Source organism: Pan troglodytes, chromosome X (assembly GCF_028858775.2).
Source record: "Pan troglodytes isolate AG18354 chromosome X, NHGRI_mPanTro3-v2.0_pri, whole genome shotgun sequence".
In the NCBI taxonomy this organism is placed as follows: Eukaryota; Metazoa; Chordata; class Mammalia; order Primates; family Hominidae; genus Pan; species Pan troglodytes.
The window spans coordinates 116,466,862-116,527,499 of record NC_072421.2 but is presented as its reverse complement, the minus strand read 5'-3'; the positions used below and the strand labels follow the sequence as shown (position 1 = coordinate 116,527,499).

Below are 60,638 nucleotides of genomic sequence, written 5' to 3'. Positions count from 1 at the left end.
TGGGGTCCCTTTCCAGGATGTGGAAGCTTTGTTCTTTTGCACCTGGCAATAAATCTTGCTGCTGCCCACTCTTTGGGTCCCTGCCACATTTATGAGCTGTAACACTCACCACGAAGGTCTGCAGCTTCACTCCTGAAGTCAATGAGACCACGAACCCACCAGAAGGAAGAAACTCCGGACACATCTGAACATCTGAAGGAACAAACTCCGGACACACCATCCTTAAGAACTGTAATACACACTGCGAGGATCCATGGCTTCATTCTTGAAGTCAGTGAGACCAAACCCACCAATTCCGGACACACTGGGATGTATGACTCTAGAACATACATCTGTATGTATGTAGCTTTCAACGTTTATCTTTTATTTCGCCTTTTGAATCTCCAAATCTATACTCCTATTTTTTCTTTGATGCAAAAATAAATCAAATCGGCCACAGAGGTGAGTAGGGAGAAGAACAAGTTGGGCAAGCTGCGTTGATAATCAAGGGGCCCCAGAGCTTGTAGTCATTAGGGAGAGAGGCCTTCATGGAGGAGGACCCCAAAGACAGAAGAGGAGGCAGGTTTGGAGGGACTAGAGTTAGAATATGATAAGGCACAGGAATCAAGGCCCGAGAAGTGAGGAGAATGGTGGGCTTTATGAGAGGCACCCTAACTCACAGAGTGAGTAAGAACAACAGCTGTGGGGCAGACAGCCTGGATCCCAAGCCCCGCCTCCCTGCTTCCTAACCACATGACCTTGAACAAGTCACTTTATTTTTCTGAGCTGCCGTGTAAAAGCTGGGTAATAATAGCACCGACTTCAGAACTAAATAAGGTAATGCTTAGCACAGTGCACAGCACATAGTTCACATTCAATAAATGGTTGCTGTTGTTTTGCTGTCATCATTACTGGACGTTCTCCACCAGACATTTTTTAAAATTTAATTTTAAGTTCTGGGATACATGTGCAGGATGTGCAGGTTTGTTACATAGGTAAACGTGCTGTGGTGGTTTGCTGCACCTGTCAAACCATCACCTAGGAATTAAGCCCCATATGCATTAGCTATTTATCCTGACACCTAGGTATTAAGCCCCACATGCATTAGCTATTTATCCTGATGCTCTCCCTCCCACCACCCCTCTGACAGGCCCCAGTGTGTGGTGTTCCCCTCCCTGTGTCTCATTCTTCTCATTGTTCAGCTCCCACTTAAGAGTGAGAAGACGCAATGTTCCTGTGTTAGTTTGCCAAGGATAATGGCTTCCAGTTCCATGCATGTCCCTGCAAAGGACATGATCTTGTTCCTTTTTATGGCTGTATAGTATTCCATGATGTGTATGTACCACATTTTGTTTATCCAGTCTATCATTGATGTCCATTTTGGTTGATTCCTTGTCTTTGCTACTGTGAATAGTGCTGCAGTGAACATATGCGTGCATGTATCTTTGTAATAAAATGATTTATATTGCTTTGGGTATATACCCAGTAATGGGATTGCTGGGCCAAATGGTATTTCTGGTTCTAGATCTTTGAGATATCACCACACTGTTTTCTGCAAAGGATGAACTAACTTACATTCCCACCAACAGTGTAAAAGTATTCCTATTTCTCCACAGCCTCACCAGCATCTGTTGTTTCTTGACTTTTTAATAATTGCCATTCTGACTGGTGTGAGATGGTATCTCATCGTAGTTTCGATTTGCATTTATGAACTGAGTTGTTCTCTTGGGTCTGTGGCACTACACAATGGGCGGCCCGTAACAGTGGGTAAGATTGTGGGCTTTGGAATCCATGCGGGCTCTGGCCCAGATCTTAATCAGCATGACCATTGGTAAGTAACAAAACCACCCTGTGCCATAGTTTACTTGCCTATAACAAGTATATAACAAGATGTCTACTTCACATATTATAGTGAGCTCTACTTCAGATTATTGTGAAGAGCTCTACTTCACAGATTATTATTTCTTTTTCTTTTTGAGACATAGTCTCGCTCTGTCACCCAGGCTGGAGTGCAGTGGCACAATCTCAGCTCACTGCAACCTCTGCCTCCTGGGTTCTAGCGATTCTCCTGGCTCAGCCTCCTGAGTAGCTGGGATTACAGGTGCGGGCTACTACGCCCGACAATTTTTATTTTTTTATTTTTATTTTTTTTAGTAGAGAAGGGGTTTCACCGCGTTGACCAAGCTGGTCTCAAACTCCTGACCTCAGGTGATCCACCCGCCTCGGCCTCCCAAATTGCTGGGATTATCGGCGTGAGTCACCGCGCCTGGCCACAGATTATTATTTCTAAGAAGAATGTTAAAAATTCTAGAAACAAACATGGCACGTAATGAACACTCAATGGACACTGGCTTGGCCTTTGGATCAGTGACCAGCTCAATGAGGAGCTGCTGATACACTGTCTGTCCTTTCTGGGATCAGCCTACAGGTGCAAGAACATGGCTCATATTTTCTGAAGACATGACTGCAGTCTTAGTTTGGGCATAAGTGACTTCCCAAATCAGGATGGAAGATCAAGTCCACAGTTAATATGGGAAGAGGATACATGATGTTCCGGCCAGGAGATGAAAAGGTAACCACTTCGACTCTCATAATTAGCCATTTAACCCTTCTTTGCCTTCATTCCTCTCTTTTCCTTCTTTTCCTCTCCCCATCCTTTTCTCTGTCCAATGGGAGCTCATCACTGTAGACTGCTTAAGCAGAAGGGCTTAACTCCATTTGTGGACATAATGCTCCCCCTTCCCTAATAACCACTATCTTCTTATGAGAGTGTTCATTTCAGCTCGCAGAAGAAACACACAGTCCTGAGACTGTAGAGTTGCCTTCTACCAGTGGCAACAGACATCCTGATAGGCCAAAGGTGCAATGATCTCCCCTGTTCCCATGACTGTATCGAATATCACCATAATGCCCTTCTAAAATCCAAGAGAAGCAAGATTTCTGTAGCAAAACTGGATTTAGGGCAAGTGGGCTATTTCGGCCCTTTGCAGCATTTGTAGTGTCCAGAAATTGTTGATATTGACTTACTAGAAGGTAGGAAGTATTCTGCAAAGGGGTGCAATTTGGGAGGCCGTACTTCAATAAATGGAGTAGAATTTTTTCAGGTCTTTGTAATGCAACGATGACATTTGATAATATATGTGTGTAAGTGGACAGGAAACGTGTATGACCAGTCAATGTGAGTATAGGTTGAAATGGGAAAATCAGTAACCAAAAACTGGAAAGGGTGGGAGAAGGGGCCTCAGAGATACAGAGGCAGGGCTCCTCAGAACTTACACTTCTCTACCTTGACCAGAACATACCTCTGCATTGAGCTGACCACAGACAAGTCTGGCTAGGAAATCTACATTACCTGAAGAAGTCAATATGGGGAGTACTGACACCAGCCCCTTCCCATCCCACCTCAGGCCCTCCTGGGAATGAAGAAATCATAAAACATAAGAGAACACGGAAAAGTTTAGGCTTCTGGGAGTCTAGGGCATTTTTCCTTCCTTTCTCTTGTTCATATCTCGTTTTTCAACTGGTGTTATCTTCTAGGGAGGCATCTTTGGCCCTGGAGAACTCAAAAGAGCCAGAATGGGCCAGGCGTGGTGGCTCACACCTGTGATCCCAGCACTTTGGGAGGCCGAGGTGGGTGGATCATGAGGTAAGGAGATCGAGACCATCCTGGCTAACATGGTGAAAACCCGTCTCTACTAAAAATACAAAAAAATTAGCAGGGCATGGTGGCGGGTGCCTGTAGCCCCAGCTACTCGGGAGGCCGAGGCAGGAGAATGGCGTGAACCTGGGAGGCGGAGCTTGCAGTGAGCCGATTGCGCCACTGTACTCCAGCCTGGGCGGCAGAGCAAGACTCCGTCTCAAAAAAAAAAAAAAAAAAAAAAAAAAAGCCAGAGTGGATCCCAGAAGAGAGGATGCAGTAAGTGTTGGCTTTGGTTCTAACAAAGGCCTGGGGTACAACTGCAAACAGAAGCTTCTTTTAAGATGGCTCAATTCGGTTCTCCAGAGAAAAATTATGCAGGGATTCTGGGCAGGACTGTCTTGGAAGGACTGGCTTGTGCCTTTAAGTGTACTCTATCTCTTAAGAACCAGCGAGTGGCAGACTGGGCACAGAAGGATGAAGTCTAACAGAGCCAAGTCTTTCCTCTGGGGCCTAGATGGACAGGAGTTCTGATTTTTTTCTATATCCCCCAAGGTCCTGTTACACAGAATAAGATCAAGCTCAAGTGGAATTTTCTATCATTTCATTTTTAATTGTCCCATTCTTGTGTCCTTCTTCCCTCAACGGTAAGAACTCATTTAAAAGTTATCAATAGCATAAGACTAAAATCAGTACTGTAGAGAAGATGGGATGTTGCTGAAGCTCTTCTGCTGGGATCAGCTTGGTCAGTATCACTTATTGTCACAAATGTTACCAATTTTCCTGTTAAAAGGTTCATGTTTGGGGCCTTAGCTTTTAGCCTATTGTTAATAAACTGCTTGTTTAAAATAAAAACGTGTTATTTGTTTTCTTGAACATTTTATGATGCCAAAGAAAATAGTAGGCAGTGTGTTGTGCTTTAAGCAAACCCAATATGTGAATGCTTGGATTTACATATAAAGTAGGGGCAGATATTGAAAAAATGCTTCAACATAATTCTTTATGTAACAAGCTTTTCTGGTGCATTTTGAAACACTTTATGGCCAGTTTTTCAGAACACATCAGTCACATTAATCAGTTCACACCTGCCTCGCTGTCACATACATGGGAGTTTGCTGTCTGAATGCAAGTATATTTCCTTAAAGGATCTTCTGGTATTACAACCAATAGGAACAAGAACAAATACATGTTCCTGAAGCATTCCTTTCTATTCAGCTTCCACCGAAGTGATACTGAAGCTAGTTGGATAATTCTTTTCCTAAGGTAGGAATACAGTTTTGTTGGACACAAAGTGAGGCAATAGGAAACATTTTTTAATGAACAAACAACTTTCACACAAACTGTCTGTATCACATTGTTATTACAACACAGATGAGCTGAAACGTTTTTGTACAGATTTGGAGGATGGGAATCCTAAAAAGAAATCAAGCATATAGAGGTAGTTGAATAGCAATATGGGGGGAAAAAAGCATTATCTTATATTTCCCTTCAGTTCATTACAGTGCAAGAGTAAAATGGCTGCTTACCAAACAAATGGAAAACACACACACATTTGCCACTGTTTACATGGCTTGCTTGATATTTTAATCCTGGCATTACTTACAACTGCATAAGATGATGGAACTAATTTACCTAAAATAAGCCTATGGTGCCACATTGGCCTATTTGCTTTCCTTTTATTCCATTATTAGTGTTGCTTTAACAATAGATAAATGTTAGTCAACTTTTAAAATTATGCATTAGCTACAGTGTTGCTTTGTAAACTTCTGTTAAATCACGTTTGCTGCAAAAACATTTTAAACAACAGCTACAGTCATGAAGCAAAAGCTTTAAAGTGACACCAGGAACAGAGATTACAGGCACTTCTCTCTGGAGGTTAACTTAGCATGTTTGGAAATACACATTTGTAAGTGAAAATTTCTTCATTTCACCTCTGGATGTGTGTAACCCAGATTATTAAATAGTTGTACAGTGTAATAAGGTGGGAGCTATCATTCTAAGATGAATTGAATGTGTACACTTTATGTGGCTCCTTTTCCTTCCTTCTGTTTGAACTCAGAAGGGCCACAAATTGAAGCCCATGCTGCCAGCTGCTTTTTAGAACTGTCTTCTACCATAAATCAAAACCTCACTTAGCCCCAAGAATGGGCTGAAAATCTCCTCTTTTCCATTGTTTGGGCTGCCCTCCATTTGCATCTTTGTCACACACCACTGCTATGGTTCTGCCTTGGTGAGCAGAAATGGATGCGAAGTCAACATGTTGGGAACTCAAAAATGAGTTCCTGAATAAAATTCCCATCTTGGAAATGGAGTTGGTGTGGGGAACACAGACGGATTGCAGTCTGTCAACAGTATGCAATCTGTTGACTGTAAGAGACCTCTGGGTGCTGTGAACTAGCCTCAGGAGCTCCACCGCTCCAATGGCCAGTCACAGGGGATTATCTGAGCCCAGGCCAGCTCCACAGGTAGAGCTGGAAGCGCCACATGCGCAATGACTCAGCTTGCCCCTTGCTGCTGAGGCAGCACTGGGCTAAAAGCAACCTTCAGAAAAGGCAAACTTTAAAAATTGTCATTCTCTGCCCCGCTAAGTCAGGGGCAGGCACTCTTTTCTCCAAGTTGTCTACAGAAAATTGGTTTTTCATTTTCTACATTTTGCTGGTTATTTGCTAGCAGCAGTAGTACAGTACAAAGCAGAAAGATATGATGTCTGCTTGCTACCTAGTGTATATATATATACACACACACATACACACACACATACACACACAAAGACATACATACATACATACATACATACATACAAAATATAACCTACTAGGCAAAGACTGGGTCAGTCATGATAGACAGAAAAACTAACTAAATAAGTGGCACTATCTACTGTGGGGGAAGTCTTATTTTTCTGGCCTAGATTTAGCCTTATGTCTTTCTTCTGTATACCCTTCATTCCCAAGCTGTGCAGCAAAACCAATTTCCCAGTGTAAAAATGGTCAAGACCAATTGATTACCTCGTTAAGGTACATCCCAAAGAAAGCCAAAGCTTAGCCTTGCATCCTGCCTTGCAACTAGACAAAATATTTAACATAGTGGAGGCTCAGTTTTCTCATTCATAATATGGGGATAATAACTGCTCTCGCAGGGTTGGTATGAGAAATAAATGATGTAATGAGCTCAGGTATGTGAGATCACTTGGCTCAGTACCTGGTACATGGGGATCTCAGTACATTTTTTGTTGAATCTGTTACTTTGGGCAACATAAAGAAATACTATCAACTAAGAACAGAAGTCACAGATTGTAAACTCTCATCATCTGGGATGGGTAAGGTTCTCAATACATTTTGGAGAACAGGGAGTGAAAAGTTGATTATTCTAATGGAGCTAGAACTTAAGGCTTCCATTCTATCAGAAATCCTAGGCTGGGTGCGGTGGCTCACACCCACGCCCGTAATCCCAGCACTTTGGGAGGCCCAGGCAGATGGATCACCTGAGGTCAGGAGTTCGAGACTAGCCTGACCAACATGGTGAAACCCCATCTCTACTAAAACTACAAAAATTAGCCAGGCGTGGTGGTGCATGCCTGTAATCCCAGCTACTTGGGGGGCTGAGACAAGGGAATCACTTGAACCTGGGAGGCGGAGGTTGCAGTGAACTGAGATCGAGCCACTGCACTCCAGCCTGGGTGACAGAGTGAGACTCAGACTCGCACACACACACACACACAAAAGAAAGAAAGGAAAGGAAAGGAAAAAGAAAGGAAGGAAGGAAGGAAGGGAGGGAAAGAGAGAGGGAGGGAGGGAACGAAAGAAAAAGAAAGGAAGGAAGGAAGGAAGGAAGGAAGAAATCCTAGACCTACATAGGGCACTACCTTCTAGCCCTTATTGAAGCAGGAAAAAAATTTCTGGTATAGGATTGATTCCTATCTCTGACCCTCATTTGTTCTCCAGTTATTTCACTTTCACACACATTTAATTCCCAAAAGAATTATCTGTAAATCATCAAATTATGGGTCCAAAAATCAGTGGTATGTATTCCCCCAACTAAGTTTAAAGGGGTTTCAAGTGGATATTGTGTGTAAAGGCAGTGTTTTATACAAATGTAGGCCCTTGATGATATTCTATAACTATGACTAATCTAATAGTAGCTATTATTTCTTGAATGCATTCTAGGTGTGAGACACTGTGCTAATTGATTTACACGTTATCTCATTTAATTTTCGTAACAACCCTATATGCAGAACTTATCACTATCATTTCATAGATTAGAAAACTGAGGGTTGGCAAAAGTTAAATCAATTGCCAAAAATAATATATCTAATAAGTAGAGAAGCTTAGGGCCTTTTTCTTTGTTGCATTTACACTAGATAACAAGAAACTATTAGGATTGTGTTATGACCACATGGTCTGGGAACCAGGTGGGAGGGGGAGTCTTTTCTGCTCCCTGAGCTTTGTGGAGTTTGCTTGCGCAGAAATAATGCCTATACTTCCGCCTATTTCTGTTCTTCACCTGCCCAGACTAGCTCCAAACATCAAATCTGATAAACACAACACTCTGGCAACATAATGTCCATTAAGTGAGTGCAGAAAAGACCATCTGGTTTCTGCTTACATGCATCTTTTTTATGTTGTCTGGATCATCTCATTCTCCCTTTCCTGTTTCTAGCTACAGGTGGTGATGGGAGAAGTAAGAATTACACTCTCACCTTAACAGAGTGATGGGCTGTGAATGAATGATGCAAAAATCATTCACTGTCCAAAATCACATGGTATAATTTGCATGAAGGTACTAATGGCACAATTCACTTCCTCCCTGCTCTAATCGTTTCACTCTGCCATTATAACACTCCCGTACTCGTGGTACTTTACAGGCTGTCCTGCCACTGAAGGACTCAAACTAGCACTAAGCAAGCTAAATCAGGGCTTACTCTTACTCCTCACCCTATATTCTCCCCATACATTGAAATATTTCACCCATGCAACTAGAAGCAAAGGCAGTACTTAGGTAAAATAATAGATTATCTGGTTTCTTTTTTTTTTTGAGACGCAGGTTTGCTCGTTGTCCAGGCTGGAGTGCAGTGGTGCAATCTCGGCTCACTGCAACCTCCATCTCCCAGGTTCATGTGATTCTCCTGCCTCAGCCTCCCAAGTAGCTGGGATTACAGGCATACACCACCAAGCCTGGCTAATTTTGTATCCATTTTTAGTAGAGACAGGGTTTCATCATGTTAGTTAGGCTGCTCTCGAACTCCTGACCTCAAGTGATCCGCCTGCCTCGGCCTCCCAAAGTGCTGGGATTACAGGCATGAGCCACCGTGCCCGGCCATCTGGTTCCTTTAAAAAGATTTCTATAGGGTTCTACTCTATTTGTCTTATTTACATTTTTAATAATAAAAAGTCCTTATCAAGTGTTTCTGTCCAGGTCTTGATCCTCAGAACCCCGGGGAGAGGTGGGTTATGGAGGCTAGTTGGGCATGACTGTGATGTGCTAAACTGAACACCATTTCCTCTGAAGAGTTAATTATGATCCTGCCTAAAATCCGATTCCTAACTGCACTGGGGAAAAATTAGATACACGTACAATTAGATTGCTGAAGTAAATGCCTATAATAAAAATAATTCTTTCAGCTTTGTTCTGTATTACACACAGAAAATGAATTATTTTACTTTACCTTGGCATATACCATAATCTAGGCCAAATCCCTTAAGTATTTTATATTGTTTAGTTCAAACTGAAAAAAAAAAAGTGGACTCTGAAGACAGATGATCTTAGCATCATTCTGAACTTCTTTTAAGCATCCATTTGGATAGATACAGAAATGGTCTAAGAACTAGTGTCATTGTAGTAAAAAAAAGATAAAAGCAAAAACTGCACACTTCTAGTATTGTTATTTCCCCCTAGGTACATGGTAAACCACATCAATAAATAAAGCAATGGACTTTTCAGCAATGTACGCTTAAATAGTTACAAACATACATGTAGAAAAAAGGATACAGTAGTGCAAAAAATAAATTATTAAAACAGAAGTATGAACATTATTTTACACAATGCTCTATTTATCCTGAACCATTTGGAATGAGACCTCAAGTCAGTGAAATTATACAGCAACATTATTAGTATCTTTGTTTTCACATTTCAACCACACAGTCATTGATCTATGAAAGAAAGAATATTAAAGCAAAACCATTTTAAACTTTTGGAAATTTTAATGTTAAAATCAAATTATGTTTTTCTGGGCTCTTAAACACCTCTGCTGTTTATGTAGTTATGCAGCATGTCAAGAAGCATCTTAAGACAGAAAGTTTCAAATAGGTCACATTCTTTTGGTCTTTCTACTCAATTTCTCTCTGTGATCAACAGCAGGCTGATGCCTCTGTTTGACACCCCCTTCTGTTAAGATATTATTGCAATTAGATATATTTACAAGAAGACTCCCCCCGACGGCAGTGGGGAAGGTGGGAGCTCCTCTTCGGCAATCCACTCACTAGTTTTAGTTTCGGGATATGAAGGCCAGGACTCGTCGAATACCATTCAGTCTGTCCTTTAAGGACCTCATTGCTAGGAAGGGGAGCTGAGCTCGGCTTTCCAAGGGAAGAACTGCTAACATCCACCAGCACCAGGCTGGGCCATTCGGGTTCATCTGCAACAGAGAAACACAATGGAGTCATCCTATTCCCATCCAAGAACATCAGTCTGCAGAGTTCCAAATGCTCAAGGTAAAGACCCCAGGTAGAACAACTCCATGTGGCAGATTGCTAATTGACCCTATATCTATTTTCCCCCTTATTTTAGCAGGGCATATAGCCACCCAGAAAAAAGACTGCATTTCTCAGCTTCCCTTGCAGCTAGGTGAGGCCATGAGACAAAGTTCTGGCTAATGAGATGTAAAGGGAAGTGATATGTGTAACCTCTTGGTCATGCTCTGGGAAAGAAGCATATGCCCTCTGCCTTCCTCTTTCTCTCCCTTTCCCCTAGCTAGAACATGGACGTGGTGAGGATCAGCCTTTCTCAATCAAGAGGATGAGGGAGACATTTTAAGGATGGTAGAGTTTTGTGATGAAGGAGCCTGGGTGCCTGAATGCTCTTGTGGAATAGAGCTGCCCTAACTGTCCAAGACTTAGCCCCTCCATCTTGTTTAAGCTCCAGTCATTTTTGTTTCTTGTTAAAGCAAACCAACCAGTATCCTAACAGATACACCATGCCTCCTAGTCAATGTGATTTTACAAGCTGGTATCTACTACGTAGTCTCTTCCACTTCTAATATTCTGTTGAGGTCCTTTGGACTGATGCATTTAACATTCAGGCCTTCGATTCCCATGACCCCTTGACCTTTGCATGTCTTTTAAGTCCCCTCATTTCCTTGATGTGGCTGAAGGCAATAGTCCATGTATACCATATCACTATACAGGGCCATAGCTCTCTTCTCCCCTGAAACCAAAGGCTATGATTTACAGTCCCAAAGAATCACAACCTCACTTTGCAAAAATTCCAATTAGAAAACATTCACATTAGAAATATATTCTGCCCCAGGGCCGGGCACAGTGGCTCACGCCTGTAATCCCAGCACTTTGGGAGGCCGGCGGGTGGATCACGAGGTCAGGAGATCGAGACCATCCTGGCTAACACGATGAAACCCCATCTCTACTAAAAATACAAAAAATTAGCCGGGCGCGGTGGCGGGCTTCTGTAGTCCCAGCTACTCCGGAGGCTGAGGCAGGAGAGTGGCGTGAACCTGGGAGGCGGAGCTTGCAGTGAGCTGAGATATGCCACTGCACTCCAGCCTGGGCGACAGAGCAAGACTCCGTCTCAAAAAAAAAAAAAAGAAAGAAAGAAAGAAAGAAAGAAATATATTCTGCCCCTAGATTTCCTTTTAATAAAGAGCTTTCCCATTCCACATAAATCCTTCCCCAAAGCAGCTTCCCTGGCACATATTTTAGACATTGGGTACTTATTTCCTTCTAAGCCTAAAACGAGCTTTCTGCCCACAACTTTCACAAGTTTGGTTTTAGGACTATAGAGAACCATTCTGGTCAAAGTGCCTACACCTGAAATTATTTGGCTCCAAATTGGTTCCTCTGATCGTCACCAAATCTCACTGCCTTCTTTGCTTCTTTGTGCCTCTAGCTTCATTTGCATTCTTTTTTGTCCCTCCCTGAAGCTGGCAATATGCTCTCCCTCCTATGATCAGTTCTGAATATTAGACTGATGTTCTGAACTTTCTTTCCAAGGATCACCAACAAAGATATTTAAGCTGGTATTAACACTTGTGGCAGTTTCTAAGAAACATCCTCCTGACAGAACATGCTTATTTGTGGGACCACTGGGGCTGCAGCATTGACTGGAGCAAACTGGGATGGGTTTGGGTTTTTCTTTTTTGCTGGTGCTGCTGCTGCCAAAGCAACATAATAACAGAACTAAGAAAAAAGGAAGTGAAACCCAAGATTTCAACTTTCTCTGTCATTAGCCTTTATGAATCACACTGTAGCATCTGTGTTTTCCCGTTACCATTGCTGATCTGTATCTTTTGCCTAAGGGAGAACGCTTCCCGGAAGGTGAAGGGGACCATTAAGCTTGATCGTGAGTTTGCTCAGAGGTATATGCTGCAGTCCTGACTCATCGTGGCCCAGAGCCAGGAGCTGGGTCACAGGAAGCACTAACTGGCCTTTCTCCCTTGAAAACTCATGATGCCTTTGCATGGGGGGGGGAAAGAAGCCACCTTTGTGGTCTGAGGAAAGCAAGACATTTCATTTAGGGAACAGACTGGTGTCTTAGAACCTCAGAATGCAAGAGGAAGAGGGGGCTTTAGAACCCTCCTCATGTCAGAGATGGGACAAAAGTTGAGAAAGGGAAAGGAATCTTCCCAAGGTCATACTGCTAGTGAGGTAAGCAGGACCAGACTTTTGGTCAGAATATGCATATTGAGATTTTTCTTTTGTGACAGAGTTGGGGATGAGCATAAGTAAAGAATCAATGTAGGAGAGCCAGCTTGGAGCACAGGAAGAGATGGTGGTGAGGAAATATGTGGTTAGGATATCTCCAGCCTTATCCTAGAAAGACAGTATTCCCTGATTTATTCCAGGCAAGCAAAGCTTAGTGAAACTTAACCATCTCCACTCTCCTAGAGAGCTTCTGATCTGCAGCTTGATCTTGCAAATAGGCCTATCCCCCAGGAAGAACACTGATCAGTAGAACCTAACAAACTACTGTCTAGTATAACTCAACTAACAGTATTTAATGATGAACAGAGCTGTTCAGCCCTGGTGAGGACAATAGCAAGGGTCTAGACTTGCAGGGCGAAGCATAGATAGACCGAGGCACGAAAAGTTTTTGTGGTCTTGCAGTTGTAATCTTATAAGGGTAGCTGGCCCTATCCCCTAGTTCCCAAAGCAATGAGGGAGAGGGTTATGAAGTTACCTGAAAGCAGCAGCTTTTGGTCTCAGCTCCCAGGATACCCTTCTCTTAAGTCCTGGCCTTTGCATGTAACTTGTCACCCTAACATTACCATGGTGTGAATCTGGACTCCCATGGAAGGTTCTTCTGTTGGTGATATCTATGTTCCCATTCTCTTATCTTACTTAGTTCTCAAAACCTGCCTTGGATCCAAGTTCCTACTGCTTTACTTTAGTTACCCCAATTCTAACTTGGGATCTTTTTGGTCTTACTCATGACGCTCACTGTGCAGCCAAACAACACCAAATTAAATCCATCTTCCTCTCTGCATTCGATGTGCTGAATGGCAGCGACATACCCATCTAATCACAAACACTAGGCACTCTCTTCTAGTGGGACAACCCGTTTAAAAATAGACATTTTTCTATACCTGAGGATCGGCGTCTTTCTCCGGCATGGGACCAAAGTGATTGAGTATCCGATTCTTTAGGGATAATTTGAGCGAATGAAACCACAATGACGCTTGCTGATAGACACAGTTATGTAATCCCATGAGCTCAGCACAATCCTCTCCCTGAACCTGAAAGTATCAAAGTGGAAGTGAAACATTCTGTACCCTCTCCATCATTCCCAGAGTCACTTTTGACACCTGATTCGCTTTGAGCATCCATCCTGCCTTCCTATGGGAAGGCTCACCCATTCAGCTTTCTCCTTTGCTTGATGTGAAATGCCCCTTAGTCAAGTGCTGGACAGTGTGTAGATACTGCTGACCATGGAGGAAGGAGAAAGGTTCAGCTGGGTAGATTAGCTGAAACAGCAAAACATGCAGAAAACCAGAGATTCAAACCGGCCTGAGTGGAGGCATGTGGTTAAACCAGGTTATGCTGGTCCATGCCTTTGCCCTTTTCATTTTTACATCTGTTTTCTCATTACTTGCTGGAAAAGACACAGGAGTATGTCAGTCTCAGCATGTAACTATCTTGGTCAAACACATTTACTCAGTCATCAGATATTTATTAATCTACTATGTAACAAATGTAAATATAAATGAATATAGGATTATTTACCTCTTCTTCCACCCATTACCTCAGAAAACCAAGGATTAACTAGATGTGTCATCTTTCTGCCTTATGGGATGATGGATTATTGGGAAGGGCTCTTAGCCAGGTTACGTACTTTAAAATACAAATGCATGTGTGGATCTATAATTGTCTCAAAAGAAAAAAGTTTAAAATATACATAAATCGATAGATAAAATATATATGTATAGACCCACCCCAGATCTATTCCTTGCAATCTTTGGCAGAGACTTAACTCCCAAGCTGAATGAGCCCCAGGGTTGATCTAGGATAGCATTTCCTATGCATGAATGCAACTCAGCAGCTAAGCAGAGCCAGGACAGTAGGCGCCCTCACTGCCATAGTGCAACTGGACAGCAATCCAGCAGCATTCAATGTTGCTGCAGCAATTTGGTGTGAAATCCCAAGGCCCTCAAGGGTTCTGAGAAATCCTTTCACAACTATCTTTGTGTATCAAGTTACAAGGATAGCCTGGCTTTGGGATTCTTGGCACTGGCCACCCTTACCTTTTGGTCTTCAATGTATTCAATGTCGGCTGTGTTGTAGCCATCCCGCTGGCTCTGATGGAGCACCCTGAAGCGCCTCTTGCCTATGCTGTCAACCACTGAGCGGCCATCAGCAAAGAATCGAACATTTCTGATCTCTAGGATGCAGCCATATTCTGCAAACCTGTTTATTGAGAATGGAGTCGAGAGACTAAATCCTTGATGAGTTCTGTTTCCCTGGGCTGGCACCCAGCCATTTCTGTAGCCCCATGCTGTGGCTCAAGGGACTTCTGCCTATTTTCCTGTCCCTGGGTTACAGCTTCAATTACACAACAGGCAGTGCCTGTGTGAAGAAAAAAAATTCGTAATGTATTCGTGTAACTGCTACCATTTATTGAGCACATACTATGTGCTGTGCCAGTGCTATGGTTTGAATGTTTGCCTCCTCTACAACACATTTTGAAATTTAATTGCTATTGTAACATTATTAAGAGGTGGGACATTTAAGAGGTGATTAGGCCTCCACCCTCATGAATGCATTAATGCTGATATGGTGAAAGTAGAGTAGGGTTGTTATTAATATAAAAGGGCAAGTTTGACCCCCTTCTTTCTCTCTCTCTCTGTTGCCCTTCTGCCATGCCCTTCCACTATGTTGTGATAAAGGAAGAAGGCCCTTGCCAGATGCCAGCACCTTGACCTTGGACTTCCCAGCCTCCAGAACCATGAGAAATAAATTTTGATTGTTCATAAATTATTAGTCTGTGGCATTCTGTTATAGTAGCACAAAATGGACTAAGGAAGCCAGGAACTGTGCTCAGCATTTTATGTACATTATTAACTCACCAATCTTCCAAGCAAACCCAATGAGGTAGGTACTATTATTGTACCCACTTTACAAATAAGGAAACTGGGATACAGAAAGGTTAAATAGCTTGCTCAAACTCAAACTTGCTCCAAGGCTGCAACTAGATAATGAACGCAGGCAGTTTGACTCCAAGGCCCACATTCTTACAAGTTTTATAACATATACCACCTGTTTAACCAAATATTAATTCTAGGGTTCTTTAAATAGACAGCCTCTCACATGGTAAACTAACCACCAAAGGGACAATGATCCTTACAAATGCTCATATTCTTCAGTTGGCTAAACCTCATGAGCTAGGCCTCCCTGTCTCCTGGGAGTACCCCAAAGTAAAACAGAAATCCCTCATTACACAACCTCCCTTTGCTCGCATGGCTCCTCACTTACCCTTTGACAGGATCTCCAAGGCACATGCCAAACTGTCTCGTGCCTGTCTCAATGCATCTACGAATCATCAGGCGGTAACAAGGCTCAAAGATGTGCAGGGGACAAGGAACGGTGGGATAGGCAATAGTACACACGAAAATAGGCACATTCTTATTAAGGCTGTCAGAAAGAGAAAATGACAGGGATCTCAAAGCAATCGGACAGAACACAAAAATATTGGTCAAATGTTAGCATGTGATACTCCTGGGGGAAGGCAGAGACACCAAGTTTGTTTTTTGACAGTGTCACTTGCCAAAGATACATCAAGTTTTGATGGCTAATAGAAAAATATTGAAATGCAATTGATAGTGTGGGCTGAGTCCCATGATCTGATGCAGAGGTTAGCCTAAGGTCTAAGAAATTAAAATTGGCATTCTACACATTTTAATTTGGCTGAAGAAGTTCTCTAGTATCTTAATATTGTGGATGATAGCTATAATTCATATTTTTTCTTTCTTTCATGCTCTCCACTCAAAACAATCTTTTCAGGTGTTTTTCAGGCTGCATGGGGAAGGTTGCTGATGATAGAAGTGGACTCAGCTCTCCAGAAGGGTGGTGGAAAATTCTCTGTAAGGTCCCTAGGGCATCTCAAATTTGCAAGGACCCCAAAGAACCTGCAAAGGAGGCACAGCTGAAAGGAGGAAGGACCAAGAGATAGGCAAGAGTAATCCAGCCCAGTGATGCTCAAATGCTTCTTTGCATCAGAATCAACAGGGGCTCTTCAATCAAGATGACTTGGACACCACATTACCAGAGATACTGATGCATTAGCTCTGGAATTGGGACCCAAGGGTCTTTCTTTTTCTTTCTCTTTTTTTTTTTTTTAAGCGGAGTCTCACTCTGTCACCCAGGCTGGAGTGCAGTGGTGCAATCTTGGCTCACTGCAACCTCCACCTCCCGGGTTCAAGCAATTCTCTTGCCTCAGCCTCCTGAGTAGCTGGGATTACAGGTGCATGCCACCATGCCTGGCTAATTTTTGTAATTTTATTAGAGATGGGGTTTCACCATGCTGGGCAGGCTGGTCTTGAACTCCTGACCTCAAGCAATCCACTGGCCTCTGCCTCCCAAAATACTAGGATTACATGCATGAGCCACCATGCCCGGCCCTGCCTTTCAATAAGTACCCCCAGAGATTCACACACACAACCCGTTGGGGAACCAAAACAGAGCCAGCTCCTCTGGGATCCTTGTCTTATTTGTCTAGTAAATCCAACACAGGAACATCTGAACCTAAACCTATCAAGAAATATAAGACCAACTGCCCAAATCTCAAAAGGATCAAGTTCAGGATTCATTTACATAGAAAGCCCTAATACATCTCAGTATTTGTTAATAAGACCTTAAATGAGATTTGAGATGAGGGCTCAGAGAGGCTCAATGCTAATTTACAGATCAGAAATAAAGATAAAGATCCCCCGAGTAGTTCCAATGTAAATTAATGAGAAAAAAAAAACGATTTCTAGTTTCTGAGAAAAGCATTAGTCTAAGTGAGGAGTGCATTCAAACAAGCCACTGGCAGAGTTTACGAATGTTCTCTACACAGTGGGCATGAAACCAGAACCATTTTTGCTGTCAGGAACCTTGCCTCTGGAATGCTGTTAGGATTCTACTGCGGATGGAGGGAGGAGAGGGCAGAAGCAAGAGAGGCAGAAATTAGTGATTGCCTCCTGCTTTTTCTGCTAAGGGAGCTGTTCTTACAGCCAGGCAGAGTGCTGAGAGCCTCAATGACGCCTCTGCCCCTCCCCTTCACCTCTCACATTACCTGTGCACGGCAGAGAAAGCGCTTGACAAGTATTAGTATTATTACCATTAATTAAGTGCTTACGATGCACAAACTCATTTGATTTTCATAAGAAGTCCATGAGGTGGCCAGGCATGGTGGCTCACGCCTGTAATCCCAGCACCTTGGGAGGCCCAGGTGGGAGGATCACTTGAGTTCAGGAGTTCAAGACCAGCCTGGCAAACATGGTGAAGCCCTGTCTACTAAAAAATACAAAAATTCGCTGGGCATGGTGGTGCATGCCTGTAATCTCAGCTACTCGGGTGGCTGAGGCAGGAGAATCGCTTGAACCCGGAAGGCAGAGGTTGCAGTAAGCCAAGATCGTACCACTGCACTCCAGCTTGGGTGACAGAGTGAGACTCAATCTCAAAAAAAGAAGTCCATGAGGTAAGAACTCAAGTTATTAAATTATTCTCAAGCTACAGATAAGGAAACTAAGGCCCAGAAAGGTTAAATGACCTGCCTAGGGTCGTGAAGTAGACTCACTTTGAGGTAGAACTGGGTCTTAAGCCCGGTTCTGGTTGACACCAAAGTTCTTAACCTCATAGCAACTCCTTATGTATCTGAAAACAATCTTTTGGACATTTCGTTAAGTTCCCCTGTTTATGCTACTCCAATTTACTCTTGCCAACAATACCCTGTTACTGGGGGCAGGGCGTACCCTCATCACTGGTTTCGCTTATGCTTCTTCAGTGGTATGCTGGTATGTTTAACAACTGGCTCTCTGGGTGCAGCGGAAACCCTGGTTTGTAGCACTTGCCAATTTCCATGGTGTAAATACTCTCACCATAGCCAATTTCAAGCAGCTAGCATGACATCACTAAGTTGGAAGCTGGGAAGTAATGTGCACATTCAGCTCTCATGAGCTGGTATGAGTGAAACAAAACAGAAATATGCATATACATACTTAGAAAGTTCTTCCATTTCCTCTTCATAAAGCTTCCTTCGTTCCTTCAGTTCTTCTGGAAGGAATTTAGCTATGAGCTCCTCCATTATTACATTTTTGCTGTATTTTCTTGATGCCAAGCACTATATGGGGGGAGGCAATTAGACAATATGCAATTAGGTAATACGCAGCAATCAGCAAAACACTTCTGATGTAATCAGTGAACAAGTCAAATGACCCACATATTGGAGTAATCTGGACCCACAAATTAGCAGCTGTTACCATCATAATATATGTATTTTCTGGATGTTACTTTCATTTAAAAAAACACACATGCAATTGATTATCTTTATAATTAGAAAAAAATTTTTAACAAGGGGGTAAAACCTGCATTGAAGTTTTAAAACTCTCACAGTTTTTCTGAAACACTGAAATCAAGATCATGTTCTTGTCCAAAAAGTAGGGTGGGGGGAATTCTTCCCTTTCCATTTTCTGATGATTGTATTTACAAGCTCACAGAAATTGTCTCCATCTGGGATATGCTCAAAGTTAGTGGCCAAAAGTTTCAGGGAACTAAAAAGCAATTTTCAATCACTGATCCTTTCCTGCCCTGTCCCACTCCCAGCCTAACCCAATGCTTGGCTTCTGGATATTGCCAAATATACCTATTTTTTCTCTTTTAATTTTAGTTTAAAAAAACAAACAGCTAAATATTGATTTGCCTATTTGCCTTTCTAATATACCATCTAGGTATCACTGAGATTAAAAGTCATGATTTCAAGAACTGGACTCAGGCTCAATTGTCACTGTTACTCTCCTCCCAAACACCCCTGTCCGATGCATACCCAGGGATGTTTAGGTAGTGGGTATTTAACGGTGTGAATCAAACAACTGATGTTAAAACATCTGCAGAGAATTGCTTGCTATGGAAACTACCCCTACAGTCCCAGCAGGGGGAGCGCCTGAGTATAAAACTGTTGGCTTCAAACAATTTTGTTCCTTTCTCAGTATGGGCTGTGTCTCTATTCTGCAGTGAAAATGATTGGAATATTTAATTCTATGTAAAATGGTGCAAGTGTGACCCTATGTGAATAAACAGAGATAGATAAGAATATCTTCTAGACCCCAAGTCCTGAACTCTATAGCATCTGTCTCCAGGATGCCTTATCTGCCACTGTCACTGCCATTGCCTGGCTATGGGAAAATCAACTGCATTTCCCAGTCCCAGTTGTGGGGGATAAGCATTGACTGAGGAGGTAGTCAGTCTAAAAAGTAGGTGACTCCTCTGCTGATACTAAAACAAAAAGCCAGAAAAGGCACATACTAAAATGTTAACTAACAGTGGTTTTCTCTAGGTACTGAGCATATGGGTAGATTTTTCTTCTTTCCACTTAATCTGAATTTTCCAGTGCTACAACAACACAGATGTATTATTTCAGTATAAGGATCAAGGACTTCTCACCTACAATCAGGCCTGCAAATCCTACAACTTTATCCAGGGAAAGGTATGACATTGACCCTCCTCCCAATCCCAACGCATACCCTCAGGGCTACCAGTGATGATGATTTCACTCCATTCCCTTAATTTAAATACTGGGGTGATGGTAAAGCTCAACATGTGACTTCTCTTGACCTGTAGTCACCTAGAGATAGCCTTGCATCTCCAACCTCTCCTCAGGAATGACAGGGGTCAAGGAACATTAACACCGATTGTAAAATGTGGCAGATAAGTCCCTGAGGGAGGGAAAACAAGATAGATTCTCAGGTCTTCTTTATCTGTAGGAAATTCCTTCAGGTTCACTTGAAAAACAAAGGTGGGAGTCTGTGTGATTAGTTTTAGAGAACCTGGAAGTCCTAGAGGGCTGCGGTCTGCTAAATTGGCTTACTGCAAAAGCTCTAGGGCTTCCAGGTACAGTGGCTCCTGAGGGGTTGGACAAGGATCACACTGAAGTTCTGTGAGGTTCTCTTCAAGCCACAGAATAAACACTGATGATAAGGGAACATCAGGGCTTACCTAGTCCAATCCTAGAGGGGACAAAAGATTTACTCAAGATTACAGTGTATCAGGTGCCACGATGACATTAGAACCAGGATCCAAGTTTATCATCTATTTAATACTTTCGTTTCCAACACAAATTAATTTCCCTACTTACACTGCATAAAAAGCTGCATGTTGCCTCATTTTCCTGAAGGACTTTATGGAGAGGGGGACAGTGGCTATAAGACAGGAGAAATAGGCTGGGCGTGGTGGCTCATGCCTGTAATCCCAGCACTTTGGGAGGCTGAGGTGGGTGGATCACCTGAGGTCAGGAGTTCGAGACCAGCCTGACCAATATGGCGAAACCCCATTTCTACTAAAAATACAAAAATTAGGCCGGGCGTGGTGGCTCACGCCTGTAATCCCAGCACTTTGGGAGGCCGAGGCGGGTGGATCACGAGGTCAGGAGATCCAGATCATCCAGGTTAACACGGTGAAACCCCGTCTCTACTAAAAATACAAAAAATTAGCCAGGCGTGGTGGCGGGCGCCTGTAGTCCCAGCTACTCGGGGAGGCTGAGGCAGGAGAATGGCATGAACCCGGGAGGCGGAACTTGCAGTGAGTGGAGATCACATCACTGCCCTCCAGCCTGGGCGACAGAGCGAGACTCCGTCTCAACAAAACAAAACAAAACAAAACAAAAATTAGCCGAGCGTGGTGGCATGCGCCTGTAATCCCAGCTACTTGGGAGGCTGAGGCAGGAGAACTGCTGGAACCCAGGAGGCGGAGGTTGCAGTGACCCGCGATCACGCCACTGCACTCCAGCCTGGGTGGGAGAGTGGAGACTCCGTCAAAAAAAAAAAAAAAAAGACAGTAGAAATAGATGGTTTGAGGGAGTAATGTGCCCTACCACAGTGCCGTGGCTGGGGGTCCAGTTGAACACTGTCTTAGTGCCCAATTCCAAATAAACTAAACAAAACAAGAAAGAAATACTGATTTAAACCAAACAAGAAAGAAATATTGATTTACCTGTGAAAGACCGTCTTTGCACAATGGACACTTTGCGTTGTGATCTAGGCATCTTTCTAGGCATTTTAAGCAAAAAGTATGCCCGCAAGGTGTTGTGACTGGCTCATAGAATAATCTGAAATTTAGGAATCAAAATGGAAGAAAACTGCAATAAGACCAAAAATAAAAGAGTGACTCAAAGCTAAGTTTTTAAAGCATTATTTAGAATATTTTAGGGTGGGGGAGGAGTTCTTTTTAAAAAGTCGCTATTGTTATACTTCAGATAAACATTTGCCTTTCATTTTTGAGCTGGATTAAAATACATTCATTAAAGTTTAGGGCATAGCTAGATCATTTTGTAACATCAATTCTAGTCTATCTCTTCTGGGGAATTCAGATTTTTTGCCCTGTCTGGTCCAAGAAAAATAGAGATTAATGCACAGAGTGTCTGGATAAATTCCATTCCGAAAATATTTAGCCAACCTGTTCACCTGAGTATATGTAAACACACACACACACAAACACACACACACGCACACACATTCTCTCTCTTACACATTTACCCATTTAAGCACTTTACATCATATTACCATGGAAAAAAACCGTTTGCTAACCTTGATTCCTCTTTTCGTCTAAGCAATGTTAATGCCTGAAGGATATCAAAATTGTACCTCTAACAAACATAACTGCCTTTTATATAGATAATTTTCATAGGGGCAGGAGAATAGTATTGTTAGTGTGCTTACTGATATAGACTAGATATGGATCTATATTGATGCACATACACACATATATACATACATTTACATGTGTACATACATATATATACATACATATACTTCAATTTGGTACTATTTTAATTCCTTGGGGAGAACAGGATATTTTCAAAGCAATGTGGGAATCCTTTTATAAATTTGTTCTGTACCTTCAGAAATTAATGGATTTACTTTGCTTAAAAAAAGGCTCACCTGCAGCGAGATCAGTGAGTGAGGGTAGCTGAAGATGACCGTTGAGGAGTGGGGCTTGCACTCACCAAGAGGAGCAGCACAGGAAGAAGGGAAAGACCCCTGCCTGACCAGCCTATTTTCACCTCACAAGAGTGTTCAGTGGAGAATCAGAGGCTGCCAGCTGCACGGCTCCCTCGTGTGGCCAGGAGGTGCACCAGCAGCCTGGCCAGCACTGCCAGACTGAGTAGAAGAAGCAACATGCCAGCTGAAAAGTACTTGAGAAGAAACTGAACTCACTAACTAGAATGAACCTGAGGTCCACAGGGGTTGAAGTTACTTGTCTAAGTGTGCACAGCCAACTGTTGACAGATGAAAGTCTATCCAACTTCCACTTCAGTCATGTGCCTTTTCTATTACAACAATAATTCTCAACCATTGCTGCGCATCAGAATCACCTGAACAGCTTTATCTTTAAACAGCTTTACTGATGCAAAATTGACATAAAATAAATGGAACAGACGTAAAGTGTACAATTTGATAAGTTCTGACATATGTACACACTTATGAAACCATCGCCACAATCAAGATAGGAAACATACCCATCCCTCCCAAATGTTTCCTCATGCCCCTTTGTAAGCCCTCCTTCCTGCCTCCCCCAATCACCTGGGGAGCCTATGAAAACTCTAGATGCCCACTACAGCACCTACAGAGATTCAGATCAGTAGGCCCAGTGTACAGGACAGGCATCAGAAATTTTTTTTAAGCCTCCCAGTGGTTTTAATGTACAGCCAAGGTTGAGGATCACTGTGTTACACAATCCCATTAATCTCTGCATAGGCAAACTTACTGTATTGGTCTTCAAATATCAGTTACGTGTGGAGCAAAAAAACCCATACATTGTGAAGCTCCACTGGCTAAAGTTCCAGATTCAGCAGGTCAAGGAGACCAGCAGAAATGGGATATTTTTAACAAGCCAATGGAGGTCTGGAGGAGGAGAGAGACTTTTCATGTATTCAACTTTTTGGTACTTTTTGAATTTTATGATTCTGTTTAAAAAGTAGTTAATTTGTTTAACAAATTAATTAAAACTAATAAATTTTAGTTATCAAATTGGCCAAAAAGCAAAGTTATTTAAAAAAGAAAAACTATTTACTATGGAGGTCTCAGTGCACTAAGGCAAGAAAAAAAATGAGAACTGGAGAGGAAAAAAACAAATCTGTCATTATTCACAAATGATATGATGGTGAACTTAGAAAAATCTAAAAGAATCTACAAATGATTATTAGAATAAGAATAGAATTAACAAAGTTACTAGATAAATACACACACACATGCACACACAATTATAGTTCTATATACCAGCAATAGACATTAGAAATGTCATCATCTTAAAGATAACATTTGCAACTCCTTTTAAAAATCAAGTGTCCAGGAAGAAATCTAACAACAGTTGTAGGAGACCTCTATTGGAAAAAGCTACAAACACCTCACTGAAAGAAATTAAACAACTAAGTCCCAATAAAAAACCTCAATGGGTTATTTCATTTGTTTATTTTTGTAGAACTTGACAAGTTGATTTCTAAACTTTATAAGGAAAAGCAAAGGGCCAAGAGCCAAGATACATCTGAAGAGCAACGATGTGGGAGGACTCACTCTACCAGATTACAGAACATATAAAGCTGCAGTGATTAAAACAGTATATGACTAGCACAAGGACAAATAGACTCGGGGAACAGAACAGAAAGCCCAGAAACAGATCCAGACGTGGATTCTTGATTTATGACAAATGTGCCACTTCAAAGCAGATGGGGGAAAGATTTTCAATACATAAATAGCATTCTCAATAAATGGTATTAGGAGAGTTGGCTATCTATAGGGGGAAATGAAATTGAATCATCTCTCATATCATTCGCAAAAATCAATTCCATGTGGGCTGTAAAAATAAATGTGAAAAGCAGAACAATAAAACGTTCATAAGATGAAATAGCCAGGCACAGTGGCTGGCACCTCTAATCCCAGCTACTTGAGGCGGGGGTGCTGAGGCAAGAGGATCGCTTGAGACCAGGAGTTTGACACCCCATGTCTCAAATAAATTAATTAGTCAAATAAAAGAAAATAAAGATAAAATAGGAGAATATCTTTATGACCTGAAGGTAAAAAAAATGAATTGTGACCCTGTCTATAAATGAAAAGATTGATAATTTTGACTGTATTAAAATGAAGAGCTTTTGGCTGGGTGCAGTGGCTCACACCTGTAACCCCAGCACTCTGAGGCTGAGGCGGGTGGATCATCTGGGGTGAGGAGCTCAAGACCAGCCTGGCCAACATGGCAAAATCCCATAAAAATTAGCAGACTGTGGTGGTGCATGCCTGTAATCCCAGCTACTGGGGAGGCTGAGACAGGAGAATCGCTTGAACCCAGGAGGTGGAGGTTGCCGTAAGCCGAGATTGCACCACTGCACTCCAGCCTGGGCAACAGAGTGAGACTCCATCTCAAAATAAAAAAAAAATAAATAAACAAGAAGAAACGCTTTTAAGTTCATCAAAAAATGTCATTAAGAGGGCAAAAAGGCAAGCCAGAGTAGGAGAAGGTATCTGCAACACATACGACTAGCAAAGAACTTGTATCTAGAGCATACATAGACACCCTAGAAGTCAGTAAGAAAAAGAGAAGGAAGCCAACAGAAAATGAACAAACACTTATAAGCACCAGCAGATGTAAACAATGTTTATAGCAATGTTGTCCATGATATCCCCTAACTAGATACAATCCATAAGAGAACTGATAAACAGACTGTGGTGGATTCATATAATGGGATATTATACAATAATGAAAGTGAACAAACTTCACCTATATGCAATAACATGGATAAATCCTAATACTTAGTAAAAGAAGCCAGATTGAAATAATAAATTCTGGATAATTCAGTTTATATAAAGCTTTTACATAGGCAAAACTAGATTGCATCGCCTAGATACACATATTCGGGTAGTAAAGCTATAAAGAGAAACAAGATAAAAGTCAAGATAGTGGTTGGGGTAGGGAGGATAGTCCTGATTGGGAAGAGGCATATGGGCAGCTTCTTGAGTCCTGGCAATATTTTACTTCTTGAACTGAGAGGGGTTACATAAGTATCTTCTCTACAATATTTTGTTAAGAGAACATATTTATGTTTTATGCACTTTTCCACTGTGTGTATTTCACAATTTAAAATGTTTTTCAAAAGTGTGATTTGGAACCACTGCTGTGATCTAATTATCAGAGCAGCCAAACCAAAATATCTCATTTCCTTGGTAACTTAGTCCTGTGAATCTGAATGCCTTATATTATTTGATGGTACTAATGATGAAGATGATTGATGAATCTGTATCTACAACTAATATGCAAAACCATTTTTCCTGAGAATTTTGCAATTGGGCCTATCGTTCATTTAAGAATGTAACCTAATGTAATCTATCTAAAATAACAAAGATATAGCTGGCTAATTAATTGCAATAAATACTGACATTTAGTGAGCAGATGAATAAAACACACACAAAAGGACACAGCAATCTCTTAGCAAAAGCTGTGATTAAAATGCCCCTGACTGAGTGGTAGCAAACATAAATGCGGCCACAGATGCTGCATAATTATTCCTTTGAAATAGTTCAGGGTTCAGATGCTTAGAATACATTACACTTTTCAATACTCAATTCACTTCTATATTTAGGGCTACTCTGCTTCTCTGCACAGCCAAAGTGACTGGAACAGATGGAATATATTTTTCTGGCTGTATTTCTTGGTGTGTCAATACTTAACTTTGTATATTAAGAGGTGGTAATTATGATTAGCTTCATTATACTACTGAGAAAATTTAAACCCAGACAGGTTAAAATAACTTGCCTAAGATCACACAGCTAGCTGGTAAGTAGCAGGGCTTTGGGATGTCAGGTCAGATCTGACTCTCGAGCCCATCTTTCTTCTTCACTCTATGATGCGGCAACAAATGTGTGCATGTATTTCTGCATCCAAATAGACATCATCCATCTACATGTAGATGCACACACTCATATGCACATTTTCCTCCCTCCCTCTCTCCTCTCTCCCTCCTTCTGAAAAAGAGAGAGACAGAGAGAACTTGACTAGAATTTTTTTACCACTTTAGGTAACGATTTCAGAAAACACATCCAAGAGGTATTTATAAATCAGAGCAGGGCCAGATTTTCACACAAAAAAACATTTTACATTGTTACAGTGATGGAGTAAACAATAGCAATAATAAATGCTTTCAGTTTGATGTCAGCCCAGATAAAATGTTTGGCTTGTCTGGAAATAGCTATCTTTTCCCACCAGTTACATCCTTGTATTGTTTTCTTTTGCTATCAAATGAGAGCAAAGAGGAAAGGAGGAGGAGAGGAGGGAGGGGAGAAGGAGAGGGAGAAATAGGGAGAGAGAGGGAGGAAGGAAGAGAGAGTGACAGTGAGAGAGAGAGAGAGAGAGAGAATGAGAGTGAACTGACAAGATCCTTAACACCAAGCTACTTGAGTAGCTAAAACTAGGTTAAATATGAAGCTTCTTGTTAGAATTGACAAAGAGGTCACTGGGCCATTAGATAACTGGTTCAAATATCAAACATTCTTACTGCATATCTCAAAATGTCTTTGTCACCCCAAAAGTTCTGCTCCACAGCAGCCCCAGAGGTGGCCCCCAATGGCTAAGGTATCCACACGAGGCAAATATCAAAGGAGAATTTGCAACCACTAAGGATTGAGGAGCAGAGTTCTTAAGGGTTGAAGTTAGGGGGTAACTTCCCTCAACAGAGCTCTCCCAGTTCAGCAAGGGAGACCTGGAGATTGGAATGGTCCTCACTTACACACCTCCGATTATTGTTCCATTCACTCTTTTCACCCTTTTCCCTGTGGAACTTACAACCTGCTTCTCCTAATTTTCTCTCTAGAATCCGTGTATACAAATTCATACTCTAACTTGTTTTTCTACCAATGCAGCACCATGAAACTGGATTTCATACTAAAATCTTGCACAAGTAGTACAAATGTCTAATTTCATGACCTCCACAGATTGTTTCAGACACTTTCTTTACTCTCAGACACTCTCCCCCAAGGACACATGAGGGTAATAAGAGAACCAATCATATTCCTAACAACAAGAAAGAGAAGAAAAACACTGGAGAGGTGGAATCAAAAGCTTTGTCAAGGCTATCATAATTCAAGCTGAAGCATGTGTTTGAAATAGCCTCTGTCAACATCCAATGTCTAACTTATAGACAAACCCTGTTGGAAAGGTAACTACATGCTTCTGACCGACGGCTGCAGTTTTCAGAACCTCAAGATCCAAAGTTCTTTCTAGATTTAGTAGGTTTCTTATCACCATCAAGCAGTGAGAGGCCAGCTACAACTTAGCAGTGTATGCAATGGCTACTCCAGGCACAGAGGGTTTTGTTTTGTTTTGTTTTGAAGTCTCACTTAGAACGGAGGGGCAGGATAAGGGAAATGATGGCTTTTAAATTTCGAGTGAGCCAACTAGAAGGGGGTCTTATCCTCTTGGTGTTTATTTCTTGGACCAAATTTTGAGACCTCCTCCAAAGCCCCCTGTTGAGTTCAAGGACAAACAAGATGAAAGGGAGAAAGCAGAGGAACAAAAGAACTTACACCTCAGGATTCTTAGTTTTCAGAGAAAACACAAACAGGATGAGTCTGTATGTTTGATTTCTTGTCCCCTGGATGTTGGGGGGAGTGTTAAGAAGGATACGCACAACAAAGACCTGGTCTCTGAGCAGGCTAAGTCAAGTCTACTCCACAGCGCACATCATGGGCTTAGAGCCACAATAGTGTTACCTGCAGGAGCCCATTGCTCTGCCTGGAAGCAGGATTTCTCTATCTTCTACCTTGGCTTTGCCAGAACCCACCTGCCATTCTATCATGAGGGGGTGAGGGAAGTAGTGAAAGGAACCTGCTCATTTAGCCCCTCCCACCCTAGCCCACTCCACCCACACCAACTCCTGACAGCATGGGAGGCTTGCTTTGAGTGCTTCAACATTCCACCTGCTGAGTTGTTTGTTATCAGGTCTGCCAAAGCTTATGAGAAAATCTGGCACCTAAAATTTTTTTTAAGAGAAAGAAGGTCCACATTTCAGGTAACGGCTGTGTTACTCGTTTTTAGTCATCCAACAACAATCATTCAGAATACAAATGCACATGATCGATATGAGAAGCATATGTGCTCATAAAGGGCGAGGAAATATCTGAGCAGTTTCTGCTGGCTGGATCCCACCATGTAGTGTATGAAAATACTTTTTTAGGGCCAGGCATAGTGGCTTATGCCTGTAATCCCAGCACCTTGGAAGGCCAAGGCGGGTGGATCACCTGAGGTTAGGAGTTCAAGACCAGCCTGACCAACATGGTGAAGCCTCATCTCTACTAAAAATACAAAAATTTGCCAGGCAGGAGGCTGAATTGCCTGAACTGGGAGGCAGAGGATGCAGTGAGATGAAATCACACCACTGCACTCCAGCCCGGGTGACAAAGTGAGACTCTGTCTCAAAAACAAAATGAATTTAACTTTATTTTTAAAAATGAAATAAATAAAAAGACTTTTGTTATATTTTCTCTTGGGTCAATCTTCTTAATTTCTGTTTTTAATTTATTTTATTTTTCCGTAAGTTATTGGGGTACAGGAGGTATTTGGTTACATGAGTAGGTTCTTTAGTGGTGATTTCTGAGATTTTGGTGCACCATCACCCGAGCATTATACACTGCACCGTATTTGTAGTCTTTTATTCTTCACCCCCTTCCCACTTTTCCCCCCAAGTCCCCAAGTCCATTGTATCATTCTTATGCCTTTGCATCCTTATAGCTTAGCTCCCACATATCAGTGAGAACATACAATGTTTAGTTTTCCATTCCTGAGTTACATCACTTAAAATAGTCTCCAATCTCATCCAGGTCACTGCAAATGCTGTTAATTTATTCCTTTTTATGGCTGTATAGTATTCCATTGTATATATATACCAGAGTTTCTTTATCCACTCGTTGATGGGCATTTGGGTTGGTTCCACGATTTTGCAATTGTGAATTGTGTTGCCATAAACATGCATGTGCAAGTATCTTTCTTGAATAATGGCTTCTTTTCCTCTGGGTAGATACCCAGTGGGATTGCTGGATCAAATGGCAGTTCTACTTTTAGTTCTTTAAGCAGTCTCCACAGTTTTCCATAGTGGTTGTACTAGTTTACATTCCCACCAGCAGTGTAGAAGTGTTCCCTGTTCACCACATCCATGCCAGCATCTACTGTTTTTTGAGTTTTTTATTATGGCCATTCTTACAGGAGTAAGGTGGTATCTCAATGTGGTTTTGATTTGCATTTTCCTGATCATTAGTGATGCTGAGCATTTCTTTATGTTTGTTGGCCATTTGTGTATCTTCTTTTGAGAATTATCTATTCATGTCCTTAGCCCATATTTTGATGGGATTGTTTTTTTCTTACTGATTTGTTTAAGTTTGTTGTAGATTCTGGATATTAGTCCTTTGTCAGATGTATAGATAGTGAAGATTTTCTCCCACTCTGTGGGTTGTCTGTTTACTCTGCTGACTGTTCCTTTTGCCATGCAAAAGCTCTTTAGTTTAGTTAGGTCCCAGCTGTCCCAGCTATTTATCTTTGTTTTTATTGCATTTGCTTTTCGGTTCTCGGTCATGAAATCCTTGCCTAAGCCAATGTCTAGAAGGGTTTTTCCAATGTTATCTTCTAGAGTTTTTATAGTTTCAGGTCTTAGGCTTAAGTCCTTAATCCATCTTGACTTGATTTTTGTACAAAGAGATGAGGATTCAGTTTCATTCTCCTACATGTGGCTAGCCAATTATCCCAGCACCATTTGTTGAAAAGGGTGTCCTTTCCCCACTTTGTGTTTTTGTTTGCTTTGTTGAAGATCAGTTGGCTGTATGTATTTGGGTTTATTTCTGGGTTCTCTATTTTGTTCCATTGGTCTATGTGCCTATTTTTATATGAGTACCATGCTGTTTTGGTGACTATGGCCTTATAGTATAGTTTGAAATCAGATAGTTTGATGCCTCCAGATTTGTTCTTTTTGCTTAGTCTTGCTTTGGCTATGCAGGCTCTTTTTTGGGTCCATATGAATTTTAGAATTGTTTTTTTTCTAATTCTATGAAGAATGATGGGGATTGCACTGAATTTGTAGATTGCTTTTGGCAGTATGGTCGTTTTCACAGTATTGATTCTACCCATCCATGAGCATGGGATGTGCTTCCATTTGTTTGTGTCGTCTCCAATTTCTTTCTTTCAGCAGTGTTTTGTAGTTTTCTTTTCTTTGTTTTTTTTTTGTTTTTTTTTTTGAGATGGAGTCTAGCTCTGTTGCCCAGGCTGGAGTGCAGTGGTGTGATCTCTGCTCACTGCAAGCTCCGCCTCCTGGGTTCACACCATTCTCCTGCCTCAGCCTCCCGAGTAGCTGGGACTACAGGTGCCCGCCACCACGCCCAGCTAATTTTTTGTATTTTTAGTAGAGACAGGATTTCATTGTGGTAGCCAGGATGGTCTGGATCTCCTGACCTCGTGATCTGCCTGCCTTGGCCTCCCAAAGTGCTGGGATTACAGGCGTGAGCCACCGCACCTGGCCTGTGTTTTGTAGTTTTCTTGTAGAGGTCTTTTGACTCCTTGGTTAGATATATTCCTAAATATTTTATTTTTTTGCAGCTGTTGTAAAAGGGGTTCTTGATTTGACTCTCTGCTTGGTCACTGTTGGTGTATAGAAGAGCTTCTGATTTGTGTACATTAATCTTGTATCCAGAAACCTTACTGAATTCTTTTGTCAGTTCTAGGAGCTTTCTAGAGGAGTCCTTAGGGTTTTCAAGGTAAATGATCATATCGTCAGCAAACAGTGACAGTCTGAGTTCCTCTTTACTGATTTGGATGCCCTTTATTTCTTTCTCTTGTCTGATTGTTCTGGCTAGGACATCCAGTACTGTGTTGAAAAGGAGTGGTAAGAGTGGGCATCCTTGTCTTGTTCCAGTTCTCAGAGGGAATGCTTTCAACTTTTCCCCGTTCAGTATTATGACAAACCCACAACCAACATAATACTGAACAGAAATCAAAACAAAAATCACATGATCATCTCAATAGATGCAGAAAAATCATTAAACAAAATCCAGCATCGCTTTATGATTAAAACTCTCAGCAAAATCAGCATACAAGGGACATACCTTAATGTGGTTTTCTTTTTTTGGTTGTCCTTTCCTGGTTTTGTTATTAGGGTGATGCTGGCTTCATAGAATGAATTAGGGAGGGTTCCCTCTTTATCTTGTGGAATAGTGTCAAAATGATTGGCACCAATTCTTCTTTGAATGTCTGGTAGAATTCTGCTGTTAATCTGTCTGGTCCTGGACTTCTTTTTGTTGTTGTTAGCAATTTTTAAGTTATCATTTCAATCTTGCTGCTTGTTATTGGTCTGTTCAGGGTATCTCATCCTTCCTGATTTAAGCTAGGAGGATTGTAGTTTTCTAGGAATATAGCCATCTCTTCTAGGTTTTCTAGTTTAAGTGCATAAAGGTGTTCATAGTAGCCTAGACTAATCTTTTGTATTTCAGTGGTGTCAGTTGTGGTATCTCCTGTTTTATTTCTTAGTGAGGTTTTTTGAATTTTCTCTCTTCTTCCCTTGATAAATCTTGCTAATGGTCTATCAATTTTACTGATCTTTTCAAAGAACATTTTTTGTTTCATTTATCTTTTGTATTGTTGTTGTTGTTTCAATTTAATTTAGTTCTGCTCTGATCTTGGTTATTTCCTTTATTCTGCTGGGTTTGAGTTTGGTTTGTTCTTGTTTCTCTAGTTCCTTGAGGTGTGACCTTAGATTGTCTGTTTGTGCTCTTTCAGACTTTTTGATGTAGGTGCTCAGGGATATGAACTATCCTCTTAGCACTGCCTTTGCTGTATCCCAGAGGTTTTGATAGGTTGTGTCATTATTGTCATTCAGTTTGAAGAATTTTTTAATTTCCATCTTGATCTTGTTTTTGACACAACGCTCATTCAGGAGCAGGTTGTTCAATTTCCATGTTATTTGCATGGTTTTGAAGGTTCCTTTTACAGTTGATTTCCAGTTTTATTCCACTGTGGTCTCAGAGAGTACTTGATATAATTTCAGTTCTCTTAAATTTAGTGAGGCTCATTTTATGGTCTATCATATGGTCTATCTTGGAGAAAGTTTCATGCACTGTTGAATAGAATGTGTATTCTGCAGTTGTTGGATAAAATGTTCTGTATGTATCTGTTAAGTCCATTTGTTCCAAGGCATAATTTAAATCCATTGTTTCTTTGTTGACTTTCTGTCTTGATGACCTGTCTAGTGCTGTCAGTGGAGTACTGAAGTCCCTCACTATTATTGTGTTGCTGTCTATCTCATTTCTTAGGTCTATTCGTAATTGTTTTATAAATTTGGGACTTCCAGTGTTAGGTGCATATATGTTTAGGATTGTGATATTTTCCTGTTGGACAAGGCCTTTTACCATTATATACTGTCCCTCTTTGTCTCTTTTAACTGCTGTTGCTTTAGAGTTTGTTTTGGGCCGGGTGCAGTGACTCATGCCTGTAATCCCAGCACTTTGGGAGGCCGAGGTGGGTGGATCATGATGTCAGGAGTTCAAGACCAGCCTGACCAACATGGTGAAACCCAGTCTCTACTAAAAATACAAAAATTAGCTGGGCATGGTGGCGCGTGCCTGTAATCTCAGCTACTCAGGAGGCTGAGGCAGGAGAATCGCTTGAACCCGGTGGCGAATGTTGCAGTGAGCTGAGATCACACCATTGCGCTCCAGCCTGGGTGACAGAGGGAGACTCTGTCTCAAAAAAAAAAATTTTGTTTTGTCTGATATAAAAATAGCTACCCCTGTTCATTTTGGGTGTCCATTTGCATGAAACGCCTTTTTTTCACCCCTTTACTTCAAGTTTATGTGAGTCTTTATGTGTTAGGTGAGTGTCCTGAAGGCAGCAGATGGTTGGTGAGTTCTTATCCATTCTGCGGTTCTGTATCTTTTAAGTGGGGCATTTAGGCCATTTACATTGTTAGTATTGAAATGTGGTGTACCGTAGCATTCATTGTGCTCTTTGTTGCGTGTGTACTTTGGTTTTTGTTTTTGCTTTTTAACTTGTATTTTTGTTTTATAGGTCCTATGTGATTTATGCCTTAAAGAGGTTCTGTTTTGATGTGTTTCCAGGATTTGTTTCAAGATTTAGAGCTCCTTTTAGCAGTTCTTGTAGTGGTAGCTTGCTAATGGCAAATTCTCTCAGCATTTGTTTGTCTGAAAATGACTATCTTTCCTTCATAAGTGATGCTTAGTTTCACTGGATACAAAATTCTTGGCTGGTAATTGTTTTGCTTGAGGAGGCTGAAGATAGGTCCCCAGTCCCTTCTAGCTTTTAGGGTTTCTGCTGAGAAATATGCTTTTAATCTGATAGGTTTTCCTTTATAGGTTAGCTGGTGCTCTGTCTCAGTTCTTAAGACTCTTTCCTTCATCTTAACTTTGGATAATCTGATGACAATGTGCCTAGGTGAGGATCTGCTTGTGATGAATTTCCCAGGTGTTCTTTGTGCTTCTTGTGTTTGGCTATCTAGGTCTCTCACAAGGCCGGGGAAGTTTTCCTCGATTATTCCCCCAAATACATTTTCCAGACTTTTAGAATTTTCTTCTTCCACAGGTACACCGATTATTATTAGGTTTGGTGGTTTAACATAATCCCAGACTTCTTGGAGGCTTTGTTCATATTTTCTTATTCTTTTTTTCTTTGTCTTTGTTGGATTGGGTTAATTTGAAGACCTTGTCTTCAAGCTCTGAATTTCTTTCTTCTACTTGTTCAATTCTATTGCTGAGACTTTCCAGGGCATTTTGCATTTTTAAAAGAGTGTCCAAAGTTTCCTGAATTTTTTATTGTTTTTTCTTTAAGCTACCTATTTCCATGAATATTTCTCCCTTCACTTCTTGTGCCAGTTTTTGGATTTCCTTGCATTGGGCTTTGCCTTTCTCTGGTATCCCCCTGATTAGCTTAATAACTAACCTCTTCAATTCTTTTTCAGGTAAATCAAGGATTTCTTCTTGGTTTGGATCCATTGCTGGTGAACTAGTGTGGTTTTGGGGGGGGTTGTTAGAATAACCTTGTTTTGTCATATTACCAGGGTTGGTTTTCTGGTTCCTTCTCATTTGGGTAGCCTCTGTCAGAGGGAAGGTCTAGGGCTAAAGGCTGTTGTTCAGATTCTTTTGCCCTACGGGGTGTTCCCTTGATGTAGTACTCTCCCCCTTTTCCTATGAGTGTGGCTTCCTGTGAGCTGAACTGCAGTGATTGTTGTCTCTCTTCTGGGTCTAGCCACCCATAGAGTCTACCCGGCTCCAGGCTGGTACTGGGGGTTGTCTGCAGAGTCCTGTGATGTGAGCCATCTATGGGTCTCTCAGTAGATAGATACCAGTGCCTGTTCTGGTGGAGGTGGCGGAGGGTGCAATGGACTCCATGAGGCTTCTTAGCTTTGGTGGTTTAATGCTCTATTTTTGTGCTGGTTGGTCTCCTGCCAGGAGGTGGTGCTTTCCAGAAAACAACAGCTGTGGTAGTGTGGAGAGGGACCAGCGGTGGGCAGGGCCTTAGAACTCCCAAGATTATATGCCCTTTGTCTTCCACTACCAGGGTTGGTAGGGAAGGACCATTGGGTGGGGGCAGGGCTAGGTATGTCTGAGCTCAGACTCTCCTTGGGTAGGTCTTGCTGCAGCTGCTGTGGGGGATGGGGGTGAGATTCCCAGGTCACTGGAGTTGTGTACCTAGGAGGATTATGGCTGCCTTTGCTGAGTCATGCAGGTTACCAGGGAAGTTGGGGAAATACAGCAGTCACAGGCCTCACCCAGCTCCCATGCAAACTGAAGGGCCAGTCTCACTTCCACCGTGCCCTCCCCAACAGCTCCAAGTCTGTTTCCAGGCGGAGAGTGAGAGGGACTTGAGAACTCGACGGAGGCTATTTGCCTCCCAGAGTATTTGGGGTGTCTCCTGGGTCCTGCAGAAGCAACCCGCTTCCTTCAGAGGGACTGTGGGCCCTCTCGGGATTGCTGGTTTGTTCTTTAGTCCATCTGGAGCTCCACAGCCCTCCCCGCAGGACCCGCCAGCACAACGAACAGTGGCCTGCCAACCGTCTTAATTTTTGTGCAAATATCTCAGCCTCCTTTTAATGCTCTTTTGGAAAACAGACACATTTGTGAATCTGCTAAAGGATGTGGACCTTGGCCTGGAAAACCCACATACTTTAACATACAACTTCGAGACATTCATACATCTATTAGAATTCATATATAGAACATCCTCAGAGGTCCATAGGCCCAAAGTTTCCTTCTGGACCTCTGGTCTACAAGGAAAAAAAAATAGTTAACATTTACTGAGTATCTATTATATGCCAGGCACTATTCCAGGTGTTAAACAGATTTTTCTCAATTAATCATGACAACCCTATGGAGTAGGTACACTGTTCTCTATTTTACTGACAAGAAAACAGTAGCAGAGAATGTCACTTGCTCCATCCAGGTCAACAGCCAGTAAATGACAGAGCAGGGAGCCTCTCCTCTAAGCCAGTAAGTCACAGCTGTGAAATCAAAGACATGTAAGCAATTTTAAAAAATTGTGTATGGTTACACACACCATAATCATAGCCTCTTTCTTTTGGGGTGGGGGAGCATGTGAATAATTTGCCTCTCCAGAGATCTGAGAAAGTAGAGATGATGTGGCACTGTTTGGTGGGGAGATACTTGGCTAAGTATCTCAGGCCCACCACTAATATTCATGGCACAACACAAAACAAAAGCTAGTCAGGCCCACCACTTGGCTTCCCAAGAATAGATCTGTGGCGGTGACAGTAGTCCTTGAACTTTGAGCTCTTGACCATGTAACTGAGATTAGTGCTGGGATCCAAAATTTAAATTATCTCTAGGGGCTAAGAATGTAATGCAATTGTGACACACAGGTTGGAATAAGGCAGTTGGGTGGCGGGGGCATGGTCAACTGGAGAGTACATGTCCTGTCTCAAGACATTCACGTTTAAGAAAAACAAACCCCATGAGGGCCAAACAAAAGACATATTCAGACTGGGTGCAGTGGCCTGTAATCCCAGGACTTTGGGAGGCCCAGGCAGGCAGATCACTTGAGCTCAGGAGTTTGAGACCAGCCTGGGTAACATTGTGAAACCCTGTCTCTACTAAAAATACAAAACTTAGCCAAGCATGGTGGCACAGGCCTGTAATCCCAGCTACTTAAGAGGCTGAGGCACGTGAATCGCTTGAACTGGGGAGACAGAGGTTGCAGTGAGCTGAAATCGCACCACTGCACTCCAGCCTGGGCAACAGAGCAAGACTCTGTCTCCAAAAAAAAAGACATCAAAAAAAAAAAAAAAAAGACATATTCAGACATATTCAGCCCAGTGGGCCATCAGTTTGTGACCTGTGAATAGACTGTTCCCTTCCCACTCTCCAGGTTTTTCCAAGTCAGGAGCCAGGAATGCAGGGAATGCAGTCTGTGGGAAGGGGACACAAGCTGACCCATGTGACAATCAACGTTGTGATTTCCATTCCGTTAGAGCTATGCTTTTTACATGCTAACCAACCCAGCAGTAGGTCACTAGCAGAAAGGTCCAGACACCAGAGATGAAGAAACATCAGGAAGTAAATGATAGTACACAGGACGTACCTCATACATAGAGCGCATTCAAGGTCAGATGCGTCGAAAGATGCAAGTGGTAAACTGAGAGCAGGTTTGTCCTCCTGATCAGTGGGAGGATCTGCGATTTAGAAAGCAAGAAGTCAGCGCTGGAGCCACCCCGGTTTCATAGATAGTACTTCTGAGGCAAAATAATCCAATGCGTTTTTCAGTTTGCCACTCTCACCACCACCTCCCAGAGAGTTGATTTAGTGGACACCTGAGCCGTTGAGAATGGGACACTCAGAAGTAGGCTCTCAGAGGTTTCCAGCAGCCCCAACAGAAAGAGAAATGCAAGTCAAAGAATGTCCAGGAGCCCTGGGGACTTCATTCAAATGCAACATGCACCTCTGTCAACAGCAGAAGCTACAGCAACTCAATGGACTGAGCCAGGCCTTCAAAGCTAAAACTGAATCTTGGCACTGCCAACCTCTCGTGGAAAGATAGCAAGCCACAGCTGCTGCTTCTCACATGCCTACCTATGGGAACACAACTGGGAATGAGCAGGGTGAGGCCTGACCTCACTTTCCTCATCCTGCATTCCTAGAATGGGGATGGGGGTAGCAAGAGGCTGACCTAGAAGGAAGTGGCATCCCCATGGGTATGGGATGTCATTAGTTGATACTGTGCTTGACCTGATGCCTTGGCTTTCCATTATATTAATAATTAGTATTGAACACTTTTTACAGTGTGCTAGGCACTGTACATGATCTCACAGAAGCCTCATAGCAATCTCTGAGGTCACACAGCTAGTAAATGCCAGAGCTGGGCCCCACACCCAGAGCCTAAGGAGCCCCCAGACAGAAGTAAGTAACTTGTATATATTGGTGAGCCCGGGGATCTCCTCCAAGCTACCTTCTCTCTGGGTAGAGCCAGTACCTTGCTTGGAGGCTTTATTAGGCATCCCCGTTTCTTCTTGGGATTCAATCTGGCAATGTTTCCTTTTCTTTTCCTGGCATTTTCCAGTCTTGCTGGAAGTAGCTTTTGGAGAGGTAGCATCCCACTTCTCCTCCTCTTCTTCCTGGTCTTTCATGTGGTGCTGCTGACCATCCCCCTTCACTTTAGCTGGGTCCATCAGACTGCTGCCATCTCCCCTGGCTGCTGCTTCCTCCTGACTAGAACAATGTGGGAGCTCCAGATTGTCCTGGATGAAGAAAGGGCCACATATCAGAATCTTCTTAGGACCAATATTGTCCTCTCATATTCCTACCCAGAGGAACAAAGGGAAACTATAGAGTCCTGATCCCCACCCCGAACTCATAGTGGACACAGAGCTCAACTTGGGGGCCGTCATAAGGCATTATTTCCTACTTCTTTTCTGCACAGTATCTGCAACCAAGGCATGCCCAGCTTGGGTGGAGTTAGGGAACTTCCTTAGGCAAGGACAGGAAGGTATGTAGGAGGAGAGCCTCCTTGGGCAGGTAGGTGCAAAAAGGGGAAATGCCAGGGATAGGCACCAGTTCCCCTTCCTATAAAATCCTTCCCCAGTAACCACTTTAGCAAAACCAAGGCAGGCAGTGAGGGCAGATCCTGCCACTCAATAGTTCCTCTCGCCCTCACTGCCATTCACGGCCGTCTGCGATCCCCAAACTCCAGCTCCAAAAGGACTTTTGGTAGGGCTTTGGCACAGGTCTGTTCACAGGCCTTCTAAGTTACCTCATGCTCCAGGGCTGTATGTTACACTGGTCAAATGAACAAGGTACAAACTATTCCTTTTACTAGATTTGGGGTGAAAAGCATTAAAAAAAAAAAAAAGACAAAATCACCTGGCAAAAAAAATCAACAATGTCTCTAGCCTTTTCAAGAATATTTTCCCAGGAGATGGATATTTGAAAAAGGATTTAGAAATAAGTGCAATAACAACATGTTTATGCAGATTTACATGGAGAACCCCTCTCTAATCTAAACCCATAGTCCATAGGTCAAGATACTCATCGTGTTGTTTCCCTCTAACCCTACCAAAAAAAAACTGGCAGACAGGTGAAAAAGGGGAGCATATAGCTGGGAGAAAACAATGAGGTGAGGAGAAAAATAATATGGGTTTTCTCTGTGTCTAACTTGGGAGTTGGGGTTTTCTCCAGCACTACAGCAATACTACAACCTTGACTTTCCATGAACCCAAGGCATTGGCCACTCAGGAGTATACTGCTTTGCAAAGCAAAGTTTGGGTGGAAATCCAATCCTTGTTCCCCAGCTGGTTGACATTGGAAAGCCAAGGTTGCTATTTTTCTTCTTTTCAGATGGAGCTGCAATTAGAAGTCACTCCAGGCATTTGGGTTCAGTATTAGCATTCTCAATCATTTAATAGTGATCTTAATTATTGAAATCACTGGGGGTTCTGTGATTTCAGGAGATCCTCTAAGTTCTGCCATTTTTAAAGAAAAGTTGGGCGCACCTGCATTTCAGTCCTTTTATGACAGCCCAGGGCTTACACACAGGAGAAGAACACCGGGCATGAATGGAGGGAAAACTGCCCCCTAAAGATGCCCAGGCATTCAGTGCTAAACTCTGCCTTGGAGTCTGCGCTTCTGATCCTCAACTTCTGACCACTTACCCTCTGCCGGGAAAGCCAGGGCCTGGAACCCATCTCTCTTGTGTTCTGTTTCCTGGTTTTCAAAGAAAGGTACAAATACCTGTCTTCCTCCCAGGTCCTTCAACTCAACTTTCTTTCCAACATCTCTTTCCTCTTCTCTGTTACAAATACGTATTGGAAGCTTACTTATGTATAAGGCATAGTGCAGGAATATGAAATTACATCCATTTGAGGATCAGAGTTGTCTTTGCACAGGATAAGTGCTGGCACTCAAAGGCCAGCAGCTTGAACAAACAAAAGCTCGAAAGGAGGGATTGTTAGGCCCTCTTCCCAGACTCATCCCCAAAGCCTATAAACCCACCCAAATGGTATGGCCCAGGGGCAGTGAGCCAATTCCTTTCTAGCTCTGTAAAATCTCTCTCGGCTGGATCTAACCAAGAACTGGAAAAAAATGTATCCTAGCACTTTGGAAGGCCAAGGTGGGAGGATCACTTGAGGCCAGGAGTTCGAGACCAGCCTAGGCAAAAACGGTGAAACCCCGTCTCTACAAAAAAAAAAAAAAAACTTAGCCAGGCATGGTGGCACATGCCTATAGTCCCAGCTACTCGGGAGGCTGAGGTGGGAGGATCTCTTGAGGCCAGGAGTCTGAGGCTGCAGTGAGCCATGACCATATCACTGCCCTCCAGCCTGGGTGATAGAAAGAGACCCTGTTTCATAATTTTTTTTCAATGTAATGAATAAACTCTGGGACCATGCCTGAAATTCACAGCTGCATCTTTAAGAGATTCTTTGCAAAGAACAGAACCACTAGTGACTCAATTTCTTCTTTCTCAGGAACCAAAATAGGAGAGGGAAGGCTCACTCCCCACGTTTGCCCACGAAACAGCCAAACGAAGCGTCACGAGCGAGCTGGGTGAGTTGAGTTTTACCTGTAACAACCTTGGTAGATTATGGCTGGTAACTTCAGTAGTCATTGACTCTACGTTTTCCTTTAATCTAGGGTGAGGTGCCAACAGCTTCAGGATATCGGGAGAATGTTCCTGAGAATCCCCCGGGACTGATGGTGAAAAGAAACTAAGGAGAAGCTGTGACATAAAACAGAAGACTTCACTACTTAAGTTTCTACAGGTGCCCAGGTGAAGGGGAGGAGGGTGAAGGGGGGAGGGAGCCAGCTTGCAGGGCAGAACTCCAGGGAGGAAGCCTTGGACCAGTGTCCCTAACACACCACGCCAGGGCAGGGGTCCTCGCTTCAGCGGGCATCAGAATCAACTGGGGAACTTATGAAAAATCTAGGTCTCTACTTTGTACTCCCATCTCCCCCAGGTCTGAAGTGTGGCCCAGGAATCTGGATTTTGAGAAGGCACTACAGATGCCTCTGTTGCCTAGCCAAGGTTAAGAGCCACCATGCTAGTGCTAACACTCCGCAGAAATATCTGCAGTGGGATTTTAAAACTCATCTAGGAGGAAAGAGACAGAGAGGTAAAGTCAGGAGAGAAACCTCACTTGGGGAATTTGAAGTTCATAATACCTCAGTGGGTAGAAGTCTACAAATGTCTTCTAGGATCCTCACTGTTTCTTTTCTCCACTACCCATTTTGCTTCCTCCTCTCCCCACCATCACCCCTGGATCTTTAATCCCTTCAAAGCTGGGAACCTGAGCAGTTAACTGTTAGGAAAAACAGAACTCCAGCTTCCTCCCTCTTCTCCCAACCTCGCCTCCCCTATTCTGGCCTTTGCCTCCCAGAGGATGTTAGGTTAAGTTTAAGTACTAGGCGCAAGGAGGTTCCAGTCTCTTGCTGGTTTCCCTTGCAATTGGATAAGCTGGGAGGGTAGACGTGCGTTCTAATGTAGCTTGCACCATTCAGTGTCCACATTCTTGCCCCAAGTTTCCCCTGTACTAGCAAGGATTGTGTGTGTGTGTGTGTGTGTGTGTGTTTCCATATACTGAAACATGTAACACAAGGAGAGCAGGTGACTTTGCTTCTAAAACCTGCTCCAGTGCTTACCACCCAGCAGCTCCTGCAGTGTTTGGAGATCCACTAAAGGAAGCTCCAGTCCCGTGCTGAGGGTACATAGTTAGGGTATTAATTGATCAACAAAATTTGACAGAACACCAAACTCCAGTTTGATTTATTCTCTGGCCCCCAGCAATCTCTTCATGATGTTCCTTCAGATGCCAGCACTTGCCATGAAGCCAAACCCCACTCAGCCTTCAAAGCTCAGCTCAAGTGCTACCTTCCCTCACTATTCCAGTCCTGTTCTACACAGTAGTAGAGAGTGCACCATAATATAGCATCTTGAACAACACCACGTTATGTTATCCTAGAAATGTGTCACAGATGTAAGCCTTTCTCTCCTGCCAGATGGCCAGCTTCTAGAGGGCACATAACAGATACCCAATAAATGCTCATCACACTGGATGGAATTGAATTAAGACACTTATCCACCCCAGGGCCCAGGGAGAGGCCTAGCATTCAGGCCCAAAGTCCTCAGATTGATCCTTATGTTTCCTTTCAGCTCTGAGAAACCCACTTTCCAGTTATGAGTTGGCACAGGAGTTAAATGGGGAGGTACTCACAGCACCCGGGGCCATAAATGCCAGCTTTCAGAGGTCCCTCCTCCACAGGAGCCAAGGTTGGTCCTCTGAAGCCCTAATGCGTGACTCAACAGGACCAAGCCAGTTCTGAGGAGGCAGTATCCTTGGAATTCTCCCAAAAAGAGCATAATACTCTTCAGTGGCAGCCACACAGCATCACAAGGTGCAAGGATGAAAGGGCAGAGGGTGGTGGGAAGGAAAAGAAGGCCAAGGGAGAAATCAAAGGAAATAAAGCAGAAATAATAACAGCAGTTCCCTTCTTCATTTTACTACTTGAGATCTCTCTCTAGGCCTTCTCAATGGCATTGGAAAACAAAAGTTGGGGTCAATTCTCAGTGAGAATGATCATTCCACATGAATGAAAGTCAACTCCACTTCAGCCTCAGCCTTAGAAAGGCCCAAATAGGTCAAGAAGAGGGAAAAAGAATCTGCAGTAAAAACAAACATTAAAAAGAAACACAGCCTGTGAGTTCGAAGGCAGCTTATAAATGTCAACTGAACCTGCATCATCTCTGTCAAATCTTTAGCCCTGAAACTGGAATGATCTAGTAAATAAACACAACTGAGGACTCTTGATGTTCTGAATCGCTGCCATGGCCTCATCACACTCAGTGGAAATTCGCCTCTAAATTCTCGCCCTCACTTCAGAACTCTGTAACACTAATCACGGGCATACGCTTGCTTGCATCATCTGGCATTTATGTTAACAAATGCAAGATTGTTAAGTTCCTTGAAGACTAAAACTGTGACTTATGCCTCTTTGGGTCTCCAGAGCTTCACACAATGCCTTGCCTCAAACCATTAGGCAGCTGTGGAAATGACAACAGTTTCTCTATAAAAGCAGACTGGAGAGACAGGTCAGCCCAACTGATGACACCAAAAACATCTCAGGCCAGCTGGGAAATGGACAAACAGGAGTCAAGAAACCATTCCTCCTTGGGTCTGAGACCTGCCTCTGCTGGCCTTTGCACGCTCCGTCCCCAAAGATAAGTTTCTTCTAACTGCCTTTGTTCATCCTGGAACTGGAAAGTTCCATTGCTACTATTGATCCAGCTTCACCAGTGAGTGCTAAGGCTGTGGCCATGTCCTCATGGGAAGCAGGATGGCAGAGCAGCTAAGAGGCCAGGCTTTGGAAGCAGATAGACTTGGGTTTGAATACTTTCCCACCAATCACCAGCTGCATGACCTTGGGAAAGTCAGCAAGCCCGAGCTTCATCTGTCTCACCTGTAACCTGAGGATAACTAACCAAACCTAGCCTCAGGAATGTAGTGGGATTTAAATAATATACTCCACATAAAATGCCTAGCACAGTGTATAATGCAGAAGAAATTCTCAACGAATGTTAGCTATTATTATTATCATTACATCATGGACTACACTTAAGATTTGGAGAAGGGTCCACAGCTTGAAGCAATTCTCCCCGAACCGTGCTCCTCTCAAGCACACCTTTTTCACATACTCAAACCAATTCAAAGCAACTTCCCAGAAAGGAGATCTTTTGTGAGACAGAAAATCCAGGGCCAGTTCCCTTATTTCATTGATTTTGCTAACTGTTCCTTTCTAGAGCCTTCAGAAACCAGTTCTGTCTCTTGCTCACTTTCTTTATCCACTGCTCTGCCAAACCACACTGGGACAGAAACCGTAAGGCTCCGCGGTGAATAGTGGGTGGGGCACAAGGAGAGCAGAGACAACCGCCAACTGTCAGAATCCAACTTACAGGCCGATTACCCAGACACCAGCAGAGTAAACTGTAGAACAATAAACAACAAAGTCCATGAATTGAAGATGGCTGAGCCTTCACTAATGCTCTCAGTATTTCACACCATTTTTCTTTTATAACTACCACATTCTGCTGGGACCCAAGAGTTGGAACGACTGCTTGCATTATATTGTAATGGTCTCTGACTAGCATTTGTGAGGCAGTGTGTTTTATTTCTAGCAAAGGAGCTGAAGGTTGGAGTTCTGTGTATGGTGATAGGGGAGGTGGGGACCACCAACGTCCCTTCCCAGGGGCTGGCTGTCATGTGTGGCTGGTGAAAACTGTGATTCAGCCAAAGAAAAGTTATGTAACAGCAGGTAGCCCCATGCCCTGGATCTCTCATCAACAGCCAGAATGTCCTCAGTGAGCCTCAATCCCCATATTAATGTACTTGATTTTGGTTTTTCTCCCACTGACAATCCAGACCCTGAGTCAAAGAAGCAAGAACATTCCTCACAGGCTCCTACAAAAATGTAGAAACTGCCCAAACTGATCGTACACACCAGAAGGACGGTGTTTCTGGGCAATCAATTAACACTCCCATCTCCCTTTTGTCCCCTTAACCCAGGGAACCACCCACTCAGGACCCCAAATGCCAAGGAGGACAGCACCCTCACTCCCCTTCCTAGATAAGACAGAGAGGGGAGGGTCCAGTAGGCAGCTGGACCTGATGTCATTTCAACTCACTCTTTGGGCTTCACATCTTGCTCTCTTGTTCTTTCCATCAAGGGATACACAGTAGAGAAACTCCCTTAGTGCCTCCTCCACCTTGCCTAGGGTGGCTAAGGCTTGGGCTTTTCTGAAATGTGCCTGGAAGGAAACATTAGCATTCAATCCCATTTTATTCAGCCTATTAACACTACTGCTCTAACAATAACTAACCCAGAGCACTCACTGTTGTGTGAAACATTTTAAAAGGACTCTCTTATCTACAGCCCTAAAATGCGGGCAACTGTTCTGATGCCATTATAAAGAAGACAAAACTGAAACCCAAAAACGTTAACTTGCCCAATGTAACACAGCTGGTAAATTGTGGAATCAGGGTTTGAACCTGGGACTGACTGATACCAAAGCCTGTATTCTTAACCACTCTGCCATACTACCTTGTCTCTGTCCCACCATTGTACGGAGTGACCATCAAATGTAGCAAGAACCCCCATTTGACCACATGCTAACCAGCTTTCAGGGCCTGCCCAGGTATGCGTTCGTTTGAACTAGTCTCTCAAGCAGAGAACCAGTCCTCAGTAGTGGCTTGAAAGAGCACCTAAACTAACTGATCAGTTTTCAGAAGAGGCCCAGGAGAAGGGATCTGACCTCTCCAAGACCTCAAAGGTCGCTAGTGGCAAAGCTGGAACTAGAACTGCAGTCTCAGGACTCCCAGAATGCTCTTCTCCACAAAGCAGACTGCCCTTCAGAGGGCTAACCAGGGGCTGAGCTTACTCTCCTAGGGGCCTGGATCACTTCTGCTCCCTCACCACATACTTTAAAAAGTATAAAGAAGTTTATGGCTCCTCAGGGCCCAAGCCCAACTGCTCTGGGAAAGACACTCTAGGGAGGGCAGAGGAACATCCTGGGGAAGAAGGAAGAAAAAAGAGTAGCGGGGGAGAGGGCTGCCCTCTGTGTGTGTCTTGAGACAGGTGGACACTAGCAACTTGGCTTGAAGAGCATTTCACTTGAGTCATCTAGGACGTCCCTCCACCCAGTGGCCTGCTCCCTTGCCTCCTCCATTGGCAGTACTAAGCCTAACTTAGTGAATGAAGTGATCCAGGTTGTGGCTGCTGGATACTCCCCTGCCCCCCGTTCTAACATGCCTCTTTGCAGGCCCCAGAGCCCTCAGGCTATGGCCTGGCTGCAGAGGCTGCCCTGAAGCTGCCTTCTTGAGCAGTGGCCCCTGCTCCAAACCTCTTGAAGACCTTTCCGTATTCCCCCAGCTTCTTCTGAAGCCTTGTCTTGGCTGATACATGGATGTTGATGGCCTCCCTTGTTGCTTCTCCCAGCAGTGTTTACCAAGGGTGTTTGGGAAAGGCTTGCATGACATCACAGGGCAGCTAGAGGGGAGAAGTGTTGGGAGACTGGAAAGGCCTCTGTGTGATCCCACTAATCATATTATCAAGTAGCAATCCATATACTCTTTTTTTTTTTTTTTTTTGAGATAGAATCTTGCTCTGTCACCCAGGCTGGAGTGCAGTGGTGGATCTCGGCTCACTACAACCTCCGCCTCCTAGGTTCAAGTGATTCTCCGGCCTCAGCCTCCTGAGTAGCTGGGACTATAGGCATGCGTCACCATGCCTGGCTAATTTTTGTATTTTTAGTAGAGATGGGGTTTCACCATGTTGGCCAGGCTGGTCTCAAACTCCTAACCTCAAGTTATCCACCTGCCTCAGCCTCCCAAAGTGCTGGGATTACAGGAGTAAGCCACCATGCCCGGCCAACCCATATACTCTACCTGCTCAGGGCAACCAGCTCACACCACTGAGAGCTGTATCACCTGCAGGATGTGCTGAGTACCACACACTCTGGTTGGATGGCTGGAATAGAGAATAGGGCTGCCAGATAAACCCCTACACTTGGGGCATTTTACATAGAAATGTTGGGAAATATGCAAATCAGGGTGGGAGGTGGTTTTGAATTATAGGCATCAGTTCGTCTTCTCTTAACCTCCAAGAAAATAAATTATCTCATCACTGCCCCCACCTCTCACTTCATCACTATGGGGAAATGAAACTCCTATTTAATACTTTCATCAACTCTTCCTTCACTGGAGAAGTCACTTTTCCCATTTCATCCAAAATGCTTCACTGCTTCTCAGCTCTGCTTCTCACCACACTATCAAGTTCCTTAGCCCTAGGATCTAGGCTTAGGGTGGAGGTGGAAAGAGTTGCAAGTCCTCTTACTCCTAGGCAGCTCCCTGACTTGCACTACTGGGAGGCTGAAAGTGCCCCCACTAAAGTTCCTTTGGGTTAAGACACTGGTGACTTGTATTAAACACTAAATGTGTTCCTTGGGGAAAAAAAACCATACTAATCCATCATTACTCAAGAAAACCTTCTCAGAAAAAAAAAATGAATCCATCATCACTCATGAAAACCTTCTCAAGAAAGAACATACAAGATTCACCTGACATTCATTGCAGAGTACACAGGTCCACATGCTTTATCTGGTTTCCAGATCCAAAAAAGTTCTGATAATCCATTATTTTCATAAGCTTGACATCAAAATTCATTAGATGGCAAAACCTGACCTAAACTGATATAAAGTGTTTAAAAATATTTGTCCCACTGAGTGTGAATTTTCATGGAATCTGCTGAATAGTGTGTTGGATTACAGGAAGCTGTCCAGAGCTCACTGAGACCTAATATATGGTCCTTGCAAAATATAAAACATTCTGGATTCTGAACACCTCTGGTCTTATAAGATTCAGATAAGGGATCATGGACTTGAACTTGGATACATTGGTTTTCTGAGGAAGGCATCCTTGGGTTGTGTAGAGACAGAGCACTACACCTAGGAAGCTTTATAGCTTGCAGAATGTCCTCTTGGCCACGTTCACTTTTGACCCTCATTGCATCATTGCGAGGCAATCAGGGCAGATATCAATAGCTTCATTTTGCAAACAAGGATACTTGGGGTTCAGAGAGTGAAGCCACCTCCCCATGGTTTGCAAGTAGTAGAGCACAGGCTCAAATCTAATCTTCTAAACAAAGTACTGACATGTGGCTGAGGGCCAGTCCTGAAGCCAGGCAAAGATACAGAAAGTGACACTTTGCATCCTGGCATCCTGAGAGGTGTCCAGGCCGTTTTTCTTCTCACTCCCCATGTGACCTAAATCCTTGGGGATACTGGCAGGCTGACTGACTATATTAAGGACTTGAAATGGCACAACCATTGTGTGAGTGTGAGGATCCCTTCAGAGAAAACTGGCCAAGCTGCCAAGGAGCCTATCAGTAGAGGTTCAGGAGCACCAGGCCAGCAACACCACTCTCACCTTCCCCTTTCTAATGTCCCTGGAAAATGATAACAATGGCGATAGAAAACATTTATATAGGCTGGACACGGTGGCTCACACCTGTAATCCCAGCATTTTGGGAGACTGAGGCAAGTGGATTGCTTGAGGCCAGGAGTTTGAGACCAGCCAACATGGCAAAACCCCGTCACTACTAAAAATACAAAAAATTAGCCGGGCATGGTGGCACACGCCTGTGATCCCAGCTACTCGGGAGGCTAAGGTGGGAGACTCACTTGAACCTGGGAGACGGAGGTTGCAGTGAGCTGAGATCACGCCACTGCACTCCAGTGTGAGTGGCAGAGTGAGACTCCGTTTCAAAAAAAAAAAAAAAAAAAAAGCCAGCGCGGTGGCTCACGCCTGTAATCCCAGCACTTTGGGAGGCCAAGGCGGGCGGATCATGAGGTCAGGAGATCGAGACCATCCTGGCTAACACGGTGAAAACCCGTCTCTACTAAAAAAAATACAAAAAATTAGCCAGGTGTGGTGGCGGGCGCCTGTAGTCCCAGCTACTCAGGAGGCTGAGGCAGGAGAATGGCGTGAACCCAGGAGGCGGAGGTTGCAGTGAGCTGAGATTGCGCCACTGCACTCCAGCCTGGGTGCGAGAGGGAAACTCTGTCTCAAAAAAAAAAAAAGAAAGAAAACAGAGAGAGAGAGAAAGGAAGGAAGGAAGGAAGGAAGGAAGGAAGGAAGGGAAGAAAGAGAACGTTTATATAGTGCTACATGCCGGACACTGTTCTAAGCACCTTACATTATTAGCTTATGTAATCCTCACAACAGCCCTCTTTAGTAGCTGCTTTGAATATCCCCCATTTAACAGATGAGGAGATGAAGTACTGGGAAGTTAAGTCATTTGCCCAGGGCCACAAAGGTCATAAAAGTTAGCAGAGTTGGGACATAAACCCAGGCAGTCTGGCTCCCAAGTGCATATTCTAGAGAGTCACTATGCCCAGGCTGCTCTGAAGGTCATGAGTTGAAGACTGAATTGGGGAAGAATCCAGTTCCCTTGCAGACCTGAGTCACTCTTTGCCCAGGGATCTTTACCCTGGCTCCTTTGCAAAGTCTTCTTCCTGTTCTGCTTGAGCTCTAGTGCCCCTACGCTCCAGGGAGGCAGCCCTTCCTGCCAATTCCTGTCTACAGTACAACCCCTTCCCACCTCTTCCATCCCACACTCACCTTAAAACCCATCGGGCGGAGCTTACATGCTATTTCTGCATCATGCAGTGCATTCTCATGAGACTCCAAGGTGAAATAAATCTGAGACCGATTGCTATAAAGCAAGTGGTCATTTGGAGCTGCCAAAATAAGAAAGAAAAACCTTTATTAATGGCCCCCAGCGCAAGCAGGTGTTAAGTCCTGTATGAGTATGGATCTTGAGCAAATGATAAGTTTTCTAGGACTTTTCTACTGGAGATCAAAAGGGTTAGGCTCTATTTCTAGTCCTAATATTGTCCTGCCTTCTACACCCCCAGCCACTCTGGGCCTGAGGTTCCCCAACTGCAAAGTCATTTTTGCCCCCGCTCACAAGTGGTTCATTAGAGGCCCCGTGGTGTCAGTGGTGCATTAGACACTTTGACATAGGCGAGATGTGGCTACACATGGCTAGTGCCCGGCAGCCTGGTTTATGAGTGCAGTATTACCAACAAGAAAACAGGCCAGGTAGGAAGGAGAGAGAGGTGGGCAGGTGTGACCCCTATCTGAACCACCAAGAAGACAAATCCAAGTTACTTTTCCAGGTGGGAATGACTGATGACATTAGTAACACCTTTGTCTACAAAGCCCAGCACATATGAAGATTTCTTGAAGAAAATGGAAATACATTTACATGATCCCATCCTCTCATCTCAAATGGCCAAATGTAAATGAACTTGGACAAGGTTTCTGGGAATAAGGTGAGGCCGGCTCTCACCAAAAACTCTGAATTACTAGATGTCAGAGCTGGACAGGCTATTAGAGATTATCTGGCTCAATCAACCCATTCTTCAGATGGGAAAATCAAGCCCAGAGAAGGGAAGGCATTTTCTCAAGGTCACACGGCTAGCTGGGCAGTCACTGATAACTGGTCAGACTTTGAAGCTTTGAAGCTGGGATGTGGGGAGCAGGTTCCTTTTTCTGAAGGTGTGTGCAGTACTTGGAATAATACGGACACAATGGCCATCTTCCAGAACAGAGAGCCTCCTTTCCTCTTAGAAGGGTAAAGCTGGCCTTGACATTTTCACCCTGACTTCTCTGAGGGGATTAACAAAGATGCAAGGAAGAACCTCCAGGGGAATGTGGTGGCAACAGAGGAGGAGGGTGAGGGCAGGAAGGGGCTTTCCTGGCCCCTGGGGGATGGCTAAAAGGTATGGAATCTGCCTTAGAGATCTGGAGTTAAGTGACCTCCACCTGCCTCATTCATATTGCCCTGCTCTTCCCCAAGATCTGGGATCTAGCTTCCTCTGTGGCAACAGGCTTTGATGTTTTTTTTTTTTTTTCCCCAGGGGTGTGCTCAGGGCTTGCTTGCGTGCCCATTACTTGCTCTTAAGACATTAGCAAATTGTTTAGTCTTTTCTGTCTTTTTTCTTCTGCAGCACACTCCAGCCTGGTGGCAGCTCACAGTCTGCCTTGCTTGTGCACAGACAGGAGCTAGAAGGGTCCCCTTCTCCGGCTGCCAGCCTTGCCCCGTCAGTCCTCATTCCTCCTCCTCCTCCCCCCATTACCTGTTGCAAGCTTGAGTGGAGATTAAACACGTGGAGACTCCGGCCCACACCCCTCCTCCACTCCACAGAGTCAGGTCCAGGACACCCTCGGATCCCAGGGCCCTGCCTGCCCGGCCCTGCTGCCTCCTCCCCGGCATGCTTCGCCAGACACCGCGCCCCACGGCCGAGCTCCTGGCAAACTGCCACAGCTGGGCAACACCGGCTGGCGGCTCAGCAGCCACTTCCTGGGTCCAGGCGTAGTGGGTCAGAGAGCGGCTCCCTGGGGAAATTCGGGTGCCCTAGTCTAGCTGGAGATGGGGGACTGCCTACGTTACCCTTGAAGCTGCAAAGCCCACCCAACCCTCCCAGGTGGCACTGAAAAGCGGGACAGAGGCGTGACCCATTCGTAGCCAGCCCACGGTCCCCAGGGATCCCCAAGCAGTTGCCGCGCCGGCCTCCCGCCGGGCTGGCCAGGTTAAAGGGGTTGGAGGCGAGGGCACAGGCTACGGGTTGGCGGGGCGGGCAAGGGGGGGCATCTATTTCAGCCGAGGATCGTGTGATAGGAAGCGGTGACAATGAGTCACAGGGCAGCGGGGCGCAAGCGCTCCCCCTCCCCCCGCACACGCTCGTGGGATGGTTTCCGAAGCGAGCGTGGTGGCCCACTTCAGTTACCTCAGCGGTTACACAATCCCGCCCGCTCGCGCGGGGGAGGGGCGCCCGACCCGGGCCGCTCGCGGCCCTTATGCAACCAGTGCTCTCCTGACCTAATTCCATGCCGGACCCACCCCACAGGGAGCCGCGGCCCCGGAAGGGGCAACACCCGGCGGCGCGAGCGGCGGACGCAGGCGCCGACCGGACATCTCCTGCTGGCTACAGCCCAGAGGACCGGGCGCGAGTGCGAGGAGCGCGCGAAGTTCCTCTCAGGGAGCCGCGGCCCCGGAAGGGGCAACACCCGGCGGCGCGAGCGGCGGATGCAGGCGCCGACCGGACATCTCCTGCTGGCTACAGCCCAGAGGACCGGGCGCGAGTGCGAGGAGCGCGCGAAGTTCCTCTCCTCGCTGGGAAGTGCGAGCAGGTGTAAGAGGAGACCAGGAGTGCAGCGGGAGAAGGAGAGTCAGAGGAACAGAGACAGTGACACCGAAAAAGAAAGAAACAGTGACAAAGATACGAAGAGACGGAGAAAAAGAACCAGAAGCAAGGAGACACAGACAGGAACGGGGACTGAGAGACAGGAACACAAAAGCTAACAGAAGTAGCAGGAAAAGACAAAAAGCAACCGAGATCAACACAAACACAGTGAAACACAGATAAGCAGTGAAAACAGAACAAACTCAGAGACCCAGCCCCAGAATCACCCCTCCCCCACCCCGCCACAGTCCATGGGTCCCCCGCCCCCTCTTCTGCCCTGGTCCAAATCCCTTCTCGCTGCGGGGTTTGTTCTCCCGCTCCCTCATGTAGCCACCGAGCCCCAGCCCCGGCCCGGCAGCGCGTTGGACTCACCCAACTTAACTGCCTCGTTGTACTTGAGCAGTGCCGCCTCCACCTGGCGCTCGCGGTACAGTCGGTTGCCCTCGTGCCGGAGTTGCGACGCTCGCGCTGGGCCTGGAAACAACTTGCCGAGGAGGCCGCTGAGCACCACGTTGACTCGCAGCGGCGGCGGCGGCTGCTGCCCAGCCCGCCGGGCTCCACGCGCCCGCCCAGTGGCCACCATCAAGGCGGAGAGCTTGACCCCGCACAGCGCACAGCGCCGGTCGGCGGCCCGCCCACGTTCCAGGCACAGTTTACAAAAGGTGTGGCCACACGACAAGGACACGGGGTCTGATAGAAACCCATGACATTTCCGGCACTTAAAGCCGTCCCACACCTCGGTGGCCGCCGCAGCCGCGGCGGCCCCCGTCTCTTCCGCCGCCACGGTGCCGCTTGCAGTGCTACCCTCGTCCGGGGGCGCCGGCGCCAGCGCCTCGCCTTGCGGGACTTTCTCCGCCAGGCAGCGCACCAGCTGCTCCAGCTGCTCAGCCACCAGCTGCTGCCGCTCGGAGAGCTGTCTATACACCTCGAGGGCTTCACGGATTCGCCCCCGAGACGCCAAGGCGTCTGCCTGCGTGAGCAGGACTTTGCTCTCCGGCGTTGAGGTCCCCGGAGACTGCTCTTGCTCTGGCTCCCGCGTCGGTAGAGGTGCGGGGCCCTCTGCAGCCACGTTTGGGTGGGGGCCCATGTCTACTTGGGCCGCTGATGCCCCTCGCTCCGCCGACTCCAAGTTGTCGCTGCTGACCTCGGCGGGCAAGCTCAGCATCTGTTCGATCCGTACTGACTCCATGGGAAGAGGGACACGGGAGGAGACGAGGCGTCTAGGGACCGGGGACACGAAGCAAGGAGTGGCAGCTGGAGGAAATCGGGGCAGCCACCGCCGCCATGCCACCGAGGTCCTGACCCTGCCGCGCCTCAGGGAGCTCTGTGCCGGCCGCCCCGCGCCGCCTAATAACTGTCTTGTCTCAGCAAAGTGTTACATAAAACGGTACCACGTGACGTGCCGCCACGCTGTTCATTGGCCGGCGGCGGGGAAATTGTTACAAAACCAGACAGTTTTGTAACAGTGTTGCTCTTGCTTCTTTGGGCTGCGCTTTTCTTGGCTTCTTTTTGAGGTTGTTTGTGTTTACACTTCGCCTTATTCCTCCTCACCACCTGGTTCTTTTTCGGAAGTGGCGTTGGGGGGTGGGGAGAAACTCAGTGTCTTCTCTTGGGCTTCTCAGTCTCCAAACCCCACTCCATCCCACCTCCAAACGGGCCAGCAAACAGGTCCCCTCTGCCAGCCGCTGACCAGCGGCCCCCCACTCCTCCCAGGAGAGGCTGGTACCTCGAGGTGCACAGTCCGCAGGGTCTTCCGGGACGCCTAAGACTCTCCCTCTTGGGGGAGATGGCTGCTGTCAGGGAAAGGAAGCAGGTTGGGAGGGGTATCCGTGAAGCCCCCCGCACACACACAACCCAGTCCCAGCCCGAGAGCCCTGGGAGCCCCGCCTGGGTTCCTTGCCTTCTCCCAGGAGCCTCCCAAAGGTGGTGAATGCGGTTTCTGAGGGTGCTTGGTCTTCTGTGCCAAGAGTGACTCAGAGCAGTGGGTCCCACCGGCGCAGAAGTTGGGCAGCGCTCGCTGGACAGTGAGGAACTCGCGGAGAAGATGCGCTTGCCGGCTCAGCCCTGGGAGGGAGATGCCCCGCTAACTCCCCTCCTTACCTCTCTACCCCCAACGCCAGAACTAGCGCTGGGGCAGGCGGTAGGCGCCCAGCTGGAGACACACCAGGCCGGCCCCTGGAGCCACTGGCCGGATGGGCGCGGCAGGGATGTACCCGGCCTGCTGGGGTCGGTGGGTACTCTGGGGGCGTGGGAGAGTGGCAGGGGGAAGACGCGAGCTGAGAGCGCTATTCAGGAGAAAGTCCGCGAATCCCGGCACAGCCCAGTGGCAGACCGAATAGCCTCCAGGTTTGTCGCTCCTGAGCGCTGCGCGGGAAGGGTACAACTGGGCACGAGCCTCAGCGCCTGGTTTACAATGGCTAGGGGGCCTCGACGGTGTCCTACACACTTCCTGAAGGCGAGCGGGGTGGCCAACCGCACACTCTTTGTCTGCCTTGAACCCCCACATTTAGGACGGGAACCAAGCTCACAAATGAGCAGACAGAAAACGGTATAGTCGCACTGTTCCAAGCAGGGAGGCAGGGTCTAGGCTTGTCGCTGGCTCAGTTGGCCTTCAGAGCCTGCGGGCTCTTGGGCAGTGCCAGGGTGCCGCCCCAGGGGCCTGAAGACCTATTGTTGCCCCCTGCTGCAGCCACCTCTTAGCCAGATGACCTTGGGGAAGTCAAACTTTAGAATCCATCATTTTTGCTTCTGAACAAATGTTACAGCTGATCTTACTTGGGATTAAGTCATGTTTCAGAGCTGGGTTATGGCAGGCCCCCTCGGGTCTCTGCTTCTCTTTAGGTAGTTAAACCAGTCTTAGATCAACACCAAGGTCCCAGAGAACAGGTACTATGCAGCCAGCTCTAGAGCCTCTTTCTAATAAGACAGGACAGAGGGAGAGGGTCACAGGGCAGAAAGGAAGCATCACATAGGGGAAAAAAGACACACACACGCAAAAAAAAAAAAAAAAAAAAAAAAAGAAGAAGAAGAAGAAGAAGGAGAAGAAGAAATAGAGAAACTCCAGATGTAGCCAGGAAAGCACAAGGGACACATTGGAAAACTTGGCTTGAAGCCTTGGATTTGTCACATATTTGCTATGAAACCTTAGGTAGGTTCTCCAAACCTTAGTTTCTCTTAATCTCCAAGGTTCCCTCCAGCTCTAACCTTGAGTGGCTTTGATCCTAAGACCAAATTTCATGATACCAACTCAGTTACTTAAGTACAAATGACTAGTCCAAATGCTGTGGATGGTGGCTTGAACCGGGGTTGAGGGGATGGGAAATCAATGGAAGATTGTCCATTTAGTCGGGGTCAGACCTGAGCTAGATTTTTTTTTTTTTTTTTGAGATGGAGTTTGGCTATTGTTGCCCAGGCTGGAGTGCAATGGAACGATCTCAGCTCACCACAACCTCCGCCTCCCAGGTTCAAGTGATTCTCCTGCCTCAGCCTCCCAAGTAGCTGGGATTACAGGCACGTGCCACCACAGCTGGCTAATTTTTTTGTATTTTTAGTAGAGACGGGGTTTCTCCATGTTGGTCAGGCTGGTCTCGAACTCAGGTCCTGACCTCAGGTGATCCGCCTGCCTCAGCCTCCCAAAGTGCTGGAATTACAGGTGTGAGCCACCGCGCCTGGCCCCTGAGCTAGATTTTTAAGATGTAGAAGTCGGAGGACTGGCTAAGAGGTGGAGGAGGTGGCCATACCAAGCAGTAGGGGAGAAACTGGGGTTCCTGGTGAGTTGCTATCTAGCTGAAGGGAGCTCTTTTCACCTCTCAGTTTCCCCTACTATCAAATGAGGTCCCCAGCACTAATTATCTGCCTGCCCCTTCAGGCATCTGTGAGGAAGGACAGTCGTTGGGGAAGGAAAGAGATTCATGAGATAGATAATGATGAAACCATCTTAATTCAAGAGCTTTACCCCTTCGACATATCTAAAATATATATATATGTCTGTTACCCAAAATTGTTTCCTAGATGCAAATCTGGGATGTGCTTTGCTCCGTGGACGACCTTGACAAGGGAATATCCCCTGGGTTGATTCCCCTCCCTTGCCCTGTTATGGTAGGGAGGCTAAGAGAGGGCCAGGTCAGGTAGAGAGTCACAGTCCTGCAGGCATGGAGAAGAGAGGCTCTCTCCAGGCAGGCCCTCTTGGCTGCCAGTGCAGGAGGTTGACCGTGAACTTGGTCAGGAATGTGAATAGCGGTCCGGATAATGCGAGGTACTCTGGTGTAAATGGCAGTACCAGCTACTCACTGACCAGACTCCACAGGGAGTTTTACATTGTAATCAAGACTGCCTGTAGGACAACACCAAGTGGGTTTCTATTGAATGCTGAAAAACATTATCACAGTGGTTTTCTTTCTTTCTTTGTTTAAGTTAAACAAATATTACCATTACATTGATAGACATTGTTGAACCAATTCAGAAGTCTCCTACTCAGAACTTCCTTCCCTCTGCTCTTACTAATTGGAGCCCCCCTGGAATGAGGGGAAGGGGGAGATTAACACCATCTTTTTCAGGTGCAAATATTCCCTTTGGAGTGTAAGGTTCTTTAAACCTCCATTTATTTTGCTAGGATCACCTTGTGGCTAAGGTTAACCAAGAAGAGAGAGCAAGGATTGAGCTGCCCCTCATTTTCAACTAGTAGTTTTCCAACTGGACTCTCAAGAATCTCTTTGGGGCTCAGAGGAGACAAGCAGACAGGCTTTGACCCTAGCTCCCCTCAAGCAGGGCAGTATTGTATCCATCTGTTTCACATAACTGAGCCTCCAGGTATGATTTCATTGAAGAAAAGCTGTCCCTTACAATATCAAGTTTGAAAACCATAGCAATTTTCACACATTTTCATATATTTGTTGGGCATCTTCCACATACCAAGGACTGTACTAGATACTGGAGACACATCAAAGCAGCAGCCGGGTGTGATGGCTCATGCCTGTAATCCCAGCACGTAGGGAGGCTGAGGTGGGTTGATCACGGCAAAACCCCGTCTCTACTAAAAATACAAAAAAAAAAAAAAATAGCAGGGCATCATGGTGCACGCCTGTAATCCCAGCTACTTGGAAGTCTGAGGAAGGAGAACGGTTTGAACCCAGGAAGCAGAGGCTGCAGTGAGCCAAGATCACGCCACTGCACTCCAGTCTGGGCGACAGAGTGAGAGACTCTGTCGGAAAAAAAAAAAAAAAAAAAAAGCAGCACATAACTCCCAGGCTCTCCCTCACTTATGATAGTGCATCTTTCCCCACATACACACATCCTTGTACTGGCTTCCCATGTAGGCTAGAAGCTTCAGAGGGCAAGGACTGGTGTCTTATATCTCCTCCAGTGACATAAGCAGGACAGTGCTTGAACAGATCTTACTGAACATGCCAGTGGACATTCTGGCCCTAGGAGTGTGCAGAGGGACAAGAGGAAACAGTTGGAATGCCATGCACTGTGGTCATTCACAAAGCAGAGACTGGGCACACAAATAACAAATGGTTGACAGTCCTGTACTTGGAAAGGCCTGCTGAGCAACTCTGGAAGGAAAGAGTCCATTCGAAGCCAGAGACCTGTAGTAAGGTGTAAGCAACCCCGCACACACATACACATGCACACACTCTATGCCTGGAAGCCTGACCAAAGCACACATTTGTTCTGTATTTGATATTCTCATTTTATAAACTGGGGTGACCCATAAATCTGCAGTCCTTACAGGGGGAAAAAAAGGAACCATGGACATTAATGGTATTGATATGGAAAGCAAGACCGCTCCTTGCTATACAGAGTAGCCAAAACCCACAACTAAAAGAAAGTTTAGCCGGGCATGGTGGCTCACGCCTGTAATCCCAGAACTTTGAGAGGCCGAGGTGGGTGGATCACTTGAGGCCAGGAGTTCAGGACCAACCTGACCAACATGGTGAACCCCCATCTCTACAAAGAATTAAAAAAAAAAATTAGCTGGGAGTGGTGGCACGTGCCTGTAATCCCAGCTACTGAGGAGTCTCAGGCAGGAGAATTGCTTGAACCCAGGAAGTGGAGGTTACAGTGAGCCAAGATCGCACCATTGCACTCCAGCCTGGGCGACAAAGCAAGACTCTGTCTCAAAAAAAAAAAAAAAAAAAAAAAAAAAAAGGAAAGAAAAGGAAGGAAGGAAGGAAGGAAAGTTAGCTTACACATCAGCTCTGGTTTCACAAATGAGGCCACTGAACACTAGAGAAGGCAAGTGACTTGCCACAGGTCATAATGAATTTGATACAGCCAAATTGGAAGCTAGGGCTCGTATCTCTTTGTTTATAAAATTTTTTTTTCATGTGATCAGAAAGCTAAAGAGCACAGAACATCTCCTTCTTTTTTTTTTTTTGAGACAGAGTTTCGCTCCTGTTGCTCAGGCTGGAGTGCAATGTCGTGATCTTGGCTCACTGCAACCTGCGCCTCCTGGATTCAAGTGATTCTCCTGCCTCAGCCTCCTGAGTAGCTGGGATTACAAGCATGTGCCACCGCGCCCAGCTGATTTTGTATTATTTTAGTAGAGACAAGATTTCTCCATGTTGGTCAGGCTGGTTTCGAACTCCCGTATCTCCTTCTTCTTACTTATTGTAAGAAATTATTTCAGATTTCCCACCTACAAGATTTTCATCAGTTCAACAAATATTTATCGAGCATATACTATGTGCTAATGGAGTTGGCATTTGTAGGGCAATAATAGGATATGACACAGTCCTTATCCTCTAGTAGCTAACTGAGGAAACAAGAGACAAAGATTTAAAAAATAACAGGCAGTCTGTAAGAAGTGCCAAAATTAAGGGAACAGTGTGTCCACGGAAGCCCTCAAAGGGGACAGACTGCAATGCAGTCTCATGGAAAAGGTGATTTTAAGCTAGGTTGGAGAGGATTTAAATAGAGAAGTGAGACCATCCTGCGGCTCAATACCAGGGGACTTCCTTTATATTGGGGGATAGGTGGCCCAGGAAAAAGAGAATTCCAAGTAAGCTGGACTGGTCAAGTGCAGTGACAGGATCTCAGCTCACTGCAACCTCTGTGTCCCAGGTTCAAGCGATTCTCCTGCCTCAGCCTCTCGAGTAGCTGGGATTACAGGCATGCACCACCACACCCGGCTAATTTTTGTATTTTTAGTAGAGACGAGGTTTTGCCATGTTGGCCAGGCTGGTCTCAAACTCCTGACCTCAGGTGATCCATCCGCCTCAGCCTCCCAAAGTGCTGGGATTACAGGCGTGAGCCACTGCGCCCAGCCAGGAATTTGTATTCTTAAAGGCTACGCATGTGATTGTGATGCTCAGTTAAATTTGATGTTCACCCATGTAAAGGATGATGCAGAATACACTGGAGGAGTTTACCCCGATTCTTCCCTCCCTACCTCATCCTCAGTTCCCCTGGTAGTGGCATTAATAATTCTTCCCTACATTTTACTGAAGGGTAAACTGAGAGTCCAGAGACTTTCAATGATGTGCACAAGGTCATTCAGCAGTAGTGGAGATACTGGCCTGTCAACCACTAAAAAAAGAAAGATGGCAAGATACTATCCCAAGGAAGATTTCGCTTAATTTCTCTGCAAGACAAGTTAGACCCGCTTGGTTAGCCAGGGAGTCTGTCGCCCAGAGTGCAAAAAGGAGCAAGTCTTGAGCTGCCAGGTGTGTGGGACAGAGCCCAGGGAGAGGTTAGTCGCTGGGAGGTTGGAGTTCTAACTTTGCTATGTGACTCAGCCCAAGCCACTTCCCCTCTCTCTTTATGTCTGTTCTTCACCGATGAATAACAATGCCCAGGGTCACTGTTGGAATTAGTTACCAGTGATGGAAAATGCACAGTGCAGTTAGTCCCGATGTGAGATGTGATTCCTGGGAACAGAAGAGATGCACAGCCATCTGTTAATTGTTATGAGTAAAATTTGTGCTGGCTGCTCTCAGAGTAAGCATTTTCTTCCCAAGAGGAGAGTGGGCAGGAGGCTTGAGCCTGGGCCCTGCCCTCTTCAGAGACACTCACCAATGTGGAGGATCTAGAGGACCAGACAGAGCAGTCTGGTCATGGGAGGAAAAAGAAACAAAAGGCAGGTTATCTGGAGGGAAAGCAGCAAACATTCATCAGGAGCAAATTATCTGAAGGCTTTGGCAGGACTGAGAAATGGTTAGAATCAGGGCTTGGATCTTTTTATTAAATTGTAGTAAAATATACATAACATAAAATTTATCATTTAACCACTTTTAAGTGCATGATCAGTGGCATTAAATACATTCACATTGTTGTGCAACCATCGTCATCATTCATCCATCTCCAGAACTTTTTTCATCTTGTAAAACCAAAATTCTATACCCGTTCAACATTAATTCCCCATTCTGTTTTCCCCCAATCCCCTAGTAAGCCACCATTCTACTTTCTGTCTCTATCAATTGGACTACTCTAAGCAGCTCAAAGAAGAAGATTCATACAATATGTGTCTTTTTCCAACTGGCTTATTTCACTTAGCATAATGTCCTCAAGGTTCATCCATGTTGTAGCATATGAGAATTTCCTTCCTTTTTATTTTGGAGACGGAGTCTCGCTCTATCGCCCAGTCTGGAGTGCAATGGCGCAACCTCAGTTCACTGCAACTTTCGCTTCCTGGGTTTAAGCCATTCTCCTGCCTTAGCCTCCCGAGTAGCTGGGTTTACAGGTGCACACTGCCATGCCTGGCTTATTTTTTGTATTTTTTAGTAGAGACGGAGTTTCACCGTGTTGCCCAGACTAGTCTCGAACTCCTGAGC

General features: G+C 44.8%; 1 protein-coding gene across 5 annotated transcripts; it reads right to left on the bottom strand.

The window, feature by feature from the left end:
* Positions 1 to 8,647: 8,647 nt before the first annotated feature.
* On the bottom strand, positions 8,648 to 53,224 carry LONRF3 (LON peptidase N-terminal domain and ring finger 3). Of its 5 annotated transcripts, none has more exons than XM_009439559.4 (12): positions 52,237 to 53,218; positions 49,235 to 49,353; positions 44,743 to 44,865; positions 40,630 to 40,785; positions 38,047 to 38,311; positions 37,159 to 37,249; positions 21,523 to 21,637; positions 18,537 to 18,658; positions 15,811 to 15,969; positions 14,583 to 14,745; positions 13,428 to 13,577; positions 8,648 to 10,247 (listed from the first exon to the last, which is right to left on the bottom strand). In XM_009439559.4, the coding sequence occupies exons 1-12, from the start codon at positions 53,051 to 53,053 to the stop codon at positions 10,098 to 10,100; spliced, it is 2,430 nt and encodes an 809-aa protein (XP_009437834.1). In that variant the 5' UTR covers positions 53,054 to 53,218; the 3' UTR covers positions 8,648 to 10,097. The 5 variants fall into 5 exon arrangements, with proteins under 5 accessions (XP_009437834.1, XP_016799271.1, XP_001135253.1 ...); XM_016943782.4 differs by lacking the exon at positions 52,237 to 53,218 and adding an exon at positions 50,758 to 51,016; XM_001135253.6 differs by lacking the exon at positions 40,630 to 40,785 and having other exon boundaries at positions 52,237 to 53,224.
* Positions 53,225 to 60,638: the final 7,414 nt, after the last annotated feature.

Bases quoted from the DNA above. Each gene is read 5' to 3' on its own strand.
- LONRF3 (XM_009439559.4), bottom strand. From the start codon at position 53,053: ATGGAGTCAGTACGGATCGAACAGATGCTGAGCTTGCCCGCCGAGGTC. The intron at 44,866-49,234 runs GTGAGTGTGGGA...GTTTCCTTCCAG, and splicing joins TCCGCCCGATGGGTTTTAAG to GCACATTTCAGAAAAGCCCA. The intron at 14,746-15,810 runs GTAAGTGAGGAG...CTCAATAAACAG, and splicing joins CTTGGAGATCCTGTCAAAGG to GTTTGCAGAATATGGCTGCA.